The sequence below is a fragment of the Dipteris shenzhenensis genome, chromosome 18 (assembly GCF_047967505.1).
Source record: "Dipteris shenzhenensis isolate YYH24624 ecotype China chromosome 18, Dip_SZ_1.0, whole genome shotgun sequence".
In the NCBI taxonomy this organism is placed as follows: domain Eukaryota; kingdom Viridiplantae; phylum Streptophyta; class Polypodiopsida; order Gleicheniales; family Dipteridaceae; genus Dipteris; species Dipteris shenzhenensis.
This window is the reverse complement of record NC_141613.1, coordinates 18898542-18970630: the sequence shown is the minus strand read 5'-3', so window position 1 is coordinate 18970630 and position 72089 is coordinate 18898542. Positions and strand designations below refer to the sequence as shown.

Here is a 72089-nt window from a genome sequence, read left to right as displayed (position 1 = left end):
GAATGCCTTTTACCTCGAAAATATTGTGATAGGAAGGGAGACAAACCCTTACCAGAGTTTATATCATCTAATGAGATTAAAGAGGGTCTATTTGTTGCTTTGTTTTTCAAAAAAAGGGTGTATCTATACACCAGAATTCAACAAACTCTTTTTTTTCAAAAAAATGGTGTATCTATACACCACTTATATGTTGAATTCAACAAACTCTTTTCATGTAGTATCATATTTTCACTTTATCAGCATAGTGTTAAAATTAAACTAGAGTTAGGAGACTAATATTATTATTATTATAGTTATTGGATGGGAGCAACATGCATAAGTTTGGGAATTATAGCTTCATTGAGTCATATATTTTTTGATTAGAGGTCATCACTTGACTTTTTAGCTTAATAAGGCCATATTTGTATATAAGTGACCCATTTAGTGCTCTAAAAAACCCAATTTTTTAGCTCACTAAGTGAAGTTAAGTGGAGAGGATATGCTTCAAAAAAAAGTCCAAACCAGGAGAGAAAGTCCAAAAATTTTGAATAGTGTGTTAGGTGCAAGATATGGACCAAAATCCACAAAATGTTGGAGTTTTTACTCAGTTGGTTCAAACATGGAGGGCATGGAGTTTACACACAATGTACCAAGACTCATGGAAATAAGAGTGAACTTATTGGATGTGATGTATGGTCCAAACAAAAATAGGAACTAGGATGAGGATATCTTTGAGCATTTGTTGAAGAGCATAATGATGATCACTTATCCCCCAATGCAGTTCTTGCTTGTAATGTTCTTGACAATGGACCATGTATCAAGTTTGAATAAAGCATTGAAAAATACATGTGGGCAATATAAAATGCACATCATTTGCCTTAATTTTAAAAATATAAATATATTTAGACAAGGTCTATGGTCTAATCACTTGTTTGTTAGGGTGAGTAAGACAAAATATTTCAAAGATATTGAGTGCTACACTAAAGTGCAATATAAGACATCAATGTATGTTGCATATGACAATGAAAAGTCAAGTGACGAAGGAAAAAATATTTCAAGTCAAGTAAGAAAAAAGATTTCAAAGAAATTGAGTGCTACACTGAAGCGCAATATAAGCCATCAATCTAGGTGTCATTTGAGAGATATCATAGTACCTCATCCTCTCAAAGACCCATTTCTTCAAACGGTTCATTAATGGTAAGGTATTCATCACCCTCAATGGCAATTGGACCTTGATTCAAGGTATGGCTTGGTTGTTGCCACGTTTGGATCATGGGTGGAGGATGGGTACACATGATTCAAATATGTCAATAGGATGACCTGGCTCTCTACATGCCCTACATCTAGGTTTATAACATGCTCATCAGGTTCTATGTCTAGGTTTATATCTCATCTGCTCCACCACTTATGGATGCAAATGGACCCGCTCCGCCACTCGTGGGGATGTTGACAGACCCTCCAACTATTGTTTGACATCATCCTCAAACTTGCTAGTTGCAAGGATAATAGCAAGGTCTGCATCTCTCTTTATCAAATGAAGAGGGGAAGATGAAGCTTTCCTGAGGGGAATAGAGTACTGATGGAGAGACATAGGGAGATTATCCATGGCCATACCTTGAGGTTTTTACTCTAGCCAAGAGAGATTAAAACATCCAATATGGGACCCATTGGTGAGGGGAGCAACAATTGTGACATATTGCCCATGGATAAATCTATCAAAAAACTAAAGATAGGGATTCTCAATAGGAAGCAAAGATCTCAAGGTAGAATCAAGATGGAATGGCTTGTAATAGATGGGATAAATCTCATTTGCTAAAGCATGGAAATCAGTGAATGAAATCAGGCTTCTCTAGGAGAATCCATGAGTGTGGGAGGATGCTAGGGAAGACAAAGGAGAAGGCTATGGAAAGCAGGGTTAAGGCTAGGAGTGTGAATACTACAATAAGGAAATGACCAACAAGGGGTACTTTATACAGGAGGAATTGCCCTAAATTTTACTTTAATTTTAAAAAATCTATTTTTAAAAATAAACTTGTTCTTTTAAAAGTACACACACACTCTCTCTCTCTATATGTGTGTGTGTGTGTTGTGATGCCAAAATTTTGTATCTTTTATTTGGAATCGGTGTTGCTTTTCTCTAAGTTTGATAAGAATCTAAGTATCAAGTGATAGCCTAGTGGCTCTCTCTTATTTCCATTGTCTAAGATATTGTATGGGATTGAGAGGGTGAGTGGAATGGATCATTGTAAATACCATATGTATGAATGATAAATACCTTAGTATGGGGTGAGAGTTATTTGTGTCTCATGTCCATGTGTTCCGATAATGTAAGAGAGATCACATTTCAAGCATGTGGAAGGCACGTGGAGGAGTGTGGAAGAGTGTGAAGTCAAGAGGAATCCTTCTAGAATTCCTATGTGGAATAAGGAGGATGTGGACATATGGAAAAGAGAGCGGGAGTATTCTTGCAAGTCGGCATCAGTAGAAGGAATAGGTGTTTTTCATGATTGTTTGACCCCCTATCAGTGTTTAGCTCATAACTTCTTGCTCGATGCTCCAATTTTGACGAAATTTATATTAGCACAAATATCTGTTCAACATGAGATGCATCATCCTATGTATTCAATTTTATATCACATTTGTAATCAAAAGGCTATGAGTCTCTCTGTGTGACTGTTTATTTTAACATATTCTTTGCCCCTTCTAGTAAAATGTCCATAACTTTCCCAGTGATAAAGATCTATTGCTAAGTTTGGAAGCAGTAGGAAGCTAAGAGGTGCATCAAGTTTTATTACCCCCAAATTCATGTCACAATATACATATACATATACATATGCATATCTATTATGTATATGTATACATACATACATACATACATACATGCATATATATATATATATATATATAATATGCACACATAACATAAGTTATTAGCAATATGATCATTGATGTGGCCTGTCAAAATATTCAATTTATTATAGTAGATACTTAGATGCATCATGTTACATGCCCAATACACGTCCTATTTATAATGTATATGATAAAATATACTACATAGCAAATTCCAAATCGTAGTCCTTTTTACATATTAGAATTTTGAAGTTCAAAGTATCACGAACTAGTCTCATAGAAACAATGAATCTACTTAGTACTTACTACGATCAAGATTAAAAGTTGAAACTTGAAACTCAAAAGTAAATAGACTATAGAGAGCCATTAATCTAGAGGTGAAAATGACAAAGTACAATCTTAACAATCAATCAAACATCACTTTGTATTATTTGTGATTTTTTTAAATACACCTGACAATGCCTAATTTTAACATGTTTGTATTATTTGTGATTTTTTTAAATACACATGTTAATAAAAACTTTTTTCAAATTCCTTGTCATGAGAGATTTCCTTGTTCTAAATATAAACACACATAATAATCATTTGACTACATAGCCAATTTTGCAACTACATTCTACACACCGCTTCTAGCTCATCAACAATGTCATATTAGAATTCATACTCACAATGTCATATTAGAATTGATACTCACAAAGTAGCTCATCCCCAGAGGAGAGATGCTTTATGGATTGTGTAGTCATGGACACTAAAATATATTTGTGACCTTTGAGCCCAAAGTGGTAACTTAGAGACATATGCATATATAATGTCTGGTTTTTCTTTGCAACACATTGAGCTATTTATGTACCCATCATGTTACCATACAATACATCTCCAAGATACATTTCACATATGCCAAAGGCTCAACCAATGGATCTTCAAGCATGCCATAAGTCATCATCCTTGGGAAAAACATAATGAGAGCTCTCCAAGTATCATAATCATACTTTAGACCATTGTATACCATTAAATTCTATTTGCTCGTGATGTTGGTATGTACAAAAATACCAAAGTCATCCCTAGGTATTGTTGAACTTGTATCAATCCCCAAACTATTTAGCACAACTGGACAACTGGCAAGATGTATCATGTGTATGATCAAATATTCCTTTAGAAGAGGAATATAAATTGAAAACACAAAGCACATGGCATTTCTTTCACAAGAAAACTAACTCTAAGTATATTAATGATTTGACAAAATAAGTAGAAATATATTTTTGATATTAAACCATTTTGTATCGGAAAACAATCCTTGATAGCATCAATAATATAAATTACCTTTGCATGCTCCTCCTTTTTCATGAATTGGATCTAACTATATAGTTAGGTAATTATTTTGTAAATATAAATCAAAATATATATTCAAATGCATTAAATGACCATTTGTGTTTGTATGTCTAATTGACATGTTCAATAAGATTCAATGCATCATGCGTTTTGATGTAGTCATCAAAGTCAAGTGAGTTTGCTAGACTGTTAGCCTCAACATCATCACCATGGATGTTTTACACGATAAAATTGAATCAAATTGTCTTGATTTGTTTATGCAAGCAAAATGTTACCTAACTTTGAACCATGTGATGCCAATGACTTAGCTAAGTTACTTATTTCAATGTTGATTCTTCAAGCCATGATGCTATTTAGGGACATCCTCAAATAGTGAGGACATGTTTTGAGGGACGAAACATACCATCAATATTTCTATGCCATCAAAAGTTTAAAAAAAATCTTTGATGATAGCATAATAGAAGTGCCCCCAAATTTGCATAAAAATAGAGAACCAAACATAGCATACATTGTAATAGATGCAGGGTAAGTCATAAATGTCATGAATTTTAAGACGTATAACAAATTAGGTCTTAAAATTTTAGGCCAACCTTTTAAGACTCTATAAATGGAAAATAACTTCGGTTACATTCTAAAAGGCATGTTGAATCAAGTTCTTGTTGTTTGGAGTAGTCACTATATGTGATTTTCTTTGAATGGCAAAGGGTCGATTAGAACACTTAGTACTACTAGAGAGACCATCAATAATTGCCAAATAGACATCCCTACTAAACATTTAATGTTGGGATGAGGTAAGGATCGATGCCTATCCTAAGGCTCCACTCTTTGAATAAGTAGAATTGTCTAATATGGATTATAGTTCAACCACATATGTTGATTTAGAATCCTCTACAAACAAATTCGGTTTGGATAATGTGTACAAAATATTCCATTATGAAATGGAAGAAATGGTTGTCAATGCCCTTGATGATAAGGGATACTATAGTTTTAGAAGGTGAATTGATATTCATCAATTTGGAAACTTATGAGGGGATGAAAAATATTCAAATAGAAGTACATCTTGACTCTATCCTACAAGAACAACTTATAGAGCTATGCATAGGACTTCACTAATGTGTTTGAATTGACCAATTGTATTTTCAAAGGAGTTTACCTATTGACAATGGTACATACTATTTTCATATAATATTCCTTCAAGGCCTGATGGAAAAGTAGTTTGATAGCCTTGTCAAAGATTAATGGATGAGATCTAGGAGATATGTTATGTCAAAACAATTAAGCTCTTGGATAATGGGTTAATGTTCCTTGTAAAGTTGCCTGAATGATGTTCACCTATCATAGTGATCTCTAAGAAGAGATCAACTATCATAAGAGTATGGATTGATTATAGGGACCTCAACAAAGTAACAATTCCTGATTCTTACCCTCTTCCTTTCATCAATTAGATTTTGGATTAGATATCTAGAAAGGAAGAGGAAAGGAATTATATAGTTTTATGGGATTGTTATGTGGGGTATAACCAAATAGCTATGGAACCTGAAGAAAAATTCAAAACATGATTTGAATCTATGTTTACAATTTTTGGGAGTCACTTGATGCCTTTTGGATTGAATTATGTACTAGAAACCTATCAGATGTTCATGAATGATTCATTATAATTTTTCCTTTTTGATGACCTCAAAATCCTAGAAACTACACCCTTGAATCACATGAATGGGTTAAAGGATTTCATAAATTGTCAGAACCATTCAATTGCCATTAACCCCAAGAAGTATATGTTTGGCATCCCTTGCAAGGCTTTTTAAGGCATCTAGCTATTGAGGGATTACAATTGACCAAGATGAAGGTTTAAAGGATAAGCAATTTACCTATCTATGTATTGTTCCTTAGCTCTTCGGAGGCATGGGCAAACTTACGAAAATGTCACACCTAAAGTGTTAAGTTGACATTGTACCAAATTTTCACTATTAAAGTTCTTGTTGTTCGAATCCAAGGGAAGAGATTCTAATCTTTCATATTGGACTTAATTGATCTAGCACGATGAACAGCGAGTCATAAAAGAAGGTCCCATCCTTCTTCAACTATGATGGTGTGTGACCTTTATACTAAAGACTATCAATCTTAGTGTAGAGGACATGCAACACCCCATAACTCTACATAATTAGAGGATACAACTCTATCAAACAAATGCAAGGCATATGAAAGTTGTGTCAGTGTCTCCAACTAATGCAAACACATTTAAGCTTGACCCAAGTACACTATGAAGTAACTTACGATTGGACTTAAAATATGAAGGCCTACATCCCGATGCACATATAGAGCTATGTGTGTGAAGACATGTTGAATATATACACAAGTGACTATCTTGTTAATTACGGGCAGAAATTTTAATTCCAAGATTCTCCCCTTCTACTAAATGGAGAGATCCCTTGCATCCATCCACCTAACCTTATAACACCCATGATTAGTGGGTTGCATTGTGATCTGTGCATTCTCGATGGTGACTCACGTGTCAAGGGGATATTGAAGGAATGTCGAGAAAGCCTCCACTCCAAGATACTTTGCAATGCAAAGCATGAGCCATCTGCAAGTGTCACTCAAGCGGCTCCTAGATTGTTGCAATAATGTGTTTCCACTATAGAAGGAGGGAAAGGGGAGAGGGGAGAAGAGAGGGAGAAGGGGAGGAGAATGAATGGTGATGGAGTGGTAAACACAAAGGCACTACAAAGGAAACAAGAGAACACCCAAAACCACTCTTGAAAGAGAAGAGGGATCTTGTATTCCAAACTTGTCCATCCAACAATAAAGACCAAAGTCAACCACTTTTCCTTTTATACATGTCAACTTTTTTTGAAAATTCATGCTGCATGAACTATATTCTTAGGGTCTGGGTAATGAAGTGATAGCATCTAATCATGCTACATCCGCACATGCCAAGGTGACAATTGGTGGCTCCATCTAATCATCATGGAAAAAGAATGGCATCATATGGCCTAGGGAAAAATCCATTAAATAGATTCTTGAATTTCTTGCCCCACAATGTGCCCAATAAAAGTGTATTGTCATTAAAACTCTTAAAGATTTAGTATGGTCTAGTCCATCGGAGCTCTAACTCCTTGTGGTGAAATCCCATTCAAGATTGGAAGATTAACACTATATCCTTCTCCTTGAAAATATAGATCTTGGCATGGTGGTCAACATAGTTCATCTAATGGAATTGTACCATGTCAAAGACATAAGAGGCAATGTCCCTATCTTTGCCCAAATTCTGGAGTTGGTCCATCCAGGGATGCTTTCTAGGGGTCAAGCATTTAGATACTAGAATCCTGAGCTTGGAATGAAAAACTCAATGGGGACTATAGCCTCAACCCCATAAACCATATTAAAAGAGGTAATCTTCATGGTGACCTTAAATGTTGTCCTAAAGGCCCACAAGGCGAAATATAGCTTTTAATCTCATTCGGTTTGGTTTCCATTAGCCACGTTCTTAATGACAATCTGCATGATTTTGTTGGATGACTCGGCCATTGGCCTCCCGGGGGGGCCACTATGTAAAAACCCCACATAACACGTGCGATCAAGGAATATTTAAAAAAACTCCTACCTACAAAGTTTTATAAGCTATATACACCCCTTCTGCATATTTTGAGATGACTAAAGTATACCTCATGTAAGAAAATTTCACTTTTTGAATTTAAAAAACCCCTATGTATGTGTATTTTCTATAACTCCATACATATATTAAACCCCTTTCGTTGATCGAACATGCTATTTTACGTATTTCTTAGTGACCTCCCCAAGCTTGGCCCTAACATACTAGACGATGGACTTCTCATGGATAATCATGTGTCGCTTCACTAGCACCTCATTGATATAATGGCAACCTTGATCACAAACCAACTTGTTGGGGCAACTGAACTTGGCAATTATTATTTCATGTTGGAGGAATTAAGCCACAAAACTACCAAAGTTGTGGTGCATTGCTTCAACCCATTTAGTAAATAATCTATTGCCATGAGGATGTGTCGCTTTCTAGACGGATGAACAATGGACTTGAAAGGTCCCAAAAGTTCTATTTCCATTTCTAAAATAGTTTGAGGGGTAGAATTGGATTGGGTAGCATCCAATGTTGGATGGTTGGCAAACCCAACCACTAGTAAACATCACAATACTTGGCATATATACAGGCATCTCTAGCTCTTGTTGTCTACCATAGACCAATCTGGAGAACCTTTTGACTCTTCACATCATCTAACAAAGTGGCCATTGGAGTTGGTATGTCATCTTGTGCATCTACCTCAACCTCAAATAGGTCAGCATTCAAGAAGTCATCCACAAATGAATCAGGCCTCTTGCTAGTCTCCAGCTAAGATCAAAATTTAAAAGTCATATACATGGAACCTGGAGTATAGACAATGAAAACATCAAATGCTTATATCAATAAAATCTAGTGAGCTAATTTACCTACAATATTTGGTCTATTGATGAGGTACAATAGCACTGCATTAAACATGGTAAGGGTCCTCTTGTTTAGATAGATCATCACAATGCCCTCCATTGATCCTAAAACTCCCTTATCACATTGTGATGATTTTAAGACTGGTTGGATATTTTTTATTTGCATTTTGTTTAGTTTACTACAACACAATTATGGCCCCTCCATCAATTTGGATTCCCTCATCACCTTGTGTTGATTGGGTTTCCCTTTTTTTTGTCTCTTCTCTAGTCATGATGGTTTTGAAGCTTGTGACCACTTTGTTTTTATGGTTGTACTTGTAGGTGGATCCATCAATGCCCTTGGTGTGCTAGAGACTCTAGAAGAAAATATTTTTAAGTTACCCTTGAAGAAAATATTGCCTTTGTAGCATTTTATATTGAGGAGAAAGAGCATGAATTCTAGATAGTCACTAAAAATGGTGCTGTAATGTCTAGATGACAAATTGGTGCATGTCAATGACATAATTTAATCTGATATTATGAAGCAAAATTTGAATAGGTCTCTTGACTTTGTCCTAGAGACAATGAAGATGATAGAAAAAAAAGTCCAATCTACAACAACAAATGCCAACTTGAAAATTATTATGATGCCTGCATATGCTACTTGCATGTTATTTTTAACAGTGAGATGATGAATATAAAGAGATATTAGAGGTAAAAAATGAACCACCTAAAGTGGAAGGAAAAGTCAGAGATGAAGGAGAAGAAATCAATCTTGTTAAAGAAAGACATCTTGGTGAGAAATTCAATATTGATGCTCTACAAAGAGACACCCTAGTCCTTATTAATGAGATCACTACCACAAAGGACAGAAAGGACTTTCTGACCTCATTTCTCCCTACTTTCCTATTTGGTGATAGGGAATATGTGTTGATGATAGATATTAAAGCTCATGTTGGCTTACGGGAGGACAACTGACTTGCAATTGTCGCTTAGAACCTTGAGGAAGATGAAGGATTTATAGATGAGAAAAAATATTTTCATATGGATTCAAACATCAGTGATAACAAAATTCTTAAGGTTGCAATCATCTTAAAGGTGACATGCAATGATACATTTGAGTATGAAGTTAACCTTCCCACTGAAGAAGAGTTCCATGCTATCCACAGCATATCTCATATTGGAGTAGCTGTGGAATCTTCAAATGCTAAAGACACTAGTTGTATAGTAGATTTGTGGTGTGATAAGTTGCATATTTTTTATGAAAATCAAAAGATGTGTGAGTGATTACTTGTGATGTTTTTGTTGTTCATATATTATAGCTATTGTACTGAATATTTATCATTGTGTTTTAGCTAGTCGTATACAAAGATGATTTCATCTACTATGCTTACAGTCTGGGAAAGGAGTCCTCATTAGGACATTCATCATGAAATTTCTAAAGCTAATTATATTTCACAATAACTTTTCAAAGGACAATGCAACTTTTCCTCTAGCACCCCAACCCAAGCTTTGGACCAGCACGGGAGATGGAAGATAGCCAATTGCTAAGATGAATGGATTCAGCAAAATGCCAGGCAAATATATATCGAGGTATATGGAAAGGTGCCACACCATAATGAAGTGGGGATGTACTTTGCCAAATTCTTATATGCACATTTCATTAAGGGTATACAGGTGGACCTCTTCTCTTATAAGGACAGCGTACGCGTGGTCGTACGAAAGTGACAATCACCCAGTCACAATTATCCAGGGCATTGGAGAGTGCACATGGACCACTGGAGCAACAAGTGGTGCAGCTCCATGAAGAGAACGTAGCCCAGTTAGAGCAAGTCCAATGTCTAGAAATTGAAAGACCACAAACTGAGCCAGAGATGTAGAATGAGATTATAGCTCTACGTGCCCAATTGAAGAGCCTGGAGGACCTCAACACACGATTGCAGCAAGAGGCCCATGATGCATGTGCAGCACTGATCGGAGATTCGAGCATGGAGGTGCAGTTAGCTGTGTGTCGGTATCCATCTTCTCAACCATATGTCGTGCAACCCCTTCCCTTCGATAGCCCAGAAAATTGTTTGTGCCCAATATGCCAATGTTTGTTATACCTCAAATGGCTAATATTCTCTGCCTTGTGACCACAAATTAAATCTTTATTGTCTAGTAGATTATTGCTGACTAGATCAATTTGTCCACTTTGTAAAGCCCAACTATCAATGGCATTGTACATGGTGTTGGGCTAAGGACAATTTTATCCAACAGGACAACGGTATAGGGCTCTCACCCTAGAAGAGAAAATCAACTGGGAGACATTGAGAAAGGCCTTCATTGTGGGGTTCACCCCAAGCGGCCATAAATGGAGCCCGGTTATTCAATTGTACGTAAAGCAGAACGACAAGGAATCCCTAAGGTATTAATTACATTGCCAGAATCAAGCACCTCAATGCTCGCTCTATGAACCATACGATCAGATGAACAACTGTTGCCTCGCTTCCTCATTGGGTTGGTAGACCCAAAACTGCATGACCACCTAATGGTGATGAATCCTACTTGCAACAAGTTGGCCATCCGCATAAGTGACAACATGATGGTGGACAAGGCAAATTTGGATAAGACCTCGAATCCCTCAGAAATAGCTCCATCAGTTAGGTCTTCAAGTGTAGAAACGATTAAGAAGGATACAAACAAGCCCAAGGGCTTGGATATGAGTGAGCTAGCATCCAATCTACTAGATCAGCTAGGCCAATAGTGGAGGACAGGAACCTCCAAGGAGGCATCGAGAAGCCCCCACTTGTTTCCCCAGAGAGACAACGTCTGGTGTGGGGTATGCAATGGCAACCACCCCTCTAATGAGTTCCTGCACCTAAGGGCAAGGTTGCCACTCTACTGCGCACATTGCCATAGGTGGGGAAACCACAATACCTCCCAATGTTGATTTTCGAGGCCCCTTCCCCAACCCATGTATCAAATGAGACTCCAATTAGCCCTAATGGCTCTGCCTAACTCCCTGAACACACAAAGTGGCTAGTTCAAGCTAGTATAGAGCTCAGCCAGCTCCATTACCACCACCCATATTCGGCCCACGCCTGCCACTACCGCGTATGACCCTAGTCGATCAAGTGTTGGTAGAGGAAGTGCCCAATGGCTAAGAGGAGATGGATCCAGATTATGGTCTTCACGATTACTACCCCTATGAGGAAGGAAGTGGCACACTAAGCCACTACCTCCCCCCAGAGGATCAACAGGTTTTCGTGTTCTAGACCGCTCTTGTGAACTCAAGGGAGACAGACCTAAACTCAGTTTCCCGGAGGCCCTCCCTCCAATGTTAAACCTGCTAGGGTCCCCACAGAGCAAGTGAATGCCCCTACCAAGGTACTTCAAACCCTCTAGTGTCCTGCTTCAGGTGCCCGGGGAAACATTTCTTGAAGGATTGTCCCTATAGGGACCGTACCCCCACCACTTCACCCATGACCAACCCCACACCCTTGTGTGTGGGGTGTGGGATTGAGCATCTATTCTAGGACTATCCCGTGAGAAGACCGACAACCCCAATCATCCTGCCAAAGAGTACTAGCCCTAACCTGCTTAGCATCGAACAAGGCCAAGTGGTCGCAGTGCCCCTAAAGGTCATCTCACAAGGATGAAAACCAAGGCATTAGGCAAGGCAATGAGGAAGCTGGCAAGGAAAGATAAAGGGTCCCTATCGCCAAGCCCCGAGATCCCTCAACGTCCCCTAACCCAGTCTAAGAAGGCCATAAGGGTAGGTAATGGCTCTGACCAAGTGCTTATTTATAGGATGGTTCCGATGAGGAGACAACCACTCTCGCCACCTCCTCTACTTCCAAATCTGCTTCCACCCAGGGTGACCCTGAGGTACCTCAAAGTCCAGAGGTAAACAAGCCAGTGCAGGCCCAAGGCCTAGCACCCTCGCCCTCCTATAAGGAGACCTATCCTGGCCTAGGCTTAGAAAAGCAATACATAAAAGATGCCCAGAACTTGGTACGGGACTACCAAGAGAAGTTTGAGCATTGACTCAAAGCAAGTAGAGGGTCAGATACTATTCATCTAGCCCACCTAATGGGCCACCAAGGGGCGAAATCGCTCAAGGTGCTCGAAAGAGTGGAGGAAGAGGAACATCTCAGCTCCTAGGAGGAAGGAGACCTATACAGCTTCAAGGACCTGTTATCCATGGAAGGAGAATCTTCACAAGAACCCTGTGATAGTGCCGGCTGGCTATCTTCCTATCGACAGAAGTAAAAATGCCAATCGCTTCCCTATACTAAGAGGAAATCCCATCCTGTGGCACGATAATTGGATGAACAATCCACTCTTATCCCCAGGACCTGCCAGCCCTAAGCCCAACCAATCATCGCCAGAAAAGGGGCAGAACCTACCCAAGGTTCCCATTAACAAGCTAGGCCAATACTTCGAGGGTGATGACACGAATGCCGCTATTTCCATAATCTATCAACACCAAAAGGTTGATGCCATCCTGGTCGGGGGAGCAGGAGTGAGTGTCTATACCAAGGAATGCTGGGTGAAATGGGGAAAACCCGTACTCGAGCAAACCCATCTAATAGTAAAGTTAGCCAATGGCGAAACTGCCGAGCCCTTAGGAGTGCTTACTGGTATAAACATTAAGGTATTTGGATTCACATAACCCGTCAGGTTTGTAGTCATGGACTTCACTTGGCAATCGGGATATGAAGCTATCCTAGGCAAGCCCTTCTTACGAATGTCCGAGCTCGTGCATGACTGGCGTATTGATAATATCTACTTGCAGAATGAGGAGCAAATCGTGCGAGTGGACTTGCACACCTACAAGGCCTACTCATTGTTGGGACACCTTTTCGCCGCCGCAAAATCCGACACCACCACTCAAACCACCTCCGTGAAGCTAGTCCAATTGTGTGATGGGAAACAGGATGGAAAGGAGTTGGATGAATTCTAGTATATGTACCTCTTCTCGAGCCAGAATTCTCTCAAAATTGGATGCACATCTTAGCCAATATAGATGTCCCAGAGAGGATAGGGTTTCATATCACCACCCCATAGCTCGAGGGTCTGACCTCGGTGGTTCCCCTAAGAATGTTTCACATGCTCACTCCCTGAGAGGTAAGCAAGGGAACCGTAAGGGTAAAATACAACCTCCATTGGCTATCATATGTGGGTGCCGCGACTGCTCACCATGAGTTCTCCAATTAGGGAGCCAGGGTGAGTAAGATAACCTCCCCCATCGGCCTATAAGCACAATGGAAGAGCCTCCTTCAGGTCCAAAACTCCCTGTATTCAAAAGCCCCCATCTAAGGCCAAAAGGACCACTGCTCTAGCATAAATAAAGGAGGAGACATAAGAAAAAGAGGACCTACAACAAGTACCAGCCCATTACAAGGCCTACACAATTGAGGATCGCAAGATCTTATACCAACAGGCCAAAAGGTCTCAGGAAGGCGAGTGCTCTGAAGGGTATGACGGGCCAGCCTCGGTCAAGGAGGTAAACCTAGCCTCGGAAGGGTAGGACCCCCAACCCGTATTCATCGCCGATGATCTCACCCCCAACCAAGAGAACACTTTAATAGCTCTCCTATGAGAATACAAAGACTACATGCCTGGAAGTACGCCGACATGAAAGGGGTCGCTATCGAGGTAGTGCAGCACACAATCCCCATGCTAGACGACAAGCCGGTATGTCAATGCCCCTACCCTATGAATCCCAAATATGCACTCATAGTGAGGGAGGAAATCCAGAAACTCATAGATGCAGGATTCATCTATGAGATTGAGCATACAAACTGGGTATCACCCATCATGATAGTCCTAAACAAGAATGGAAAAATTAGAGTGTGGATTTGAAAAAAGTTAATGCTACCACTAGGCATGACCACTACCCCTTGCTATTCACGAAACATGTTCTAGAAAGGGTCACATTCAACTTTATTTTTTCTAATTTCTATATCCTTACTGAATTTCTCTTTCATTGTATAGATGGCAAGCTAGTATTTGTTATAAAAATGGATGAAGCTTAGTTGGTAAAAGAGCACAAGCTAGAGAGGGTGAGCATTTGTATTATGAATGACACCTTACATTTTGCTCAAGGGGATAAGGAAGTTGAGCAGGGTTTCTCAGCCCAATTTGAGCAGGACATATGGTGGCTTGCAACCCTTGAGACCCCAAAGGAGTGCCATGAGACATTGAAATGGGTTTTGGAGAGAACCGGCATCCCGTCGATTATTCGAAGACAAGAGGTAGGGCAAACATTAATTGTGGATGGACATGGAACGTTTTAAGTTGAATGGCATCTAGCTGGTGATTTGAAGACCCTATCGCCCATTTTCAACCTTCCCCTACAAGGGTAGGGCTTAGTTAATATTCTCATTTCACAAGAGAGAATCTCAAGAGCCTTCTTTTTCAAGCTTATTCTTACTATTTTGGGCAAAATTGGGAAAAATTAGTGCTTTTTCAAGCTTATTTTTACTACTTTTGGGCGAAATTGGGCAAAATTAGTGCTGTCAATAGTATGCCTTGTTTCATTTTCCCCTTCTCTCTACACTCTACAACCCTTCCCTCCCTTTCTTCTTGGGCTTCCCCTTAATAGTCATCATGTTATGTTTTCTTTCTTCCTGAATAATCCTTCCTCTTCCCTTTCTTTAAGGCAAGCCCTATGAATTGCAATTCATCTTGTTCTACCAACTAGTACTTTTTAAAATTCTTTCAATTGGGCCTCTAAAAAGTCAACAGTGTTTACCGACGTGCATGCAAATGGTGGTCTTTCTAACAAATATATTATTTTAGCTATTAAGTCACCACGATTCATTTTATTTGGTGATTTTTATTTGTTGACACATGCACACAAAGCAATTAAGCTAAGGTATTACATAGGTTTTGGGAAAGGAGAATCAACGTAAGGTCCAATTATTTGAATTTGAGAACCTTTGATCCAAAACTTTCGCATCGCCCTAACAGGGTATACAAAGAGGAGAGCATGCTAAGCGAAGGGAGAGAGGGGGGGAGGTTCAGGGCAAACGAGAAAGAGAGTAAAGGGAGAGGGAGTGAGCGATGGCGACAAGGAGGAAAGAGGGGGGTTGAGCAAGAGGGAAGTAAAAGGTGGAGAGGAGGAAAGGCTGAGCAAGAGGCATAGGGAGGAAAGGAGGGAGGTCTAAGTGAGAGATGTAGTGAGAGGTGAGGAAGCGAAAGGCAATGTAGGGAGAGATGAGGGAGCGAGAGACACAAAGAGGGACGGGAGAACAAGGGGGAGGGGGGGTGATAGTAGGTTGATATTCATTAGCTTTAAATTAGAGTTTTTTTTGGGGGGGGGAGGGGGGGGGGGGGGGGGAGAAGTGATTTATCTTTATCTCAATAAGACATTTACATCTTAAATTTTCATACCCTTGGAGTTCTAGAGATTCAACATAAACTTAAAGACCTTGCTGGCTAAGAAAAGCACTTTAACAGTTCTAGTGAACATATGAACTACAAACTCTAATGGCCAAGAAAAACACCTCAACAATTCTAGTGAACACGTGATGGGACATGAAAAGAGAAGCTCTTCTCAACCTCCACCATCTTGTGAGGAAGAATATGCACCAACTTGCGTGGAACTCCCTACATAGAGATGTCCTATAACTGAGGGAGATTAGCTTAAGTTAAATAAAAGAGAGGGAGCTTTAGTGGATAAAGTTTTTTGGAAAAAATTAGGTGTTGTTCGAAATTGATTCGAGACCCAAAATAAGCATCCACACTTAATTTAATTAGAGATTGGAGTCTAGATCTTATTCTTGAGTTTAAGAGAGTAATGACTTTTCCCCCTTTTCATTCAATTTTTGTTTACACTTTCATCATCCATTACAAATTTTTATTTGTGATACATCCATAGCCTCTCTATGCATGTTCTTTTTTAGTATGAGTAGTTCTCAACTTTATAATGTAAAGCAAATCATGAACAATTGCCATACTTGAACCAAAGATGAAGATTGGAGGGGGAGGGGGAGAGAGAGAGAGAGAGAGAGAGAGAGAGAGAGAGAGAGAGAGAGAGGGGGGGAGGGGGGGAGAGAGAGAGAGAGATAGATGACGACAATAATGATGATGATGATCGCCATTTAAGAGTCAATAAGACTTGTGCTGCAACTTTCCCATCTCTCTAATAAGAAGTATCATGATGTTCAATATAAGTTTCTAAACAATTGTGAGGCCCTATCATGCAAGGATATGCACAACAATGTCTTGTTATCATGAAGGGATAGGCTTTGGTCAAATACCACTACACATTACAGCTACTTGAGAGGTTGAGCAAGAGAGAACAATGATGACCACATCCACATTGATGATGATGATGTCATTCAAAGGCCAAAGAAGACTTATGCAACCATGACATTACTCATGGTGCAATTTTAGGAAGATCCAATACAATGTCTAAAGCATATGTGACACTCTATTATTGGAGGAACATTTGAGCAAATGTCTTTTCATATAAAGGAACAAAATATAAATATGGTATATGTTCACAAATGCATGACTTCATGGTTAGTACATCCCTTATTTTCAATGGTATGTATACTTTTAGATGGAGGCTTCAAGCATGACATATTGGCCTTGATATATGATATATGTGCTTTAATCTTCACTCCTTTCGCATGTGAAGAGTCACTATTTTTGCAAAATTGAAGCCCTTTAATTCCATTTTCACTCATCAAATGTGAGTCACTATTTTGCAAAGTTAAACACTAAAAAGGAGATCATACTCACCACTTCCGGACTATCGTTCACAATAGCTTGATTCCATTCATGACAACCACCATGATTATGTCCAAGGACACAATCATAAATAGATCTAGCTACCAAAGTATTATTCAATGTCAACATTATTCAATGAGTCGACAAAGGATTTGTTCTACCTGCCAATAATTATTCAATGAGTTGACAAAGGATTTGTTTTGAGTTTCGTGTTGATTTTAACCATGAAAGCCACCATGAAGGAAAACTAATTAGTATTTAATGTGTTAAGTAGATTTTTTTCATGTGTTCAAGATCATTCAAAAATAAGAATGTAAGTGGGCATTTATTTATAAACTTATTGATTGCAACAATTATTCTTTCACCTCTTCATTAAATTTTTCAACCATACCAATGACTAGGAATGATTCAATAGCTTGTCTACCAAACCATGGAACTAGGTAGCCTCTCCAAAGCTAAGGGCTGAGTCTACCGAACCATGGAACTTGGGAGCCTCTGTCTCTGACGTTGCAATTCAATCATACATTTGTTACATCGAGCTGATTTGGTCAAGTGTGAACTAATAAAGCTGAACTCACGTTGAGTCCTGATAATACTTGGCCTGTCAACCGACCTTGCAAAGGGTCAATTTTTTTCCCTTCAAAGTTCATACATTTAAGTCGTAATTAAGCTTGCTGTTAAACAATAACGTTCCCAAGGATTCCTGCCCTTTGAATAGTATCTAGCATGACTATTACATACTTCGCCTGAATACCCATCCTGCTGGCTCGATTATTTCCCCTTGTTGCTGTACTTAATTATATGTGCCAGCATCTTCACAAGGCCTGTTTTGACTTAAAATATTAGATTTTAGACAAATTATTCTATTTTCGACGGCTCTTTATGATCCGCTACTTTTTGGTGGCAATGCCACAGTTTTGACTGTATGGCAGAGGAAAGAGAAAACTGGGGCACAAGGAACACTGCCTTCTTCCTTTCTATTACAGTGAGACTCGAAGGTACACTAAAAAATCAGTTACTCACAGAAAAGGGTTCGAGGATGCGAACCATAGAAAACCGTAGCGTAATGTAGCCTTCCTTCATTCTGTCCGTCGCCGAATCCAGGAAAACTACTCAAAGAGAGGGAAACTAGGTTAACAGTCACCGGATACCAACATTGAACAAGGTCACCATGAGGCCGAGGGAAAGAGCACCTAGTTTCAAGGACATAAAAAGTGAGGGCAACTATATAGGTCTCAAATATGCGTAAACACAATCTTTAAGGGGTTCGATAAGCTCGTCCGTTAGTACGTTTGCTCGCTTCTCACCTTTATACTCGATAGCTAATTCTACTGAGGCACCGAGTTTCTACGAAGTGAGGGCAACTATATAGGTCTCCAATATGCGTGAAACACAATCTTTGAGAGGTTCGATAAGATCGAACGCTAGTACGCTTGCTCGCTTCTCACCTTTCTACTCGATAGCTAATTCTACCGAGATACTACAAAAACGCCAGACCTAGAGATATATAACCGCAACGCCATAAAGAAACAAGCATTTAAACAACCGCTCCAACGACACATTGACCGTGCAAACGTACTTGCCATTGAGCACGACGGAAAAGGGAGAACAGCAGTGATCAGTGGGTCTACGTGACGAAAGCCATCATACCGGCAATCAAACCAATAGGGAAATCTTACACATCATATCACTGCAAATTCGCTCTCCTGAGGGATGAATAGGATGATGATGCAATGGAATAATACAAGCTTCATAGGGGCTTCATATAAAGCGATTGAATTTAGGGTTAGGGCAGGGATTGAATTTAGGGTTCGGTTTTGCTCCTTGTCCTATAACTAGAATGCTTGGCCAGCTGCTAAGTATATTGTAAGTAGCTAGGCCAATTGATCTAACAACTTAGAATGTGCCACATGGCTTTGTAGGATTTTAGAGTTTCATAAAACGCTCTAGTGCTGGCCAAGTAAAAAGTAAAAGGCTAGAACATTTTCCATGATTTGAAACTGATCCTTGAAAGGTTTAAAGAATTTCAGAGAAAAGGTGAATAGTATTGTTTTTGACATCGTTATACCAACTTTTCCCAATATTCTACAAGATTATGTACTTTCCATCTCTCCCATGTGCTATGTTGCACACTTGCATTCGACTACGAGAGAGAGAGAGAGAGAGAGAGAAGTTTTGTTTTTTTTCTAATAAGGTGAAAAATTCACGTGCCTTGCCAATGGGGGATTAGGTAAGAAGGTAATTGTGGCTTGGTTAGATCCATAACTATGGTTGAACGAGAGTAACAGTGATTGGTTGAATGGGATATGAGTAGGAGATAATGTGGGGTTGTTATGGCACTCTGTTTTAAGCAAAGTCCAAACAAGAGCTGGATGGACAGAGAAGATCATGAGTACTATTAGGATCAAACAAGGGTGCCTACTTTCACCAACCCTGTTTGGCCCCTATATAGGCGAGCTCGAGACTTTTATGGAGATGCTAGGGGGGGCTGGATGCTCTCCCGCTAATGACGTTGTGTTATTTTTCATCTTTTGCAAAGGGCCTCCAAAGACACTTAGATGCATTACAATCATTCTGTGAGCTACATGATTTGAAGGTCAACCTTAGTAAGACCAAGGCCATGATCTTCAACATGTCCTGAGTAGCTTTGGAAAAAATCTTTAGTGGAGTTTGATGTTGTCCATCTAGGTTCAACAACATTAAAAAAACATAAAGTAAAAATCAAAGAACTTAGAAATAATCAATCAAATGAACCGACTGCAATGAACGAAGAGCAAAAACAACCAATGCAAGACCACCTTCATCTATTACAAATCCAATAAGGGAAAAATCACAATGTAATGAAACATCATTGGAAATCACATGAAATAGAATGAGTACTAATAGAAGAGCTTCTAAACCTACACCACCTCAGATCATCGAAGACAAATCATCACTAAATGACACTCTAATGATACACTATAGAAAACAAGCAACTTCAACCCAAAGCTAGCAAAGAGTGTCCAAACATCAAAGATTGAAATCTAGCACTGAACTATTTTTGAGATCGCTGAGAATCATCAACCACCATCTTCTAGCGAACGACCATGAATAGACCTCCAAAATGAACTACGAATTTTTTAACTATGCATAGCAAAGGCACGCACAAAGGAAGTCCAAAACAAAATAGATGAACAAACCACCTCTATCTCCAAGCTATCCACATAGTAAGAATGATAGCCATCTGTCAATCCAAGATGAGATATCCACACTAATCTATCACCCAAATACCCTTCTTCTAGCACCTGAACAAACTAGCAACCACCATGTGAATGGACTACGCACAAATGCACCTTACATTTCTCAAAGAGAACCAACAAACAAGCATAACCTTAACCGATCACATAAACCATCCTATGAAGAAGGATTGCCTCAATCCAATAGACAACCTACATAGCAACCAAAATCCCCACTTACCCACCACAGAACTTGATTTGCTTAGACTAATCTTAGACAAGAGTGTCTGAGGGGGGGGGGGGTTCCTCTCCCTTTCAGACTAGCAACCGCCACATGAGTGAACTTCCCACAAACGCACCTTGCATTTCTCAAAGTGTACCAATGAGCAAGCATACCCTCAATTTATCACATAAAAGATCGTATGAAGGAGGAGGTCCTCAATCAATTAAACAAGCATGCAACCTATATAACAATCGAAATCCCCACTTACCCACCACAAAACTTGATTTGCTTAGACTAATCTTGGACAAGAGTGTTTGAGGGGGGGGTCCTCTCCCTTTTAGAGGTGCTACCATAGGCCAAAGGCCATTGGTGTGAGAAGCACAGAGGGCATATGGGTGTTGTAAGCTCTAATGCAGTGGATGAGTACACTATGCAAGGGTGTGCCAGTGTTGTAGGCTATAATGCAATGAATGATGGTGTGTATGAGTGCACTATTCAAGGGTGATGGTCACATCTAGAAGAGAAGTACACAGGATGAGCACAAGGAAAAAAAATCATCATGCGCACCAAATTCATGAAAAACTGCATATGCTAGGGAGATAGAAATGACAAGAGAGTGACCAGGTCTCCTGAAGTATACAAGTCATTGAAGTGGACAACAGAAGTCATAAGCCATAAGTCACAAGTCACAAGAGGTGGCCATGTCTGCCAAAGTACACAAGTCCATCCCCCATAGTGGACACAAAGCTACAATGGGTAAGCTCATAGCTCAAGCCTCTATCTCTCCTCACACTCTCCCCTTGGGCGAGCTCGTAGCTCAAGCCTCTATCTCTCTTCATGCTCTCTTTCTGCCTCTCTCATGAATGCCCAACTACTCTTGTCCTCCTCCTTCATCCTCATCCAATATGCCTTGGCGGGTCCCTCTCCTCTCTAAGAATCTCCTTCTTGCCTTCTTATTGGTGGTCCTTTTGTCTCCCTTAGCCGTTGTGCCGCTCGGTCTCTTGATGGCTTCGGTGACTTCTTGAGTCACAAGCCTCTTCTAGTCGGTTCCCCATTTGCACTCCTAATGCATTTGCTTCTTGATGTGCATCTATCATAGTGGCCTGTGTGTAATGAGCTAGACCACCTAATGACATCCGTTGTCATGTGCACTTGTGTTGAGGATGACTCCTCCACCCACGTGGACCTCAACCAAGGAGGGCTAGTAGACCTCTAGTAAGGGGGGCTTACAATAGCAAGTAGTTGATACTTTTGTAACTGTAGGGACATTTATAACTGTCCCTAACAGCATGTAGTAGTGGCCTTATCCACCACATCATTTCTGGGACTATGTCTGTTTTCTGATTGCTATCCAACTGAAGTCGGAATACCATCGGATGTTGTTTATGTACACAAAACATAGAAGACCCCTTTTGTGTAGTTAAAAGTTATTTAATAAAGGAAATGCTTTAACAAAAAATAGACCTCTAAAGACAAGTAAAACCCTTTTAGAAGTATATTAAAAAAAGTAATGGAAAAATTGCCTCCTTCCTGTCGCATTCTCTCTCACAAGTTTGGAATACTTTCAGGGATGTGGTTTTGTCCATTGTGTCGGATTCCATGGCAAATAGGTGTTGTGATAGTGGGTGGGCCTTGTATGTGTGTAGGTCCACTCACACGATTAGCTCCTTATGGCATAAATAGATGTTCGTGCACCAATCATGTACGAGTCCAGACATTTGTAGGAAGGGCCTACCTAGGATGGCTTCATATCTGGGATACTGGGTGAAGTCCATAACCACAAATCAAATGGGGTACGTGAAGCCAAACACCTTAATGTTAATACCCATGAGAACTTCCAGGGGTTCAGCAGTTTTGTCGTCAGCTAGATTCACTACCAGATGGGTTCGCTCGAGGGAAGGTTTTCCCCACGTTTCCCAACATTCTTTGGTGCAGACACTCATCCCTACTCCCCCATTTTGGATGGCGTCAACCTTTTGGTTCTGGTAGGTTATGGGGATAGCAGCATTAGTGTTATCACCTTCAAAGTATTGGCATAATTTACTAATGGGAACCTTAGATAGGTTTCGGCCCTCCTCCTATGGTTGGTTGTCTTCAGGGCTAGTAGGACATTGGGCCAGGGTTTGCCCATTCATCCAGCTTGAGAGGTCTCGCTAGAGGGTAGAATTCCCCCTTGATAAGGATGCAATTGACATCTTGACCTCTAAGGAGAGGAAGGCCACTAACCTGGCAATATCACACGGTTCCCAGGAGGTCTCCCTTCCCACCGATAGTGGCTTCTCAAGGCCGTAAAGGTCTTTCTCCTCTCTTAGGTTCTGTAGCACTGGGTCCTCTTGAAACATCCATTGCACCAAGTTCAGAACGTCTGAGTTATTAGAGCTGGGTGGTTCCTCTTCTTCCACTCTCTCTGGCACCCTAAGTGCCTTTGCTCCCCTATGAGTGGTTAGGTGGTCAGGGTGGATGGTATCCGACCCTCTATTGACCTTGAGTCTATGCTCAAATTTCTCTTGGCATTCCCATACCAGGTTCTGAGCTATTAAGCATTGTTTCTCTAAGACGGGATCTGGATAAGCTCCCTTATGAGAAGGTGGAGATGTGAGGCCTTGGGCTCGCACTGGCTTGTTCACATCCGGATATAGGGGCATAGTAGGATCATTCAAGGAAGGGGCTTGTCCAGATGTAGAGGAGGTGGCGAGGGTGCCTATCTCCTCATCTGAACCGTCTTGAATAAGCACTTGATTCATTCCTTTGCCCACCCTAGTGACCTTCTTAGGATTGGTTTGCGGGGGTTGGGGTGCCTCAAGAAATTGAAATGTGGGAGTCCTATCCTTCCCTACCAGCTTCTTCATTTCTTTGCCTAGGGCCTTTGCTTGCATCCTTGTGATGACCTTCAAGGGCACAGCTGCTACTTGACCTTGTTCAATGCTTAGTACATTGATGCTAGTTCTCTTGATTGAGGTGGTCGGAGTCGCTGGCCTCCTCAAGAGACAATCCTTGAATAAATGCTCCACTATGCATCCAATGCACAAGGGCATGGGACCTGTTGTGGGCGAGACCACAGGGGTGAGATCCCTGTATGGACAGTCCTTTAAAAAGTGCAGCCCTTGGCATTTAAAGCATGATATAGGAGGGTTTGTTGCACCCTTATCAGGCATTCGCTTGCCCTATGTGGAACTTGAAATATATAGCATTGGATCAGGGGCCTTCGTGCCAAGGAATTCATGTCTCTTGCCCTCGAGGACACGGGCACTGTCTGATATACTGGGACATGGTGATCTTCATGTAAAAGGTAATGACTTATGATGCCACTTCCTTCCTTGTAAGGATGATAGTCGAGATGTCCGTGATCAGCAGGCTTAGGCTCTTCCCAATCATTAGGTAGTTCTTCCACCAATACTTGGTTGACTGGAGTTATATGAGGTGGGGGTTGTTGCGAACCTAGTATGGGTGGAAGTAATGGAGCATGTTGTGTCCTATATTGCTCTGGATTGGCTAGAGGGGCTCCTTGTGCATTCATGGGGTTGGGTGGGGCCATTAGGGCTAGCTGGGGCCTTGGCTAGTAGATTGGTTAGGGAAGGATCTTCATAAATCGGCACTGAGGCGTGTCATGGCTCCCCCATCTATAGCAGTGTGCATAATAGAGGGCTTGCCTTGCTCTAAGGTAGGGGCACTCATTTGAGGGGTTGCATTCCCCACACCAAACATTGTTTCATCTTGGGAATAAGTGGGGGTTACTCAGTGTTTCCTTGGAGGTTCTTGCCTTCCCACTACTAGCCCAAGTGATTCAATAGACTAGAGGCAAACTTGCCCATATCTAAACCCTTAGACTCTTTATCCTCCTTCTTGGTAAGCTCCATACTGGAAGACCTTACGGATTGTGATACCTCGGATGGAGTTGTAGTTTTGTCCTTGACGTCCTTATCCCCATCATATTATTACTTATACGGATGGCTACCTTGCTGCATAGTCCGAAAGAAGTGGGGTTCATAACCATTAAATGGTCATGCAGCATCGGGTCCGCCAAACTGATGAGGAAGCGTGGTAGCAGTTGCTTGGTGCTCATCCTCTCATCATGTGGTTCGCATTGGGAATCGAGGTGTTTGATCCTAGCAATGTAGTCTTGAAGGGATTTATTCTCATTCTACTGCACCTCATATAAGTGATTAATTGGGCTCCACTAGGGGCGAACCCTACAATGAAGGCTTTCTGCAATGCCTCCCAGTTGACTTTCTCCTCAAGGCTGAGGTCCTTATACCATTGACGTGCCTTGCCATCCAAGCTGAGCCCAAATGTGTCATCCATTTCTAGATCTCCAAGAGCACCGAATGCTTCACATATTTTTCAAATCGCTCCATGTGGGAGACCGGATCTCCTTCCCTGAGAAATTTAGTTATCAGCTTGAAGATGGCTATGGATCGACTCTTAGAGAGATTGGTGTTTCCTAATTGGGGGTGGAGCGCCCCCCTTCCTAGCGCATCCACCAAGATGCACATCGCCTCATCCGATACCACTGTTTAGGAAGCTTGAGGAGGTGGCTCTGTTTTGGGCCTTATAGGACGTAGAGGCAGTAGCCTCAAGCATTGCCCTAGTAGCGAGGTCCATTGGTTCACTGGTACCAATGTTTGGGCTATAAGGCCTACTCCCCCAAACATCGGGGTTGTAACTGTGGGAGTAAAAACTATGTGAATCCCTGAGGGAGCAGGTTACCACAGGCATCTGCATGAACGCTCTGGGTGGGACTTTGCATGGGCACAGAGCCGATGGCTTATGACCTATCGGCGAATGTTGGGGGCACTAGGAAGGTCATAGGTTCATAAGGGTTTCCCCCTTGGAAGTCTAGTGAGGTTCCAAGGCCAGGGTTTTGTCTTGCAAAGTCCCTCATCCACAGGTCTTCGTCTTTCCTACGCTTTGGATCAGGGTCCCTAGTGAAGACTTTGGGTTCTAAGTCCATGGAAACGACCTCGGTACCTGCCTGTGGCTCAAGGACTGGTTGTCGCTAGCCTCCCCTTTTCGTGGGCATACTAGCGAAAGGGTTCTCCATATGCTGGTGTAGGGGGCTTTGGAGGCCCTCGAGCCAGTGGGTTCTTGCATTTCCTCATTCAATCTCTTGGTCTCGCTTGAACTAGAGGGATCACTATGTCAGGGCCCTAACACCAAACGAGAGCTGGGAATTGAACTCCTTGTTGGAGCTGAACCAAAACTAGGGCGAAAGGCCGGCTGCGTGTAGTTCAAAATGCTGTCCTCGGGCTCAAGCTCCTTGGACAAAATTCTTCCGAACCTCAAGTGCATGTATGAGATCCCTGCGAAGGTACACCCTACTTCAAATTCACTTTTGTATTTTCTGTTAGAGAATTTGTTCCCAAAGCTATCCCTCTGGTCAGAGGGTTAGATATATGCCACTGCGTCGGAGGGTTAGCCTTAAGGCAACGGTCGGCGGGATAGCAGATGACACGTGTTGGTGGGTTGGATTGGGGTTGGCATGCTGTCGGGTCGGTGGGTTAACATTAAAGCAATGGGCAATGGGATAAGTCAAGTCGACGGGATGGAAAGATGGCAACGGTCGTAGGGTTAACCACCAATGGGATAGCTTGCCTCGGAGGGATACCATAATGGCATCGATCGGAGGGATCGTGGTTAAGGCACTGGGTCAATGCCTGTTAGGCCGGCGGGATATCAAAACTTGACACATCATAATTAAGATAGGGGTTAGGTGACTAACATGTGTCAGGTTGGTGGTATAGAGACTAAGGTGACAGGTTGGCAAGATAGTGAGCTAAGGCGACGGGTCATCGTTGAGATAGGAATTGTCTTGGAACATGCAATGCAACTGACTCTCTTCTGATGATTCCTAGTGGTCCTTCAAGTTCTGTTCTAGGTTTGTGTGCATAGGGGGGTTATTAAGGACCTAAACTACCTACCGCAAACAAAAAACATCATAAACAATAACTTTTGGCACACAAACGATTGGTTTCTACAAGTTGGACTGTCAAGCACCCAAAACCACTTCAGAACTCCACTCCAATCTTCATTTTCAAGTGTTTTTAGCTAGATTTGACACTGCAACCAGCTTAGTAATCATTCTAGCTACCTTCTTGTATAAACAAACATAAAAAAACAAGCTCAAATGTATGGAAATGGCTTCATGGATAGAAAGTTGAAAAGTAAGCTTTTTTACTCTAAAATAACACTTGCTTCCAATCCACTCCTAATCTCCACCAACAAGGCCTAAGGACATGCGCAATGGGTTGTTTACGAGAGGAAGCCAAACAAATGCAAAAGCATGCCTGGTATCTCCCCGGCCAATGGTGCCAAAAATGTGCTATCTGATGGAGACACATGTGTCATGGAGATGCTGGAGGTGTGCCGATAAAGCTCTTCACTCCCGTGCTACTCCTTGTGGGAGAATTGCATAATAAGGCCTTCACTTGTGTCAGTCCAGTGCCTACCGGATTGTTTCAATGGGGTTTCCACCAAGAAGAAGGGGGTGAGAAAGACTTGAGGGGAGGGGGAGGGGGAGGGAAGAGGGGAAGGGCATGGAGAAGGAGAAGAAGGTGAACGGGGATCGTGGAAAACACCAAAGGCAAACAAGGAGAGCAAGAAAACCTCAGTCTCAACACATGAGCGAGAAGAGAGCTTATATTCCTCAAAGGTTGCATACTACAGTGAAGACCAAGGTCAACCACTTGGCCTTTTATACATGTCACTTTTTGAAGGGAGGGCCAACCCTATTCCTTGTACCACTCTCTCTCTTTTGTTACAAGTACTTGGGCCCATACGGCACCAAGGCATATGCTGATTCTCTCAACCTTCTCTGTGTCTTCAAATGGCTCTTGTGTTATCCATATACGGGATCCAAAATGGCTCTTGTGTTTTCTTTTCCAATTTGGGCGATCCCGATGACTACTTCAAAACTAAGGCACTTGTGGCTCAAACCCCATAGGGTTTGGATGGGCCAGATCCATTAGCATGTTCAATGGCTATTAATAGAGGGCATATGATGTTATTGTGAAATTGTATTAGTTCTTAGGAAATAGCCTGGTTGCAACATCTAATGTTTTTATACATTTGCAGAACAAGCAAGTGCGGAGTTGCAAACACATTAAGAAATGCAAGCTTTCAAAAGGAAGAAGTTAGCAAAGCATTGCAAGAAGGGCTACCAAGAGCCTGAGAAATACCTCACTATCATCATTCAGGGGATGGATCAAAAGAAGACCAATCTTCTTCACTGCAAACACAAGAAGTTAGAAAAGCATCATAAGAAGGGCTATCAAGAGCCTGAGAGATACCTCACCATTATCATTGAGGGGATGGATCAAAATAAGACCAATAGCCTTCATTGTACATGAGTGACCAAGGATTTAAAAGAGGAGAACTTCATCACATATCACGTGGTTTGTTGCATGATCTACCATGGTAAATTAAGTCCCAAGGTTTATCTTACAACACCAAATGCAAGAAATGATCCTAATCTCATAGTTTCAATTTTAAATAATGCATTGAGGAATCACAAACAACCTCTTCCAAAAGTGTTGTATGTCCAACTTGACAATGCATTAAGAGAGAATAAGAATCAAGTTGTGTTGGCATACCTTTGCATGCTTGTAGAGAAAGACTATTTTGGGAAGTGAAATTAGGATTCCTTTCAGTGGGCCACACTCATGACCATACTGATAATATGTTTAATTGGTTCTCAATAAAGCTAAGAAGGAAAGAAGCATGGGATGGAGATGCAATGATCCGCATTTTACAAGATGCATATGTGCCCAAACCAATAATTGCAAACATGGAAAAAATAAATGATTTCATATGCTTTGTGTTTGCTGACCATGAGCAAACAAATCCATGTATTGAGAAGCTGAAAGAGTTAAGCTCTCCATGTTGTGGGGGAAGTTCACCAACTTGGGTTCCATAGAAGGATTGAGGTTCTTGAAGTGTGAGTTGTATGTTCCACCATTACAACCTTTACAATCAATGAGGGAGGTGCAATGAGCCATGAAGGAGGGAGCATATGTACAAGTTCAGTCAATGAGATGAGAGCCACAATGTAGCATGTTGCAACATATTTAAAAGATATGCTATGGACATGGTGGAATCCATTCTTTGCATCTCAATATTTCATCAATGAGCAACATGAATGAGCCCCAAGATATATGAAATTTTAGTTGGCCACAATGCATCGAAAGAAGTTTTGTAGATGCACCTATGAATGTTTCTACGTATCTGCTTGCACCTCCAAAGAACTACTACTACCTTGAGGAGGAGAGAGAAGTGTACCTTGGAGCAAGAAATTCCAAAAAATCTAGGGAAAGGGTTCAAGAAATGTGGAGTGGTAGCATCGAGGACTTGGTGCTAGGTATGATGGTTGCTATGTTAGCAACAGATGACCCTACTGGATTTCCTTTTGGATTGTTAAAGTTGTGAAAGTAAAAAAGGAAGGATGAAAGACTAAGTCAATAGAGGTGCATTGGTTTTTCACCAAGTCCATGAATGCTTTCATAAGTTGCTAGCACCCAGATATGGTGGTAACAAGGAAGCATGGCCAAAAAGGGAAGAGGGCGACAAAGAATTTACCAAGAATTGATACTCTGTAGTTGGATGAGGTAGATATTTTGGCATATGCATTTCAATTAACACAAGCGTCCCCAATTACCAAAGGGGACACAATACATAATATCCCAAAACATTCCAAGGACATTGATTGGATGCAATGTACAAACCAAGACACGCCATGCAAAAAAGAGGGTGGCGGCTCAACTTGCCCAGATGGACTTAAAGAATGCTCTATTGTGGATAGCTTGGAGGAGGAAGGCTCTACAACTTCTACCCTCACAACGCTTTGGCTCTAGTGCATTCGAAGGTATGGGAAAATTTGGGAATGCATATAACTATTGAAATTTGAATGCATGGAGGAAGTATTTGAGTGCATTTGAAGGTATGGGCAAAATTGGGAATGTATATAACTATTGAAATTTGAATGCATGGAGGAAGTATTTGAGAGTGTCAAGCAAATTCATTAAGTAAGTGCATAAGGTGAATGCATCTACCATGTACAAAAAACAAGACAAACAGTGACATTGAATTTGAGAACTATAACCTCAAAATGAGAACTCTAGGGGAATCTTCCAACGATTTCCTTATTTTCATGTGAATTTTTCTTTTTTTTGAAAAAGATGAACCATTTCGCACAACTTTTGAAAACAGACATGAAAACCATGTTTTTTGCAAATTTTGCTGACAACATTTTTTGGAAGACGGGCATGAAAACCTTTCCTTGAATACCAAAATTGCATAAATTACAATAATTTCTAAAAACCATTACAATATGGGCCTATGCATCCAATGCAAATAAAAGGGCCATGACGTAGCACATTTCAAAATCCTAACAAGCTACAAATTACATTGCTTCACAAACATACATGCCATTGATCCTATAAAGAACAATACTCATTCTCCCATCAAGTTGAATAACTACTCCTGGCATGCCATGACTACTCAGCCTTCTTTGATCACCCTTGCCAATATGCTTATGCATCTCCAATTTTCAAAAGTGGAATCCTCCATTCTTTTATCCTTTCCTAAATTAAAATTAATAGTTGCCAATTTTTCTTAGGTGTAATCCAACTCTTACCCATTGATTTATGAAAATGGTGTTAGTTTGTAGGAAATCTCTTGAAGCATGTCAAAAGCGGTGTAGTTGCTTTAGAGTAGACTTGTTCCATGTCCTTCCCAATCTTAGGTGTGCATCAAAAGAATATGTGGAGCTATGATGGTATTATATGTCATTATCTAGTGCATACACTAGCCATCAGCAATGTGAGTCAAAGCAACATAAATACAAATTGTATGAGTCAACTATTGGATTAAGTTTTGCAGTTCATCATGTGAATTTTCCATTTGGCTACCCTCGTGACCCTAATAAAGCAACACAACATGAATGTAGGTTTAGTATAATTTGGATGCACCAAAATTACAAAAAGTAATTTGAAGCATATGCTAATAATTGGTGCAAAAGTAACTCAAAGCATCTAATCATAAGTGTGCAAAAGTCTACCATACTATTGAATGTATTGATGACTATGTGAAAATTCGAGTCCTGCTAACATTGTAGATTTGGTGTCTACAAGTAACAATGACTTGATTTGGTGATCTATTTGCCCTATTATATACCCAATGGATCTAGCTCATAGTCAATAAGTGTGTTGACGGCCTTTTTCCATCGCTAATTGATTCACCACTACCATATGCTTGCCGCTCGTCTACTTGCTAAGGTGCCCTCTCTTGCAATCGTATGTAGCTAGCCTAAGGCTATGCCACTACCGATGTTCTGAGTTGTAAGGGAAGCCAAGCATCCCTAAGTTAAATGTCACTGTAACATGGATAGAAACATGTGAAAACGTGTGGAATGAACTCAAAGAATATAGAACCAAGAATTTTGGGAAATTTAGGCTTGTATGAAGGAAGGGGGCTTGAGGCCTAGTTATAAATAGCCTAAGCTGCGTGTTGTGTTGTGCATATACCACTCTCACTAGTGCAATGGATAAAAGCAACAGTGAATCTCCTCGCTCTGGCTTTCACTCACACTCTAGCTCTAGCTCCTACATGTATTTCATTATTGTCGTTCCGTTTATAGGAAGTGTGGCTTCTTGTCATCTGGTTGCCGTTTGCTACTATGACTTCTTGATCTTGTTGCATGCTCACGCCTAATGCAACCATTGCTAATTGCCACTACGATCTGCATTTTTTGCCCCGTCACTTGTCGACCATTGCAGCCACAACCAAGTGTCCTTGTGGCTCTTGGGATCAAGGACCTATCTTCAACCAAGTCCTCATAGTACGAACTCCGGATGATACTTGGGTAAGCAGCTAGCAACCAACAATAATGCTTCAAAACATGGGGGTTGAATGACCACCCTAGAATTGTTGCCTCAATGCTATAATTGCCCTTTGTTGAGTTGTTGGGCTCAGTGTTGATGAGTTGCAACAAGTCTTAATGCTTCAAAACATCAGGGTCTAAATGACCACCCCAGAATTGTTCCTCAGTGCTACGATTCCTCTTTTGTTGGGCTCAGTGTTTATACGTTGTGAAAAGTGTTGGATAGATTTGTGCTATCCCTTGGTGGTGCGATTGAGCTACGAATGTCCTAGTGCCATGTTAGGATCACTGGGTTTGGGGATGTGGAGGTAACGTTAGGGTGGACAAAGGTATAATGCATTAATTCCCACCATGACTTATACTTCAACTATTTGGGGGCTGCTTGGCTTTTTGTTTGGACCTCTACAAATTCTACGAGATATAGCCACATCAAGTTCGCCTTGTTGATTGTGATTGCTAGGATCTTCTCTAGAATACATAGAAGGTTGGATAAGTATGAAATTAGGGTTTTTGTGGTTGGGATCTACAACTTTGAGATCCTCTTCATTATCACCCACCTTACTGTTCTCGCTTTGCCTTCTCCTTGTGAGTTCATAGCACCCACCTGCCATCCTAAAAAATGTGATATGAAGGGCTGCTGTCCTAATTGGCCCACATAGAAGATTTGGTGTCTAACCCATGAAGGCCTCCCATTCCATGGCCAACTCTTCCAACACTGCTACATGATTGACCCATTCCATCCACTCCAGCTGCTACAACAATCACAAGTTGGTGACATAAATTATGAGTGTGATTACCACTAGGTGGTGTGAACCACTGCACTCAATGGCCATCCTCCAATTCAATTTCCTCCTCCATGGGCAAGCAGGTGGTCTGGATCTACCCTTAATTCTTGATAGTGCAGTTGTTCTCGGTGAGAGTCTGGGGCAATGTGGTGCATTCCTGGGTTAAGGCTCGGTCGCTATCCAAGAGGATGATGGTGGTTGGGACCACGATAAGTTTGAAATTTGAATTGAGATGCCTCTTTCTGTCCCACCGAGTAGATGCCATTTTGTTTGGAAATTGGAATCGATCGATGTTTGGCTCTTTGTATCCAAGTAGGGGTGGCTAACTTGGATGTTGTGGATCTGGGACTTATGAGCCAGCATTGTCTTTATCAATTGAGCCTTGATGTCGTTGCAAATTGTAGGGGTTGCTCGTCTAGGATTTTAAGTGTTTTGTTTGACCACTCTTCTACCTCCAATTATCTGATCTTTTTGTGAGATTTGCAATGGGACCACAAAAGTGTAGTGCTTCCTCCTTGTCCACCATCTGTGTTGTTACCTCCTAATCCTGTTAGGCTCGTAATGTGTCATGGGTTGCCCAGGGTCCTGTTCCTCTTGGAGCTTGTGAATCTCCTGTGCCAACTTAGTGATCCTATTTTGCAACATGGTATCGTTGAGGACGAGCTAGTTGTTCCTTTCCTGCAGAGCAACCGTCCCTCTTGCAACTCAGCATTGTGATCATTGTGCAGCGAAATTCGGGGTGATACCCAATGTACCACTATGTACCTCAATGTTTTGCCACACTTCTCTCCTTTTTTTGCAAGAAAAAGAAGCATATATTAATAAAAAGAAATTACAAGAATACACAGAGACAACTTTACGACTGAAAACAAATTACAAAACTAAGCTTAATGCTTTGGTAGCTCCAAGGAATTCTTCATTCTTCCTTCCAAAGACAAACACCGAATCCAAAACCTCCCTATAAATACAGAAATGACAATCTACCAATACCAGTGTTTTTTGAAAAACCACACTGTTCCTAATTGTCCAAATGATTTGACCTGTGGATGCCCTAATTAAGTGCCATATTTTGACCTAGGAGTCAATTCATTTGGGCCTTAACTACTTTCCACCTTAGAGAGATAGATATTGATGCTCGAGCTAGCTAGTACTTCAAAATACGCCATATAGCTTTAATTGTGTAGCATCCCCAAGAAACGTGGAAATGTGATTCCATTTGAACTCTGCGAAAGGGGCATAATGGCGAAGTATCATGCCATTTCACTAAGCTATCCTTTGTAGCTAACTTGTAGGTAAGTATTCCCCATAAGGAAAAATTTAATAGGATTGAAAGAGTAAGCTGCCGAACACGTGGTAATCTATGATCCCAAATATTTATAGAGTCCCAAGGGACCTTGCTCCTGCAAGCCAACTGAGCCATCTGCGGTATGTTATTTGTCCTGATCAATAGAAATATCCCTTCGGCTCATCCGAGATAGATACTTCCCTGCTTGGTTCACCCATCCTCATAAGTCTTTAGACCATTGTAGAGTCTGATTGGTTGTAGTCTCGCCATGGTAGACTAAATAAAGGATTCTTTAGATGTTCTAAGATTAAATCGAAGCACCAACTCCTGTGGTGAGAGGAACTTCGATCCCAAATCGAACCCCAAGTGGAAATGCCCTTACGATGTCACCTCAATGAAATCCTTGGTGGTGCAATATTGTTTCAAAAGGGCGGTTTACCCAAATTTTTAATCCCCGCGATTTGTCTCCATTCTCACAAGAAGCGCCCTGCCATGTGCAACCCTTGATAGCATTTCTCCATATGGGAATCAATTTGCTAAGCACCTCTATCTGTTTATTCTTGAGTAGGAATTTAGAAAGAAGTATAAGAGCCCCTTGAGTGAAATCGAGTACTCCAGTGACCAGTCTGCTCAATCCAGAACCGCAAGTGGTTCTGGATTGAATAATCGTGCTGAGTGTGTTCTAGATAAGTGTGGGGAATAATTGTGCTCTCGATGTATGCACCCATATACCTCCAACGCTCTAATTGACTTCCATAAAAACAATGATACATATCAGCTTCTAAACATCCAAGCAACTTTACTTCATTTTCATTTTCATTTTTTGCTTAAACATGCTTAATCATCTTTTCTTAAACATGCTTGTTACATACATTATCATTTTTGTATATTGCATCTGGTCATCTTAATGTTATACACAATAGCACTACTAATTTTAAAACGTACCTCATTTTGCTTTTTAGTCCTATGTCCTTCTGACAATTTAAAGAAAGAAGCCATCTATACCAAGGTTGAGAAGAAAGGTAGGGTATGCATAAGGAAGTTTCCAATTTCTTCCCTAACCCTTCTAAGGATTAATCTTTCATTGTAAGATCTTTAGTGCCACCATCTGATTAACACATACCTTTCATTTTCCATGTCTTTTTCTTCATGCAACAGTTTTTTTCCGTAAAATGGAATAGATAGGGGTTTGCATAGAGGTTAAACTTACAGTGACAAAATTTTGAGGTGTGCATATGGTTATAATGCACAAAGGTTACAATCTACATTATAAGGATGTCTGCACATCTTGAACCCATCTACAAAGAGAGATGTTTTTGCACATTCCCGAGTGAAACTTATGTGGCTACCAATTGCATGGAAGAGACTTTACAACTGCCTCCATATGAACTATATAATCAAAAGGTGCTTGAGAAGGAAATGATCTTGGTTTCCCAAAGTTCATATTTGAGCTCTAACTCTTGAGCTTAGTGGCTAGAGAGTATATAGTGTTTTGTTCAAGGATCACCTATATTGGCTAGCATCCTTTCAAAGGAAAGGGATGGCAATGCAACTCATCAAATTTTGGAAACAACTTCGACAACCTCATGCCCTACACAAACAACAAGTAGCAAGCACTAGGGGTACTCTCCTATTACATTTAATATTTTGCTATCCCCGAATGCTACTTTTGGTCCCATAGGATGCTTGTTCACACCTTTATTGACCGCCTAGGAGGCGAGGGATCATTGTTGGCTGACCTAATGATACAGATATTGCTTTATACAAATGGGATAGTCCTCTTCTCTTCCTCAGTAATGGGCCTACAACGACACCTACAGGCCCTCCAGGTGTTTTGTAGAGAGAGAGATCTGATAGTCAATCTTGGGAAGACCAAGGTTATGATTTTCAACACCGCACACCTTCACTTATCGAAGGGAGCCATTGAAGACTGTATAGTCATACACTTACCTAGGGTTAGTCTTTGCCAATCTTCATGATGACTTAGGCAGCTAAGGCTCGACTTATGGGAGGGCAGGGGGCTCTAGCTCAACTAGAGAGATTATGCTTATGGGCACATTTTCAAGACCTCCGATGAAGGGATAAGTTTTCGACACACTAGTGAGACGACGGTCATGTATGCAGGTGATCTATTATCAACGACTGAGTGGTGGTGTTTCGAGAGGTTGCAGGTGATGATGGGCTCCAAGATGATCCAAAGCAACCCTATGTCCCCCACCAGATCATACAGGTAGAATTCGGCATGACACCGCTCCAAGTTGATGCCATCTTCCAAATAGTCACCTATCTCCACAAGGTCTGGGCTCTACCTAGAGGGAGACTACCGAGATTGGCTCTAGAGTCTTCTATACGCCTAGCTAAGAGGGGAATTAGCATGGCTTGGTACACACGCATATCCAAGGGCATCCAGATGGATCGTCTCCCCCCCTTTCACCTGATTCCACGAGATGAGATCAGTCATATCATTACAGTTGGACCCACTTTAGCTCCACACATCGCGGACTTGGGGGGAGGACCAAGTGTTCCTCGCCAAGATTTGATTCTACCGCTACTACTTAGAGTATCGGAGGATGGAGTGATTATCAAACCCCAGTATTTGGAGGACAGACGAGTCTCACATGCCTTGAAGATCACCATTGGACAGATGCAGGTCTCGTCGCATCAATTGAGGACTGAGACAAGGAGAGCTACGGGTACACTTAGAGAGCAACGGATCTGTAGACTATGTACCCTGCAGGAGGTGGAGACAGAGGAACACATCCTATGTACGTGCCCTCCATACTATCAGATCCGAGGATGATACCATTGCAAGAGGAACACGGGTTTGGGCCTCTCTCTGGGTTGATCCATTTCCAAGACTAGTTCTGCATTAGTCTCTATTTGATGGAGATGCGATCACATAGAGAGACCCTGATGCGCTGCATTAGAGAGCAGGATGACACCTGCCACCAAGCTAGATATAGCCCAGAGATGGGTTACAAATTTTTACACTTTTGAGTCTACCCCTGGACATAGCGGAGTTGAGGAGGAGGAGATAGATGATATGAGGGCTGAGTGGGCTAGCAAGATGAGACGACGACGTGGAAAGGTGCAATCGAAGATGCAAAGATGGACCAAGGCACTCACGATGGAGGTCCAACCCATTGCAACTATACTCGAGGGAGATCGTTTGAATAGAGGGATCACCATCGATATGACCGTCCAAATACAAAGATCACGGAGACCATGCCTCCCACTGTCGAGAGACACGACCCAATAGACACAAATACAAGATATCTTCGCGACTCATAGGAGAGCCACCCTTGCATCAGGCTATATTTGTCGATCATGAGTCTAAGTACTAGATTCTTGTTATTTGTTTTAGCTTAGCGCGTAGTACTCTGCAAAGGGCCTTAGCGAGCTATTTGATTCAGCCCATAGTTGCTTGTATGGGTTACTTCTTGTGATTGTATTGTCTTATATGCTTGCAAGGCCTCAAAGGACGTAAACACATCTCTCTCTCTCTCTCTCCCCCCCCCCCAATGCATATATTCCTTCTTAATTTTCAAAATGCGAACGTGCACATTTTAAAACCCCTCATTTACCACGGGCCTATTCTCATTTCATGAGATTTTAGCTTGGTTTGGAGTTGTATTGTCGTTTTCGACCATATCATTGAACCCCATATGATCATATGATCAACTTCAATGGGAATCTAAATTATTCATGCCCTAATTTACTCTAGTTTTGTCAACCTAAAGTAATGATTAGAGTAATGTACATTTGTTGAGGTGATCAAGAATTCGGTAAAGGTGGTCAACATGAATAGTTCATTTTGACAAATTTTGACTTCAGAAAAATCTACTGAGCTTACTTGAAAGGTTAAATTTTAGTGGTACAAACATTAATTATTGGATCAAGGATCTAGCATGGACAAAAAGCCACCTCAAATTAATTAATTTAAGTATAGAAAGCAAAACTTTTATAGACAACTAGTTAAAGCTTATACGGTTTTGTTCAAGAAGGTCTCCATTCATGTGTAGTTTCTTTAAATCATACCCTCTTTCATTGTAGATACCTTTGTAAGACTATAATATATCCAATTGTACAAATTTAGATTTTTTTAAATTAAAAAAATAGATTTGTTCATTTGGTCTAGGTTCTTGACATGGTAGGACACATGAAGGCACAGACTATAAGACAGAAACTTAATGTGGTTGGGCTTTTTATTCTTTCATCTGTATCATGTGCTGTGCAAGATGACTAACAAAGATAAAATCATTGCAAGATAAGAGCATAGCTAATGTGAGAAGCATTGAGCTCTCAACAGCTGCATAGCACCCAATAAATCAAGTATGCGGAAGCATGAAACATATCTCCAGAAAAGGCCCTTTCATAGGCAGGAATGCTCGAGATATTGCATAGAAGCGATGCGATTTTCCACAACAATATTCCATACAAAACTAGCATGAGAGCCATATATAATTTCCGAGACTTCTGGACTGGTAATAAACAGTATCCCAAATTTAGTATAAAATGATCGTGTAATAAACAGTATCCCAAATTTAGTATAAAATGATCGTAAGTGCCAATGATAGTCCAGAACAAAATTGTGGTTCGTGACCTTCATGTAAGCCATTCCCAGGCCCCCATACACACTCTATACTGATAGTTGTGAAAAGAAAATGTCATTGTCCGTAAATGACTTTAGATACAATGGTGAATTGCTCTACTTTACTTTTTGCCCCCTGAAACATTGAACTTGAAAAGGATGATATCGCCATCTTGAACAATGTAGGTCTTTCCTTCTTGTTTGTATTTTCCAGCAGCCTGAGAAAGCATTAGCTATTTTTCAAAAATCCTGAGATAATGTTGGCCAGGCTTGTTCAAAACTTTGAGAATTAAGTATTAAAGTTTTACCTTTACAGCAGCCTCACTCCCCAATTCTTTCAGATCTGCGAACTTCATGACCTGGAGAAGACACGTCATTTAACATTTCAAAATCATTTTCAAAAGCCAGTGAGACTTCATGCTCACTCTCAACTACTTCCATCATTTCCGGTTTACAGTTTTGACATTGCAGTCAACAAACCCGTGTTATCAGTTTCCAGTATCCCTTTTCTCTTGGCTTCTAAGTAACCTACACAATTGTTCATATTTCCCACATCTTAAATTCTTCAATTAGGCACGATTTTTTTAATCTTTGAAATCACCCGTGCAGGTACGTAGAAAAGCATGCAAGAATGATAATGGCAATAACACTAAACCCCATGCACAGCACACAAAGTAACAGGAGAATGCACGGAATAGATCCTAATGGCCAAAAAACATATTTTACTACCTGACTTTCCAGTTTAAAAACCCATACATCAAGGATCTTCAATTGCTTATGAAAGGCATGACGTTTGTTCTTATAACACCCATGGAGGTACACAGAAAAGCATGCAAGAATTATAAGGGCAATAACATAAAACACCATCTAAAACCCCATCAAAGCACACGAAGTCATAGGAAAGTGCATAGACTAGCTCCTAGAGGCCCAAAAACATTTTCGACTACCTGACTTCCCAGTGAAACAAACCCATACATCAAGGATCCCATGTCCTAAAAATGACCAATTGCAGAGATAAGGTACCTCAGCACAGATAAAACCTCTTTCAAAATCTGTATGAATGGCTCCAGCAGCCTGAGGAGCCTTTGTTTGCCTTCTAATCTGCCAACATTTCACCTGCAAAAGTACACGGTGTGTCTATCACTATCCCATCAGAACAACGCAATTACAAAAATGTAATCATTATAATGCTCGAAAACAGAAACATGTTGCTGCTATAAGCCTCTCAGTTAATGCATTACTGTCATCATGTTGCCAGTAGAAAGACACTAGGATCATCACTGCAATAATTACGGTGGATACCAAACAGGACTTTTAATTACACTAGGATCATTAACACAATGATTACAGTGGATACCAAACAGGACTTTTAACGATCATCGGGTGCCTTGCAGCACATAGCATTATTGTCTGCACTTGCTGTAGATGTAAGAAATCATGGAATTATAACCCATTTGTACGCAGATTTGTCTTCCGGCAATTTCATCATTCAAAAAAAAGTACATTCAATGGATGATGGGAAAAGAGAGATGGAGAATAGCAGGTCCAACTGCATCAGACAGATTGTCAGGGATGTACGGGTTGTACATGTTGACCAGATTGAACCTCAACATGTACTAAGCATATACCTAGATGAATCCAGGAACATTCCCAAACTCATCCTCTAAAAACACAACATAGTGCAGTTTCAATCTCATGATAATCACTCATAAGGTTGAAAACCATAAACTCCATCACGCATCGCAGGGACTAGCTACTATGACATCCCCACTGACGTCATCAGTGCCCAACAGTTGGTGTAGAACATAGTATAAAAATATGCTCACACATGCAAATCCACACACCCACACATACTAGAGCATCCATTTATAAAGTCTTCGTACTGAGTTTCTGTCGGCACTTCGGAGATGAAGGGCATGACGAAGGCTAGCACTAAAGAAGAAGGCTAGCGTTCAACATGTACTAAGCAAGTCGAATTGCTGAAGATGATTATGCTGGCTGTGCTGGTTGTGTTTTGTCACACGGGGAAGGACAAACTGCTCATCCCAGCAGATCAATCAACCTCAAAGTGCGCTAAGCAGGTCAAATCCCTGAAAATGGTTATGCCGGTTGTGCCTGTCGCATGGGGCAGGATGGTACTCATCCCAGCAGGAGAGGGAAGGAAAGGGGCACAGGGAGGAAGGCAGCTAGGCAGGAGGAAGAAAACGGGGGAGGGGAGGTGGGGGGGGGGGGGGGGGGGGGGGGGGGTGTTAAGGGGGACAGGACGGGACTACTAGCAATCTCTGGGAAAAGACAAACCAAAATGAGAAGTCATGGTTGCACAGGAAACCTGTGAAAGAATGGGCGAAGGCACTGAACTGAGGGTGGGAGACAGAAACGGGTGACAAGAGGGATCAGCAGCACGAAAGGAGAGCACGAGAGGTGGCTAGCAGCAGCAGGTAGCACCTACCATAAGACATACGACTCAGGACAACGCCTTCTAGTCATGTCAAGGACACCAGAATTCATGGTTTACACAAGCAGCAAAACCAGGCATGAAAGATCCTACCTAGAGAAGTTTGTGTATCTACACCTTTGAAAGAGGGAATCAGGAAGCAGGAGCGTAAACTGCCGAATTTCGAGGGCCACTTTAAGGCATGAGGCATGCTTCAACTAAACAGAAAATCAAACCCGTATAGCCATTGCACATAGGCATTAAGAAACATATTTTAAGAAATCAGAATCTGACCTCATCTGGACCAGCAGTGAAGAAATAGATGAGATTGATCGCAGAGAATCCTGTCCTGATTATCTTGGTAAGTCCGCTGCAATCAAAATATTACAAATCTCAAAATGCCATGATATGCAATATCCCAGTAATTCTCTCAAAGCCCTGTCAGTAAAAGAGAAAATCAACAACTCAACTTGGCATCTTAAAAGGAGCCAATCTGTAATAATTTACTGTGGACATTAACCTACCAAACCAATACTGTATCTAGCTATTTTCATGATCTCTATTTTTGAAGTGATTTCTTCTCTCATCCTGATTCAGGATTCTTGACATCCTAAGTGTGTTGGAAAAGCAGTTAACCACACTTCAATTGAAAGGCATTTCTTATTGCCATTATGATGTTCTGAAACCATGACACCATGAGGAGAATTAAGCCAGGCTGCCAAATCTCAGAAATAAAAGAAGAGATCAGAAATCAGCAAACTACTCAGGAACTTCTGCAAGACAGAATGTACCATGCAGCTACAGTCCTACAAAATGTATTATCTTACTCATTGTAGAAAGTAGATGAATTTACATATAAGCAGACTTCTGGGATCAAATTGATGATGATGTGGTGTCTTAATTTTCAGTTTCCTGGATATCTCTAAAATATATAAATAAACCCATTGGCAATATAATACAATCAGCCCTTAGGCAATTCGAGGCAATGAAAGCTTTATGCTCACTCCACTGCTGTCAAACCATCTAATAAAGTCTAAATGACGGCACCTCAATTGGACCCAACTTCTCAAAATTCTAAAGTATGCGTCTTGCAGAAGCTTCCAGATTATCTCACAATTGTCTCCATAGTGCTTATTAATCTATCAATTGATAAAAGGGAAACCCCTTTTTGTGCTCTCAAATCATGACCCTGATGGGACTTCTCCTCTATCAATGGGTATGTGTATTATGGAGGCTTGGCATATTTGCAAATCTCAACAATTGATCCTTTTTTTTAAATAGCTTATCTAGTGAGGTGGACAACTTCAGAATAATGTGTATGTACGGATATGTCTCATACCTTCTATAGAGACAGATCCTTATATATGCAATCTCGACTAGTCCGATTTTTTTAAATAGTTTGTCTAGTGAGGTGGTGGCCTTCAGAATAACTGTAAGTCGGGATCTGTCTCCTATCTTCTCTGTAATATGCTTCTTTTTAATTCAGGATTTGCCTTACTATTTTCATTGAATAATCCAAGTACAATCTGCTCTAGCATTATTAACCCATGGTCCTGTAGTAACATCTTCAAGGAGCTTCTATTTTATATGTCAAACCCTAGCTGAGGAGATGAGGAATTCAAGGGAGAAGCTTCTAGGTGGCCTCTCATAGAAGCCAAAGCCCCACCTATGTGGCTGGGAAAAATGCCTGATGGCGAGGTTGGGCACTCTTCCATACAAAGAAGAGAAATAGATTGAGTACCTCTCAGCTAGAGAGGTGGTATTTTGTCATTGCAACCTCCATCCGCTTGATAGGAATGCCAAGAATCCAGAGCCTTCTCAGGTGAATGTGGACAAGATCGACATTGAGAAGGTGGAAGTTCATTCCAAAGATCCCACAAGGAGAGCGTGATATGTACTCCTTACTTTATGAGGAGTTGACAGCATCGACCCGCACCACTCGCTCTTCCACCCACTCTTAGAGGCAGAGATAGAGGGACGTATCCATCGCTTCCACGTCAGCAGGGCCAGAGGAGCAGGATCCTCTCTTATCTTCATCTGAGGGAGTCAGAGGAGACAGCTGACAACATGGATGCTGATGTTGAGCATGCATGTGCCAATGATACTTGTCAGATTTTTTGGATCCAATATGGATCATGTTTTGTATTGGCTACAGCATAGACTATAGTACTTATTTTTAGGAGTTTGTCATGTCACACGTGACATGGATCATGTTTTGTATTCACTTTTATGAGGCTTCAGCATAGGCCCCAAACTACTTGTCATTTATGATCTATCATCTATGGTAATTGATGTAGTGTGTGCGGCTTTGCCGAGCTTTGAATTCTTTGAAGTTATAAGTTATTGTGAAATTTAAAGATGTATGTAATATCTTTGTAATGCATTATGTTTTTGTTAATGATATATGTATGACATGCATTAATTTTATATATATATATATATATATATATGGACACACACACACACACTTTATTAACTTTAAAAACCTAAACTCCCTTTCCACTGTTTATCTAGTGGCCGAAACTCCGAAACACTGTTTCCTGCCCGTTTCCGTTTCCTTGTTTCTGAAACTCCTGGGAACTATGTTGCTTGCCCTAGTCTACAAAATGAAATGCTTCTCTACTTTGCTTCATGAAGAAAAAGATTACTGCACAACACCGTTCGAAGGGCGAGAATGTGCTTACCTCAGCAAGAAGTTTTCTGGGAAGGCCATAGGACCAAAGAAATAAGACTGTGGAGTTTTCAACTGTCAATAATGTGGAAAGCCTGGACATAAGGAGTTTTGCTTCAAGAAGAATGATGTGGAAAAGAAGAGCCATGTAAACTGTGTGTCGGATGGATACGTGAGAGTTTGTGTCGCAGAAGAACCCGCCACCCTTGATGAGAACTATGCCTTCTAAGCAGATTATCTGCACAGTAATTTAGGCTTTTGGTTTTTTTTTTTTGGCTTTAATTTTTTAGTGGTAAGCCTTTGATTTTGGTTTGACGACAACCAATTATGAGTTAAAGCTTCTTTGTGAAAATCCCCTCTGTGATTGTAAGGGAGATTTCTTTGGTATGAGTGCTCTTACTCCTTTTGGGCCTTCATTCTGACTCTGTTTCTGTAAAACTCTTTTACTATTGAGTATTCACTGTTTTGTCAAGAATCAGCCATGTAGAGAGTGCATCATTTTATGTCTACCTATCTAGACACCCCTATCTTCGGTTTGAGAGAGGGTGTTGGAAAGGCAAACCTTTGATAGAGGAGTCTTTGGTCAAGTTGTAGGAGTTTATTGTACATGTGGCTGGTTGGTATGCAGTAACAAGGAGATAATCACATATGATCTGGTACCTCTCAACTTTTTAGGTATTCGACATTGATGGCAGAATTCTCTTGGCTGACCCATTGGCCACGGTGATCTCTACCAGACCGACTTCTATATTTATGTGTTTAGCTATGGCTCATTGTCGGTGTGTGTGTTTTTCGTTATCTTTGATATGATGTAATCTCCAACAAGGCCTGTAGGTATGAGGAGACACAAATGTTGCATATTCTAGCTTTCCATTGATATATAATATAGTTCTCTTTCCAAGTCTATTTTTCATCATCTGAGCATGATTTCATTGCATGCATAGATTACAAATTTGCTCCAGCACATGATATCAGAGCTAGCGGCAAATCCAACGGACTTTATGTGGCCTGTGTGACTGTTGCAGTATGTTGAGATCCATGGCAACCTCTACATGCCTGACGACTTGGGACTTTGTGGGGGCAGCTGATCACTAGCGGCCGTTTGTATGTTCGTTTATGGCGTGCGTTGACTTTGATTGATCAAGTGGCATTGTTATTTGCGAGGGGTAAAGGCCCTTGTGCGCTGAAGACATATGGCTTAATGGGGACTTAGTCCCATATACAATGTGAGGCCTGGTGGCCCTGGATATAATGGCTTGTTGAAGACCCTCTAGAGTATCCCTCCCGGGACTTTTTGGGAGGCTCTAGAGGTACAGCACACCTACGAGACAGGTGGCAGCCGGCAGCCTTTGGCTGCTCTGACAACCACAATGATGCACATTCATGTTTCGTCTCAAGTGAGATTCAGAGCTTGATGTGTTTTGTTTCCATTTGAAATAGCAAGTCTCCCCATCCACACCAGACAAGTCAATAGGTTTCTATATCTCGAACCAGAAATGCCTAATAACAATTACAAGTGACATGCAAGCAATGACGCCGGATCCTTTCAAAAGTTAATTACTTTGACCTCCCAAGAACAAAGGAGTGCTCCTATGTAAGACCCACTTGATCAATGCTTGCACAACTAGCCATCAAAATGATAAAGGACCCCCCCCCCCGCCCACCCTCCCAAAAATAGATAACAATATTTGATAGGCATTGTATTTATAAGTGAGTGGAATTGTTTAGTGCTTTTGGAACCTTTTCATTCTTCATATAAGACATTTGTACTTAGATTCTGATTCCATAAAGGCAATTCGATGCTCAATGCAAACTTTCCAAGCACAACATGTTGCAAAACCTGTGCTTCTTCCCATAGCAAGGAAATCTATTGAACTTGTTGGCTTATCTCAATGTAGCAATTCTATTGGATATTGAGGTCAATCTTGCTTACAGAACTATTTTTATGTTGCCTTGCTTACAAAACTGTTTGCATCGAGTTTATTAACAACTGCCCTCTTAAGAAATCGCCAACTTCAGAATGCTATCCAACAGTCCCCTCACCTCTGCAATTCGTTTTCCTTACAATAGACAGCAGCTTCATCTGGAGGCATGTCAGCAAGTTTCTGCTCTAGTGCTGCACTGAAGGGAATAATGGGTTCACCACCATGTTCCTGCACCCTAAAATATTGCAAGAAGTTGAGCAATAGTTTCAAGAAATTAGGTTTAGCGTAAAGGTAAGCAAGCAGAATATATTTCAAGGCTCCACAAATTTTTCAGATGCATACATCCAATCTTAGAGCTAATTCTTAAATTGATAAAAACATATTCGATTCCAAAATACATCAAGAACTCGCGATTCACATAGTGGGAAGCCAAAACACTACGAAGCAATCTCTGAGACTTTACTAAGCAATCTCAAGTTGAGAGAAACTTTACCAAGTGTGAATCTTTGGCAACCACTTGTTTTTCTTTCTCTGATAATCTTTTTCCGTCACATTGACCTGTACCAATTCCAAATGAGCACTAGACAAGTAATATTTGCCCAAATATTTCTGTGTAAAATGAATTAAAAGCAGATGTGTCCATAACAAGCTCTCCACTTGGAAAGATATGGTTAATAGCTTTCGAGACAAACCATTGAGGCATCAGTATTCTTTACAGAGAGCAAATTAATTTTGACAATCATAATAAAATACCATGTAGAGCATGAAATTTAAGAGCACAGTTTGGGATGATATGATAATAAATTCTAGTTCCAAGATGGCTAGCAAGACAAAGGGAAACTTCAATTTGAAGAATGAGAAAAGAACAAAGCAACAAAAACAGACCTAGAAGGGTGTGAGCAAATGATCATCATCTTTAAAAAAGCATGTATGGCTTTATGATTGAGAGTATAATTTGGGAAAATGCAATTCTAAATGTTTTTCCAAAATGACTAGGAAGACAATAGGGAAAACCCTACACCAGGATGAAAATAACAAAGCAAGAAAATACAGAACCATAATGGTGGGAGCACTTATTGCAAAAACCAGCGAGCCCATAAAAAACATGGTTATAAAGCAGAAAACCAGCGAGCCCATAAAAAAGCATGGCAAGAGACCCCATCTCGCACCCCGAGTGGAGGAGAGTAGATTGCAAGAAAAGCTAGTAGGGAAAATTCCAAACAATGGATACCGGGGAGTGCCAATAGACTACAGCACACAGTTGCCCAAAGACAAAACAAACAAAAGACAAGCAGGGATGCCCTTTGTCTTCCATCTTATATTCCCTTGGCAACCTGCAGAGTTCACTATGACAGCACTTCAGATTGATACCATCTTGCAGACGGTGATGTATTTTCATGAGGTTTGGGCTTTGCCTAGCTAGAGACTATTGAGTTTAACATTAGAGTCATCCAGACGACTAGCTGAGAGTGGGGTTAGCACAGCTTGGCACGCATGCATATCCAAGTGGTTTGACAAGTAGGGTATCCCCCCCCCCCCCTCTTTCAATACAGCTTGGATGCCACGTTCTCCAAATCTCGCGAGATGAGATCAACCGTATCATCTGGATGAATCTACTCCAGCTCTATACATCACAGACTTGGGATGGGAACCAGGAGTTCTCTACCAAGATCCATAATCATTTCCTGAAAGCGTCAGAGGATGGAGTGATTACCACAATATTTGCAAGACAGACAGGTCTCACACGCACTGAGGATTGCCATCGAATAGATGCAGGTCTCGTTCCATCAGCTGAGGATTGAGGTAGGAAGAGCCACAGGCACAACTAGAGAGCATTGGATTTGCAGGCCATGCACATTGGCACAAGTGGAGAAAGAAAGAAAGAAAGAAAAATATATTTACGTCTGCGGGAGGCCTCGTGGGCCTATGGGACAAAGTGCAGAGTACACCAAAAGGGAAAAACTCATACAAGCCACAAAGGGCTGGACCAAAGGGCACGCTAAGGCCCTTGCTGAGTACTATGCTGAAATAAAGAGCTCAATAGCTCAAGCAAAATCATATCATATCGTATCACGTGCTATTTGAAATAGGATGAGAGCTGGAGTTGGAACTTAGAATCCGAAACCCAACACTGTGGTGGCTCGTCTATGAGCGGTGAAAATGTCTCGTATCTGTGTCTATCTCGCTGTATCATGCTGTTGTGGCGGAGGGGGACGTGGTCTCCTCGATCTCTGAACCCGCTGAGCGATGTTCAGAGCGACTCCTCGTCTCGGGCAGTCTACTCTGAGGAAAGCTGTGATAGGTCGGACTTAAATCGAGTGTGCTCTGGTTGCTCTCTATGTTGCAACTGGCATCTGCAATCCTCTCTCGGCAATTCATAATGTATGCATATCAGCTAGCTCCTCGACTGGAGGAGGTCGAGACAGAGGAGCACTTCTTATGTGCCTACCTAGCCTACTAGGAGGTTCGGGAAAGATACCCACTGCCTCTTTCAGGAGAGGCACGGCTTTGGTCCACTCTCATGGTTGATCCAATTTCATGACCAGGTCTGTGTTGGGCTCTATCTGATTGAGATGCGACGACACTATTGAGACAAATCAGACAACAAGAGGGGACCATGCCACAAGAGGCTAAGGCACACCGAGCACACCGATATGTCACGGACTCTTATGCATTTGGGTCTACTCAAGGTGTAACATGCAACGGTAATCTGATCGTGTAATTCACAGCAAGACCTTTAAACCTTTAGCGAGGAATTAGCATTGTTTACCATAGAGAGAGAGAGTAGAGTCGACAACCGATTGGGTCCCTCTACCCACTGAGGGCCCCCTCCCCCAACCAGGGGAGAATTTGCTTTATACTTGGAGAACTAAGAAATACAAATAACACTCTCCGAGAGAGCACGGAAATGCACTTTTGAAGAGCTCACTGTGCACACGTATAGCAGACCCAAAGACATGAGAGGCAACGCCAATCAATACCGAGACCCTGATGCTGTCCACACTGACGATGTAGGACGCTTTTGCAAGGCAAGGGAGAGGCTTGTGCTGTCCACCAGAATGCAGGGTTACTACGTGAGTGAGAGAGTGAAAGCTAGGAGTGATAGATCCTATAAGAGAGCTGAGAGATGACTGAAATAAAGAGCTGAGTATGAACTGTGTAAAACTGTAAAAGATAACTGAAAAGAGCTGCTGAAACAGACCCCAAACCTTACTTTGTTCGCTGTCCCGACTCCCCGTCTGATGCACTGCGTGAACACCTTCCCAGAGGGCTGAACTGATGCAAAAGGCTGAGGCTGGTCAGAGGGCCACTGGGGGTGAGTGTCAAGCTGTTCAGAGGGGGCTGAGGAGGAGCTGTAGGAGGCTGAAGTGCTGGGAGAACTGAATGAGGAAAGAGGGCCTGGAGGCCCCCTATTTATAGGGCTTTTGGGGCTGTCTGGCTGGTCCCTTGGCCCCATAAAGGCAGCCCTAGGCCCCATAAATGGCAGCGAAGGGAGGGGTGCAAGGTAGCCTATAAAGGCAGCCCTTCCCCTACCATTCTCTTCACTTGTTCCAACCTTAAGGGGGCCCAGAAGGGCTCCTATCCTAGGTTGACCTAAACCTATCCCTAAACCTAAGACAGAACAATACCCTACGGTTCTCCAATGGGTACTAGTGAACAAGGACTGATCTTCTGACTTGACCTAAGGCTGAGAGACCGACTTACGTAGCTTGTGCCTGACTGTCCCTGGACAAGGGCTCATAGAGGGGTCACAGCATACGACAAAAACTCCTATAAGGGAGCTATTACGCACTTGTCGATGTAGCCAGTGTGTTACTTTGCACCCAAGTGCAGGGGTGCATGTGACATTCCCTCCTTAACTTGGCGGTAGGTTCATTGCTTCCAAGTAGTCCGCCAATATCTGGAGAAACTCCTGGAAAAAATCTTGATCACGGAACTTGGTGTAAAACTCCCAGATCTTATGTCCTGACCCATGCTTGACTTTATGAAGAAGGATTTGTTCTAGCTGCAAAACTTCAGCTTCATCAAGAACTTTAGATTGTTGCTCGTCAAAAATCTTTGAAAGTGGAGGTCCAAATATGGCTTCAACCAAGCTACATGAAACACATTATCCATAGTCCAACTGTCTCGAAGGCATAACTTCATTGAGACATCGTTGATCTTCTAAATAATAGGGCATGGTCCGAAGCTCCTTAAGGACAACTTAGGGCATCGCTTGCCTACCTACTTCAATCTTTGCTTGATAATGCGTAAATACACCCATTGACCCTCTTTATACTGAACATCTCGTCTGGATTTATTAGTCTGGCGCGTATACGATGTTGAAGCTTTGGCGATGAGGCTTTTCATGGACTCCGTAATCTTTGCCATTGATTCGATGGTTTTGTTGGCTTCAAGAGATGGAGACACCATCTAAGTGAGGAGTGAGGTAAACCCCCGTCTAAACGCCAATTCATAAGGTGTGCGACCAATACTCCAAGAATAGATATCGTTCAGAATGGCCTCCACAAGCAGAAGAAACTGCTTCCACTTTCCCTTAGCATCATGATAATATGATTTCAAAATATTAAATGCCATACCATTATACTTTTTCATCTCGTCATTCGATTGCGGATGGAATGCACTGGACATCTTAGAACCAAAATTATCAAACAAGGCTCGCCAAAAGTTAGACGTAAACTTGGAGTCCATGTCGGATCTGATGGTCTTTGGCAACCCTCCAATGGGATACCAATACTTGACAAACAAACGAGCTACATCTTCAACGCTGGCCATTTGTTTGCAGGGAATAAGCATATAATATTTACTAAAGCGATAAACAATAGTAAGACATTATATTACGCGTACTGGCGGATGCTGGAAGTGGCCCCACAAAATCCATATCTATGTCCTGAAAAGGACCGTCGGGAGTGACCTGCTCAATGGTCTGGATGGAATCTTTCTGACTGAGAGCGTCTACAACGAGGTTGTTTTTTTCGAGAACGTACTCAATCATTCCCCCAAACCACTGGAATATCTGGCTCCACCGTTGTTGCCAATCGCTCCATTGCGCACTAGGCATTGTCTGAAGCCACTTAAGGGCTTGGTGATCTGTCTTCACCGTGAAGTCCGTCCATATAGGAAAGGCTTCCAATGTTTTAATGTCTGGATGACACCAAGGAGCTCTCTATCATACACTAAATCGTTCGTTTCGGCATCATTAAGCTTTTTGCTGTAATATGCCACGGGCCTATCCTCTTACTGATGGCGACATTGCTAGCGTCTATGATTTCTAGAAATGGATCATCCCAAGAGACGATCTTCACAACTGGTGCTGTCGTGGCCAACCGTTGCAAGTCATGAAAGGCCTGCAAAGCTTTGCCTGTGACTTGAACTTTTTGTCTGCGTGTCTTTACCCCCTTGAGTAAATTTGTAAGAGGGGCTGCGTATGTTGAGAAACTCTCCATGTGCGAGCTATATGCTTGACACAAACCCACAAAGGATCGGATCTCTTGGGCCGTCGTGGGGACAGCCCAACTTGTGATAGCTTGGATCTTCTCAAGGTCCAATCGAATCCCTTGAGCACTAATAATGTAGCCCAAATACTGAATTTCCAGCAATCCGAATTCACTTTTCTTTGCGTTGAGATATAGCTAGTTATCACGTAATAACTGTATGGCACATCACACATCCTTAATATGAATAAATTGCAAAATTGATGAATGGTCGCACTTACCCCATCATACTTAACAAAATTTGGAGTGGACCGAGTCAGTGGTGTTACCTTTGTCGATGAAGAAGGTGTGGCGGTGACGGCTGCTGCGCTTAAACTTGCCTGCATAGCGGCTAACATATGTTTGTGTTGGAGAAGCATCGCTTCTCGGTCTAGCTTTTGTTGACTCTTTGCCTGAGCAAACTCTGCGCGTTGCAGTGCCTCCTCATTTTTGCATTCCTCACGCATCAACAAGAGCAGTTTTTCGAAATCTGTGGTTCCTATTTCTTCTAGTGGCTTTTTTCTTTTTCCTCCAGACATTGTTTTGTCTGGTCCAGATGTCTTCTGCTTTCTTCTAGCTGGGCTCCCTCCCCCAACCAGGGGAGAATTTGCTTTATACTTGGAGAACTGAGAAATACAAAGAACACTCTTCGAGAGAGCACGAAAACGCACTTTTGAAGAGCTCATTGTGCACACGTATAGCAGACCCAAAGACGTGAGAGGCAACGCCGACCAATACCGAGACCCTGATGCTGTCCACACTGACGATGTAGGACGCTTTTGCAAGGCAACGGAGAGGCTTGTGCTGTCCACCGGAATGCAGGGTTACTGCGTGAGTGAGAGAGTGAAAGCTAGCAGTGATAGATCCTATAAGAGAGCTGAGAGATGACTGAAATAAAGAGCTGAGTATGAGCTGTGTAAAACTGTAAAAGATGACTGAAAAGAGCTGCTGAAACAGACCCCAAACCTTACTTTGTTCACTGTCCCGACTCCCCATCTGATGCGCTGCGTGAACACCTTCCCAAAGGGCTGAACTGATGCAAAAGGCTGAGGCTGGTCAGAGGGCCACTGGGGGTGAGTGTCAAGCTGTTCAGAGGGGGCTGAGGAGGAACTGTAGGAGGCTGAAGTGCTGGGAGAACTGAATGAGGAAAGAGGGCCTGGAGGCCCCCTATTTATAGGGCTTTTGGGCTGGTTGGCTGGTCCCTTGGCCCCATAAAGGCAGCCCTCATAAATGCCAGTTCTAGGCCCCATAAAAGCAGCCCTAGGCCCCATAAATGGCAGCCTAGGGAGGGGTGCAAGGTAGCCTATAAAGACAGCCCTTCCCCTGCCATTCTCTTCACTTGTTCCAACCTTGAGGGGGCCCAGAAGGGCTCCTATTCTAGGTTGGACCTAAACCTATCCCTAAACCTAAGACGGAAAACTACCCTACGGTTCTCCAGCGGGTACTAGTGAACAAGGACTGATCTTCTGACTTGACCTAAGGCCGAGAGACCGACTTACATAGCTTGTGCCTGACTGTCCCTGAACAAGGGCTCATAGAGGGGTCACAGCATACGACAAAAACTCCTATTAGGGAACTATTACGCACTTGTCGATGTAGCCAGTGTGTCACTTTGCTCCCAAGTGCAGAGGTGCATGTGACACCAGGACATAGCGGGGTGGAGGAAGAGGAGCTAGCTGACATGAGGGCATGGACATGTCATGGACTTCTATGCATTTGAGTCAACTCCAAGACAATGGGGTGGAGGAGGATCAGCAAGGAGAGACAATGCGATGTTGCCGATTCAAGACCGCATACAGCACGATGAGTGACTAGAGCACACACGATCGAGGCCCGATCCACCTCACGTCTCCTTAGAGGAGACCGTCAGAGGAGGCATCACTCTTGACATAGCCCATCGGATACAGAGGTCGAGGAGACCACGTCCTCCGCCACAACAAGAGACAACTCGACAGATAGAGATTCGGGACATCCTTGCAGCCCACGGCAGAGCCACCACAGCACTCGGTTTCAGATTTTGAGTTTTCAGTTCTCAGTTTTGAGTTTTTGAGCTTTTGAGTTTTGAGTTTGATTTAGCTTAGCATAGCACTCAGCAAAGGCCCTAGCGCACCCTTTGCTTCAGCCCACAAAGGCCTGTATGAGTTTCTTCTCTTGATGTACTTTTGTCCCATAGGCCCGTGAGGTCTTTTGAGGACGTTAATATATCTTTCTTTCTTTCTCTGCTGTGCGTGTGCATGTGCAAAAGGTGGATAAAATATGCAGGCTTTGCAACAAAAGACAGAAAGAGCAGGAACATGCTCTCCTACATTGTGAACAGCTTATACACCTAGGAGGAACTTATTAACAGGGTCCAGATTGCAGGAAGAATATAAAGAGCTGTACACATATAAAAGCACCAAAACTGTGCCAAGAAAAAGAGAGGTTATGTACGCTTGGATTGTATCTTGAATAAACAAACTCAGCATTCATTGCAAATACAGAGTCATGCATAATACTAGCCAGCTTTAAGGATTCTCAATGATGACAAAACTAACCAGGTACACCACTGGTTTGGATGACAACAATTGGAAGGTATTCAAAAACTCTACTTCCGCTGTTTTCCAATCCCCAAGTCTCACATCTTTTCCTTCTGACAAGCATTCCTGAACCTGTTTCAATTAGTTAAAAACTGATTAGAGTCCCCGCTAAGTATCTGACTGTATAGACCGACTAGTCATTGAACTTCCATGCTTTCATTCTTTACATTCCAGACAACGGGAAACGACAGAGCAAGAAAACGGCCTGCGAAACAGACACAAAAATTTATTCACCAAAAGACCTTCTTGCAGCATTCAAGTTCAAGTTTGAGTTGTTTATCATTGCTGCGTTTGAGAGCCTTCTCTAAGTCTTCAACCTTTCTTTCCATAAACTCGATGTCCTGAAAAAGACAAATCAATTAGAAACAGCATGTAAAAAGAGGATAACTTTAACAGCAGACATATTGACCCTGGTTCACTTAAGCATGGAAACATCAAGCTCTAGCATTCTACAAGGAGCCTTAAGGCTTCGAATGTCATTAATGACACTCAACAACTACAAGATGCAGACAGAGATGCCAAAAATGCTTTCCTTCATGAGTACGAAAGTACAGCGCGTGTACGTTGTATGGAACAGCTGTACGTCCTTTGTGCGAGCTGTGTACGGGCATCTGTACAGTACGGATGGAGGAGCAGGTAGGCTGAGAGGAGCTGGTGCAAATCCAGGAGCAGGAGACGAGTCAAACGTGGCTCTGATACCACTGTAGGATCGATTAACGAGAGAGAGAGTGCAAGGTACAAAGAGTCGAAGATAGCAGCCGTCAAGTCAACTAGTGTAGTGTAAAGAAAAATACATAGTACTTGTACCTAGACCCTAGGACTAAGTGTCCTAGGTGTCACATAGGACTAAGTGTCCTATGTGGCATAAAAGGCACAAAATAAACTAAGTGCCTATACCTGTGCCTACAAGGCACATACCAAGGCCCATAGGGCATCACTAGAACTGGGAGAAGATGGCCTACAGATACAAACTTGGTTATGGAAATGGATCAGTCGTGATAAAGGGCCGAAGCCATTCCCCTCCAAGTAGAGACAGTGGTAGCACCCCCGGATCTCATAGTAGGTTGGGCAAACACAAAAAAATGCTCCTCTGTTTCAACCGCCCCCAGCGTACATAGCGTGCAGACCTACTGCGTTCCGTACTGCGCCGTACTGTGCTCCATTGCGCTGCACTTTCCGTACAGCTGTACGATGTGTTCCGTACCTATATCCCGTACAACTGTACTGTGTTCCGTACATCGTACTTGCTACGTACATGTTCCGTACATCATATACATACTCCGTACAGCAGACGTACCTGTTCTGTACAGCTTCCGTACAGTTGTACATGCTGCTCCGTACTGTGTTCCGTACAGTCACGTATCTGCTCTGTCCGTACAGCTCGTACCTTACAGGACACTCTCAAAATTTGGGGCTTTTGAAGGCTTTTGCTGTCCTTACCTTCCTTTTACTGTTTGAAGTCTTATAAAGTTAATTCAACAGTTTGGAAAGCCTACCTCTTGAGGTCTATACGTTGGGACAGTTGCACTTTTGCAGTCACCTTGTGGACAGCAAGTCCTAATTTTGCAGTTGCAAGCCTTGAGGCTACCTTTTGGGATTTGGTCTGCAATTTCTTTTTGATTGCAGTACATTGAGTTACTTTTGCAGGACATTGAGTCAGATTTTCAGACATTGAGTCTTTTCTGCAGGACATTGAGTCAGATTTTTATACATTGGCTCACATTTGCAAAAAATTTCAAAAAAATTTGGGGCTTTTCTGCATTTGCCCTCTTTTTGGCCTATTTGCCCTCGTTAAATTTGGGGCTTTTGCCAGATTTGCTGTTTTTTGCAGTGAACATTGCCCGACACAGTCACATTTGGGTCAAATTTGCATTTGCCCTTTGATTTGGGCTAGAAATTTGCAGAATATTTATTTGCAGATATTTGCTGTCATTTTTTGACAGCCAACTCTTTGCAGTGATAGCCTTGAGGCTTTTGGATTTTCAGGTCTTTTCCAACGTATCCCATTTGCAATGGCGGGGAACAATCATGATCTATTTGGCATTCTTCGTGAAGATGACAACTATCCGATGTGGTCGTATCTCATGAAACATATTCTTGTTGCAAGGCATTTCTGGAATATTGTTTCTGAGGTTGATCTGAGGCCAGTCAATGCTACAGTGGTTGCATCTACTGCTGGTCCCTCTGCAGAGGGTACTCCTCCTGATGCCTTATCTTCTAACACCTCTACTGCTGCTCCCCCAACTCGAGAACAATCAAGATGGGATGCAGGAGATGCAAATGCACATTCCTGTATTGCTTTATCATGCAAGAGAATCATTATTCCACACATCCGGTCTTGCAGGACAGCAAAGGATGCTTGGGACAAATTGGCATCTCTTTATCAGATTTGCAATGAGGCACGTGTTGCATTTTTAAGAAGACAATTGTAGGAAGACAGTATGAATGAAGGTGACTCTATGGATGCATACCTTACAAAGGTCAAGGACCTCATGGAACAACTTGCAAATATTGATGAGGTGGTGCCAAATTCTCAGCTTGTCAGTACCACATTGAATGGACTGCCAGATTCATATCAAGGGTTTGCTACAACCCTTCGATTAGTGGCCATGGATAATCCAAACCACTATTCTTTTGATCAGATGGTTACTTTGCTTTTGCAGGAAGAGCAAAGTCGTGCTAATAGACAAGCCATTATTCCTGATCATGCATTTGCTTCACAGCAGACAGGAAGAGGCAAGGCTTCCAAGCCTATGAGCAAGCCTAAGTGTGCACATAGCAGTGGCAATTCCTCCAATGCATCTAAAAATACAGCACATAAGTCAAAGAAGAAAAGATGCAACTATTGTCGCAAGCCTGGACATGACATTTCAGAATGCAGGAAGCGCATTGCTTCGGAGAAAAAGAAAGCAGGATTGACAGTTAATGCCTCACATGCAATTGAATCCCACGATCCAGCAGATGCTTCACATGCACATGCTCTCCAGGATGATTGGGCATGGGCTGTCCATTGCTCATTTGATATCTCCAAAGTTGATGCACTCTTTACTGCTAATGATGCTCAGTCTTGGTATTTTGATAGTACGTCACATCTTGCAGACAGTTGTTTCATTCCTTAGCTGATGCACCTCGAGGGGGGACTGTCACATGTGCTAATAATGCTTCCTATGCTGTAAAAGGAATTGGAGATGTGCAGCTCACATCTATTTCAAACCATCCTGTCACTTTGACAAATGTTCTTTTTGTGCCTGGAATTGAAGTCAACTTGATTTCAATTTCAGCAATTGCCACTTTAGGATTCAGAGTGATTTTTGATTGATACAGATGCCTAGTATGTGATCTTCGTGATGACAATGCCATAGTTCTCACTGGCACTTTGCAAAAGGGACTTTATCACCTTGATCATCACTCAGCTGCACTTTCTATTAAAGCATTTGCTATTTCAGATTCACAGCTTGCTGAAACTCATCTTTGGCATGAGAGAATGGGTCATCTCAATTATAGAGCTCTTGCAAAGCTACATTCACAGCAGATGGCTAATGATGTACCTCAAACTCAAACAGTTTCCAAACATGTGTGTGAGGATTGTCTTTTGGGTAAGATGCATCGGTTTCCTTTTCAAAAGAATTGTCCAAAACTCTCACAAAGGAAATTGCAGCTAGTGCACAGTGATGTCTGTGGCCCAATGAGGACAAATGCCATTGGGAGGTACAAATATTTCATGACTCTCATTGATGACTTCACAAGATATTGCTGGGTATATGCTTTAAAAGCCAAATCTGAAGTGTTCTTATGCTTTCAGAGGTGGCTGAATATGGTTGAGAATGAATCAGGACGCAAGCTTGTCACCCTCAACACAGATAGGGGGGGAGAGTATATGTCAAAGGAGTTTGATGCATTTTTGTCTTCACGGGGCATTGTTCACTCATGCACTACTCCTTACACTCCTCAACATAATCCTGTTCCTGAAAGAAAAAACAGGTCTACTATGCAGATGGCCAGATGCATGCTTAAGGCCAAGTCTTTGCCCAATAAGTTTTGGCTTGATGCAGTGATGTGTGCCAACTATGTGCTGAATAGATCACCTACAAGGGCATTGAATACTGTTACACCTTATGAAGCATGGAAAGGCAAGGTCTCTTGCATATGTTCATGTACCATCTCAGCTGAGACATAAGCTTGATGACAAGGCAATCAAATGCATATTCATTGGTTACATCCAGGAGAGCATAAGGTATAGGTTATACCAACCAAATACTAGGAAGATTATTGTCAGTAGAGATGTCATTTTTGCTGAACATTCGGCTTCTCTTGTGGACTGCAAAGCTAAGCCAGAAGTGGACATGTTTGATGCCTTTGAATCTTGGTTACCTCTACCGTCCTCAGAAGAGGACTTTGACTAGCAACATGAGCCTCCTGCAGGCCCTCCAACAAGCAATGATCAGCCAGTATCCCATGCTGATTTGCAGGTTTCTCTTCCAGCACAAAATGATCCCACTATTCATGATGCAGTGATTGAAGAAAGAGCTGTCAATAGACAGCAAAAGCAAGTTCCCAGATGGCTTCTTGATACATTGAGGGACAGCAAACAAGATCAGCCTTTTGCTGCCCGGACAAGATCAGGGAATAGACAGATGCATGGTCACTTTCTTGAGTTTGCACTCCTTGCTACAGCTTGCAATGAAGAGCCTTTGTGCCATAAAGATGCTTTTGACAACAAAGAGTGGATGGATGCAATGAAAGCTGAGTTACAATCCATTGCCAAAAATGACACATGGGAATTAGTAGATCTCCCCCCCGGCAAGCATGCCATTGGTACCCAGTGGATCTACAAATTAAAAAGGAAATCTGATGGCAGTATAGATCGACACAAAGCCCGTCTTGTTGCAAAAGGATATGCCCAACAACAAGGCATTGACTTTGAGGAGACATTTGCTCCCACATCCAGGATTACTACCATTAGATGTGTCATTGCCATTGCAGCCCATTACCATTGGCAAGTGCATCAACTTGACATCAAGACTGTTTTTCTTCATGGGGATTTGCAGGAAGAAGTCTATGTCACACAACCTCCTGGCTTTGAGGTTGTAACAAGGTATGCCAACTTAGAAAAGCCCTTTATGGTTTGAAGCACGCACCTAGGGCATGGTATGCCAAAATTCATGCACACTTACTATCCCTTGGTTTTCAGAATAGCCCCACAGAACCCACTCTTTATGTCCGTGGAAGTGGATCTGATTTTTTAGTGCTGATTTTATATGTGGATGATATGCTCATCACGGGCCCAGATACTCAGCATATTGCAGCTTTCAAGACTGATTTGCAGCAGATTTTTGAAATGTCAGACATGGGACAGCTCCACTATTATTTGGGCATTCAGTTTGCTCATGTTGAGGGAGGTATCATGATATCTCAGTCCAAGTATATTGGACAGCTCCTTGATCGTTTTCAGTTCGAGGATTGCAAGCCAATCTCTACTCCAGTGGACCCTGGCTTCAAACGGAGGATTCCGCTCCCGCTCCAGTCTTTTTTCTTTTCATTGTCACACTCGGATGTATTTGATTATGTATGATCAGACTTAGGACTCAACACGGGTGATGATGCTCGTTTAGTAGCTCCACCCTTACTGTGATTTGTATCAGGTTTTCTTTCAGTCTCATAGACCCATCGGTCTTCCGAAGACTCTAATAAAATTTCTTTCTTTCTTTCTTTCTTTCTCTTGTGTGGTCTTCCATCATGCCACCTTCATGTGTTTTCATCTTTAACATGGGTAATTTTAGACTTCCCTATAGAAGAAAAGGCATAAGGTGGTAAAAGGAAAAACAGTAGTTTTACAACTACAACAAAATACCTTCAATCGCAATTCTTCTGTGATGACATCAAGATCTCTAATCGGATCAATCGTATCTTCAACGTGTATTATCTCCGGATCATCAAATGCTCCTGCACATAGTATCATAACACACATTGACGTAACTACGAAGAGACTTCAATTTACCCACTCCTCAATCCCTCTCACAACAGACAAAGGCAGCCTATGGCTTCCTCAATCTTAGCTTTGCTCAATAATTGTATGAAATGTATGACTCATTGCATAGATAATTGCTCTCCCAAAAAACTACACTAGAAGCATTGTGAAGTGCAAAGATCAACAAACTAAACCATTAAAATCAGTCACCTAAACAATGACACAAAAACTTTTATAAGTGAGAGAAAACTGACCCAAAATGAATAATTTGTTTGTTCTATTTTTTGTTTTTATTTTCAAAGCTAAGGCACAAGCACACTATTTAGAAGATTGCGATATTTTTAAAGTTAGAATGGGGGAATAGAGATAGTTCAGCTGATCTCAAAGCATACTAGCCAGATTGTAAGCGTCTTGAAAATGAGGTGGGAATGTGGCATTTTCTATGGAGCAATTCACCCGCCGCCTGCAGCTCCTCCTGCTTGCCATCCCGCACGCAGCTCCTCCATCCGCAGCCCGTCTGGCTGCGCCTCCGCATGCAGCAGCACCTGCAGCTCCCCTCCGCCCTGCTCGCACCTCCCCTTCCGCCCTGCTCGCACCTCCCCTTCCGCCCTGCTCGCACCTCCTCGGCTCCTGCTCGCCATCCCGCCTGCAGCTCCTCCATCCGCAGCCCGTCTGGCTGCGCGCCTCCCGCCTGGAGCCCCCCCGTTTGGCTGCGCCTCCATCTGCCCTGCTGGCTGTGCCTCAGCCGCCCCTGTTTGGCTGCTCCTCCCTCTGCTCCGCTCCTGCCCACTGCAGCTCCTCCCTCCGCCCCTGCTCATCCGCCTTTACTGCCCGCTGCCCACTGCAGCTCCTCCCTCTGCTGCTGCAGCTCCTCCGCCCGTGGCAGCTCCCTCTCCGCCCTGCCCCACCCTGCAAGCCTCTCCGCTCTGCCCCTACGCCTCTCGCTAGGCCGCTAGCCTGTCCGCCCTCTCGCTACCCCTCCGCCCTGCCCGCTAGCCTCTCCGCTCCCTCCCACATAGTCAATTTTTCGAGTCAAGGAGCCCACACCCCAAAAGTGGCAGCTTGAGAGGACATCTTCGCCCATATCCCAAGAGTTGTTACCCAACCCATGATGGGAGACCCCAATCACAGATGATGAGACGCTTCAACTATTGAATGCTCTCTTGGTGCACAAATGCCTAGGATAAGATAGCCTCGCTCATGCCTTCTTTCACAAATATTGGGACAAGATCAACACTACACTCCATTTGGCCTTTCGGAGATCTTTGATTCAAGAATCAAAGCACATACCATGTGTCTTTCCTGTGGATGGATACGTCTAATCCTCACAAGGGGGTGACAAGGGAAACATTTTTCATTACCAAAACAATCACCGTCCTCAGCACAGCATACAAGATCTTGGCCACAGTCTTGACTGTGTGGTTGTGTCCTCTTCTCCTACACACAAGCTTTGTCCACAAACAAAGTATCCTAGAGCCTAGACAATATTTTCACTATTTAGGAGACCTCTAATTGCAAAGAGTATCAACCACTAGCAGTCCTTCTCTTGGGCTTCAAGAATGCTTATGATGGGTGGATAGGGCCATCCTAGAAGGCACTATGTGTTGGATGCAATTTTCAGCACGATGGATCGAATGGGGTCTTTGTTCTATATGCACGTAGCTACAACCAATTTCTCATTAAAAGTCACGCACAAGAGGTCTTCTCTCTTACTAGATGCATGCATCACAACTATCCTCTAGCCCCATTGCTATTCATTTTCATAGCAAAGGTCTTGGGATACTTTCTCCACTCATAGGAGGCAAGATGGGCGGTATGCACCTTCCAATTCAATAGGAAGAGAGCTTCTTGTTTAGTGTCTGTAGATGACATAGCCCTTTTGTGGAGCCGAGAATGGACAACCAGGGCAAAGTTAGATGCATGTTGGGTGTCTACTACTTGGCTTCTAGGGCAAGGATAATCGAAACAAGTCCATTAGATTCATCAAAAGTATAGAGCGTTCTATCCCAACCCTAAACTTCCACTAAATCTCTTTTGGATGTCGAATTGGGATTGATATCTCGGCAAAGTAGTACGTGGCCCTAGCCTTGGAGAGTGTATGCCAGAAACTTTGTATTGGTGTGCTGCCAGACTTTCCCTTGGCAAGAAGAGTGTTGGTTGACAACCAAGTTTTACTCGCCACAACTAGTATTTTTTTGTGGAGGATGCATGGGGCAGCTGAGGCAGCTGGTGCACAACTTTCTTTGGCCAGAATTGGATGGCAAACAAGACACCAAGGCAAAAGTGGCTTGGCAGATATTGATCCTGCCTCATTTGGAGGGACGCTTAGTGATCATTGACCCAAAGATGCAAAGCCAAGCCGTCTTGTGCAAGCTTTTAGTATGTGGCCTCACCATTAAACTCAAAACCTTGGAGGCTCCTTTTCGAGCAAGGTCTGGCACTCTGAAAACATTATTTTTTGTTTCTAAACTATAATAGTTATTCTATTAGAGAGAGAGAAAGAGAGAGAGAGATGTAAAGAAAGAGTCAGGTGCTGTTGATTCCCACGATAAGAGCAAGAAGAGAGGGTTGAATAGAAAGTACTTTTAATTTAGCCAAACATAAGACAAAGGTGTGCTACACAAACGTCAAGGCATGCATGTCCGTTACGAAATACATCTAGGCCATAATGGTCATCGATCAGACAAAACAAATTTCAAACATCTACCACAGAAAACAGAAAGCAACAATGCTTTAAATATACATAGCCTACAGACTTTGATGGGTACAGCCAAAAAAGATCTTACTCAGTACATGAAAGATCCCATCGACAGCACGTATGTGTGATAAAAAACTATTGCCTAGACCCTGGCCCTGATGTGCACCCCGCACCAAACCAGCTATGTCATGTATCTCTAAATAGGCAGAAACCTGCAAAATAAACTCAATAAACATTGCAATTTCATAAGCGGGCATGTTGTGCACAGTATGGCAGTGTAAACATAACTATTGTTCGTTTTCCTTTCCAAGGTAAGAAAATATTCATTCTTCTGAAAACTTTAGACAAAGAATTTGATAAGTCAGCAGACATCTAAAAGCGTAAAATCTAAACTTAAAAAAAATACCAAACTAAAAGGCAAAAGCTCACTGTTTGCTCTATGTGTGCGCACGCCCAACAATGTGCATGCCTATCACATGCACATGCACGTGCAAAAGGGCGTGTGTGCACACACGTGTAAAAACACACAAGATTAATATATATCAAAGTAGAGAGAGGGAGAGAGAGAGAGAGAGAGAGAGAGAGAGAGAAAGAAAGAAAGAAATATATATATATATATATATATAAACATCCATGGGAGACCTCGCGGGCCTATGGGACAAAGTGCACAAAAAAGCAAACTCATACAAGCCTTAGTGGGCTGAAGCAAAGGGTACGCTAGGACCATTGCTGAGTATTAATCTATGCTAACAGAATCATAATCATAATCATATCATATCAATCAATCTATCTAGGTGCTGGGACGAAACCGAAGCCTGGTACAGTGATGGCTCTCTGGTGCGCTGCGAAAATATCTCGTATTTGCGTCTAATGAGCTGTCTCGTGCTGCGGTGGGGGGCGCGGTCTCCTCGCTCTCTGGACTCTCTGGGCTATGTCTAGAGTGACCCCTCGTCTCTGTCGGTCTCCCCTGAGGAAAGCTGTAATGAGTCGGACCTCAATAGAGTGTACGCTGGGGGCTCTCTGTCGCACATGTGGCCTCTGCGCCCCTCTCGGCGGTACTGTGCTTAAGACGGAGGGTTTATGCAATAGTCATGTAATGGGGTCTAGTACTATGAGAAAAATCGCCTTCATTACATGTTTAAGACTGAGGGTCTTTGGATTTGGATTTGAAGGCTCTTATAAGTGCTTTCCCATCTCTGTAAACAGCCCATTTACCTTCCTTGCGAGCTTCCTTCACTTTAGCTAACTCTGTGACTTTCATCTTGAGCTGAGTCGGGGTGAGCTCCTCTGAGATCCATATCTTGGTACCTCTTAGTTTGTTGGCTTGACACCAACCGTATCTGTGTGTGTGTGTGTGTGTGTGTGTGTGAGAGAGAGAGTTTATTGGTCCTCTAGAGATATCTCAGCTTTTATGTCTCAAGCGATAAAGCTGTTATGGAAGACAAAAACTGCTGTGAAAGCATTGAGACTGCTGAAGATGGAAATGGTGTGCTCCCCTAAGATGCATGGAGGACTTAATGTTCTAAATATCAGATATCATGTACTTGCAAGGAAGGCGACTATGCTCAATACCTTTTTCCGTCAAAAACAGCCATGGACTTGTATGATAGCATCCATGTGTGTCAACATGAGGACAAATGCTTATGGCCATTGGACTACTGATCATTGGGAGGTTGTCATTGGGAGATTTGTAGGGAAGATTCCTAGATGCCCTTTCTCTACTGCTCTGATACTGGACTGGAAACAAGTGCTTTCTAAAGTCAAATGGACTCCTAATAATCATTCGGGGACAAACTCAATGCGGAAAGAAAGTATTCATTGGAGTGCCATCTTTGACACTCCTCTTGCTTTACAGGAACCGGTTAGGGCATATAATCTCATGAAATTGGGAATCAGATACATCAATGACGTGGTAGATGATCATGGCCATATTTTATCTTTTCCTCAGGCCTCTGCCACTTATGCATTGGGAATGCACCACAGGTTGATATGGAAGAGAATTGCTGATCTCTTGCATCCTTTCCTTCCTATTCCCCCTGTGGCTGACACAGACAGGCTTATGGATTGGAAATTGTACCCCACTGCTACATGCTCTCGTCCCATTCCTCTGTCTGTTTTGACCTCCATCAAAGTCTACAAGCTTCTTCAGCCTGCCCCTTGGATTCATCAATATGCTAATACTCTGTGGCATATCAGGCGGCCTCTTTCATGGTGGCGGAAGAATCTCCGACTAATATGGAGGTGTAAAATGCCTTTGAAACAAAGACTCTTTCTTTGGAGATGCTTGACTGGCACATTGTCAGTGGGAATCACACTTGCTAAACGTCACATTGCTTCACCCACTTGCCTACGGTGTCACGCTCCTTCAGAGACTATCCTTCATCTACTTTGGCAATGTCAGTCTACTCGGAACCTCCTGGGGAAAATTTCAGATCTTCGCCTCCGTTTCCCGAGTCACATATTTGGGAAACTTTTTTGGTTATTTGGCAGATTTAGGACGTCTTTATCTCAATACTCACTCTTTTTCTCATGGGTGAGATATTGGGCTCTTTGGACAATTTTGGAAGAACATAATTTGGCATATTTGGGCCGTCAGTTTCAAAAGTCATATGAATCCTTTAGAGCCTCATTGCGGCAATCTTTATATGATGCCTGCCATGAGGGTGATATACATGCATCTTGCATTGAGCTTTTCTTTTTATGCTTCTGATCTGTGGAATACTCTCCATCTTGGAGACTTTCCCTCTTGTAAAGTTTTGACATTATAAATACACAGCACTGGATTTTACTATAAAAAAAAAGTGTGTGAGAGAGAGAGAGAGAGAACGAAAAATAAACTTTATATGTGACTGAAAAGACCCTGAAGGGTTTCAGACAACAAGGAGCTGTGAAATATCCAAAAGAAAGACCAGATGCTTGTCATAGGCACTACAGAAGAATAAAAATGCAAGCTGTAATGTATAAACCAAGTGGAAATCGACCTGGGTTAGAGACACTAGAATCCAATGATTGTCATTCCGAAGCTAACCATGGTTATCTTGTCTTAGTCTACTCAGTTCAGCCTGTTGATATGTATACAGAAATACACTAACCGGGGAGCTAGTTGCAGCCACAGTTGCTTTTTCTTGCACACTCACACGTATGCATGCACTCCCGTACATCTCTTTTCACTTTACGCTTCCACACTCAGTTAGATAATCTGAGCAGACTAGTGAGGACAGAAGTTGACTCACGTGTATATTACCTTAGTATCAGAGCTCCAATGGTACAGTTCAGGCAGGTTCCAGCATGGTGTCTAACATATTTTAACAAGTCAACCATGAACCCGAAGAGAGCTTCAACTCCAATCAGGATCAAAAGGCCAAAACTCCAGGAGGGCCCATAGCAGGGATGCAAGAAACCATCAAACCATCTGGATGTTGGCCATGGTTCAAGCCATGATGCAGCAGCAAGCCCCAACAGTCAAAAACACTCCACACCAGTCATACAGCTCCAGCATGTCCGCACCACTGAGGTGCATCAAGACCACAACTGTGATGACACGGTATCTTTTTTAATGATAAAATTAAAGCTCTGATGTGAGCCAGGATATCTGATCCAACTCAGTTGTAACTACAGTGAGGTCCTCCCATGTGGGAAACATGGACCATAAGTGAAGGTTCTTGCACTTGATAATCACGATTCAAGTTGGGCAGGTTCAGTTTAACTAAATTATGTTATCAGTGGCCACTGAACCTCCACCCAAATGTCTCTCTAAGCACGTGGATCCAGGAGTTCTACTGGCAGTGCACAACACTCAAAAGATTCAAGCTTGGGGGTTTGAGCTTGTATCTAGAATTGATGAAATCATGTACTCAGGTGGAAGAGAAAAGGATGTTACAGGATCAACCTTTTGAGGTGAGCCTCCCTGACAAAACATTGGACACATCAGAAACATACACACTTAAGACACTCTTAAGACACTTGCATTTAAAACTAAATAAAACCCCTATTTTTTTTTGTACTTTTGCTGTGACGTTATTTCAGCCACCACCATCTCCTATTTGCAGTGCTGACAGATGGCATTCATGTGTAGGCCCATTCATGGGCTTGCAATAGTTTTACATCCACTATTTAAGTCCGTTGATTTGTTCAATAAGCTGGAGTTACATGCAGATAGAGATGCTATAATTCTAGGGAGCCCACAGAGAAAGAGCAGTTGAAGCTAGACATAAAGCAATACCAAATTATTGTGTAAGCATGTCATTCTTCAGACCCACGTCTAGAAGGAAAGGGATTTGTATACAGTTGTGGGAGATACAGCTACTCCACTCCTTGCATACTCAGGATTTTGTCTCAGTGAGACATGTCTCTTTGCCATTTGGTAAACCATCTTACTCCTTGATTCCTTTCAACTTACAACTTTCAAAAAATATAATGAATCATGATTTGCACTTACTAGTACTTTCCCTACCTATCTCTAACTTTCTTGTAACTTATTATGATTCAAAAATAGGAGCACACCAAGTGGAAAACTCTAAGGGACGGTGACTGTATGGACAGCCACCCCTTAGTTGCAGCTTCTCCAGCAGCAGGTTGCCTCCTCTATAGGCTGTATGGCCCTCCTCCAGCCAACCCTGCTCTTGCCCTTGGACTTCTGAAGCCCTCTGTCTCATTCCTAACCTGAAATCAGTCCCTACATCACTCTTCTTCTGATGTACCTGCTGTTCTGCTGCCATCCTTGACTGAACTATTCAATTTTGAGGCTGTTCTAGGAGAAAACGTTTTGGAAAAGAGCCTATTTAATGCATATTTCATGTTCTGGAAGGTGAAATTCTATCTTCTCACTTCAAAGTCATGTTTCCCTACTGTATCATGAATCTCTACCTATTCTAAGTGGTTTTAAACTCTCTTTTCCATTTCTCTAGCAAGCTGAAAGGAATTCTCTGCTTATTGTTTCCATTTGACACGTGAAATTTTCTCTTTTCTCTTTTCCGACATCCAATAGTATGTCTTAAGCTTCGAGCCAAAGGGCTTCATCCTTGCAATTTCTGGTGAGCATAGATTTCCATCCAAAATGGGGCTCTCCTTTCTTTTAAATAGATACTTATGCTCCAATTGGATAGAAAACCCTGTTGCTGTGCTGGTTTTAGTTCTTCAATGACATAGACACAGTGAATTTCCTAGTGGAAAGTAGTAACATGCCTTACTGGCATCTCTGTAGAAAACAATGAAGTGTCTTTATTGGGATCTCTACGTGGAACTAGCGGTGCATTCACATCACTAGGACATGAAATTATGGCTTCCACAATGCAAACAATCTCCAATTCAACATCCTAAAGATCCCTCGACCATGGAAGACAACACTGCATATGATCTTGCTAAAAAACTTGAGCTCATGAACAAGGGTCAAGCATCCAAGGAAACCCTCAACAAAAAGTACCACAACTCACCTTTTTAAGAGAGAGTAGAGCAACAAGAAGAGATAATCCAACAAACAAGGAGACTGGAATGCAAACAATCTTTATTCAAACGATAAATCTTAGACAATCAACAGCTAACACACGATCGGTGGGATATTTGGTCGACGTGATAGGGCTATGGCATCGACTCGGCGGAGCAATGGCTATAGGTGGATATCAGGAAGCAAGGTGAACCGTTGTCCATAGCAGAGATCATTTCCTTTGAACTTTTAAAATTTGCCAAGAGTGCTGGTTATTCTCTAACAATAGTGAGGTTCATCTTTGCTGCAATTTTGTTCTGTTTCAGGATAGATATGCGTAATTGTCCACTTCTTTGGTGTAGAGAATGGAAGGCTTTCCTATTCCTTTGTACTGTACACAGCTAGTGCTAGGTGTGCCTCTGACAAAGAACCCAAGTATAAGCTGGGTTCATAAAAGATTCCGAGATTTCTCACGTCAACCCGTGCTGATGGTATGTAACGTTGAAACAAACAGGGAAGAAGAAAGGAAAACAGAGATAGAAAGAAAGAAAGAATGTCTATTAATGTCCTCACGAGACCAACAGGTCTATGCCACAGCAAAAAACTAGCTAATACATTCACTTAGGGAGGGTGGCCAGCTCCCAAGGGGGGGAGGGAGAGACAGACAGACAGACAGAATATGATTGTATATCCACGTGAGACCCTCCAGGATCTATGGGGCTGGTGACCGCTATTAACTAACAGTGGCCTTTTACATCCAGTGAAAGAAAAATCCTACAAACTTGCTATGCAGTGAGTATTGTTGAGCTAGCTTATGCGCTAGTCCGAGTACTTTGTTGCGGTGCTCCAAGAAGTAGCTTCCTAGTTTTTTGGCTGGCTGCTCCAACAGATCTTTCATGTGGCCTTTGCTGTCCCCATAGGTTTCTCTGATATATGCGTAAGCTCGACGTCTTAGGAGTACATGCTCCTCATCTTATACCTCTCCTGTGGGACAGATTTTGCAAAGTCTTTTCTCTCTCAAGACCATGGGTCTTGCCCACCTGCCTCTACTTCTACATCATGAGCATTGGTTCTAATTTTGCAGATTAGATGCCTTTTAAACATTGATATGTCTTCTCCAAGGCTTTTTGCATTCCATGGCTGTCCATCGGATTAACTTCATGTTTGTAGAACTACATTTTTGCCCTAGAATTCCAACTTCGTTTACTCTTTGTGCCATCACACTAGGACTCCGATATCCAAAACATACCAGCTTACCTTAAGGTAAAATCATGCTATTTCTCAAATTCCCAGTGCCTCACCTATGTATCTACTTATGTGTGTCTAGATCTTGCAGAAAGGAAGGGATATGTGTGTCTGTGCACGCACGCATGTGTGAGGTGTATCTACCTTTCTACATCTGTCTTTGTGTGTGTGCGCGCATGTGCACGTGCATGCAATGTTGGAAGCCAGCTATGTGAACTGGATCCCAGGTTTTGATCATCCAAATCCTACAGTACCCTCCATCCCATACTCCCTCTAAAGGATTTCAATGCTCTCTCCCACTCCCTGCAGAGAAGGTCGGGACACCTCACAGCCTCCTTTTATCGACTCCACCTTAAAAAAAGCGTGTTATAAATATACCAAGACGGTAAAGGACATGTATACTGTGCCATCAGAATGAGGTAAAGTTGAAGTTAACACTTGATCTTCAACTTCCCAGTACCACTTTTTAAGGGATGCTCATTACTCCCCGGCAACTTCCAATACCGAGCTTGGGCATCCTAGTTCTAACGCTGACGTGCTACAGCCACGTGCTCCCCACTCACTAACCAAAAGATGGACTTACCTACCAAGCGCTACAAACCTCATAAATATGTGCCTGGCTTGGATGGGAATCGTATGAATGGCCCCTTTCAATGCCACACGCAATCATATACTTTAAAAAAGGCGCCTGCAAGGGTGCTTCCGTACTTTGGACCAAGTCTGATATCCACATGCCTTGGTTGTCACCACCAGAAGTGATTTATAACAAATCTAAGTAATCTGTGTACTATAACGAGGCGTTCTGACTAATACAGACACTCCGCAGGCTGATTTATTGTCTTTTCTCAACCGGAGGGCACGGGCATGGCAAAGGCACAAGAAACTCATCCTCCCTACACATCTTACGCACGTATTGATTCATCCAAAACCCCTCAAAATTTTATTTCGTTTCGTTCAAGCGCAGGCCAGCCACAACTTCCGTGGGGAGAAAATAGGCAATATAATTCATACGTATAACCAACATAACCTGAATTGAACGAACAGAATCCAAGCCAACAATAAACCCCAAGTATGATTCTTCACCACCCTCCATCACGGCTATAAATCGCAGCGACAAAACCCATTGTCACGAAATGAAAAGCCACAAAAAATCTATAGAAACTATTTTAAATAGAAGTGAACATACCTCACTTTTGGGTTTGTAAAGGTTGCAAAGCCACTCAAAACGCTCATCCGGTACGTGCACCCTCGCCTCATTGGGCTCGATTGTGCAGAAAGGGAAATTCTCAGCTGGAATAGACAGCTTTGTGAGCGTGTTGAAGAGAGTGGACTTACCGACGTTGGGCAATCCAACCTGCAAAACGGGAGATAAACAAAAAGAAGTCAAAATAAACGATTCGTCTAAATGGAAGATCGACGTACTAAACAGCCCATGATTGAAGATACAAGGAAGCGACTATATACAATGCCGATTTTGAGGTGGGAAGAGAAGCGGCCCAGGATGGGTCGCTCGGGGGGGGCATCCTTGTTCTTTGCGGCCTTGGGAGGCATGCTGAGAGCCCTCGAGCTTGGATCCTGTAGGCAGCCAAGGACAAAGCACACAACCCTGCAGGTGAACAAAACTGAGCACTTCGCGAGTTTTGAGCTTCGATGGCCTTCCTTTCAAGTGTCTCATTTTACCACTATGTGGGCATTCCTTGAGGGTTTTGGACACCCTTGGTCCTCTCTTCACACCACCCGCCCGCCCGCCCGCCCATGGAGAAGGAGACGGTCACCGCGTGTGGCGGTTCACACCACCTAGACTCAAGGGATTGGAATGAGCCAATCATTTGCCGATTGGAGAAGTTGGCCACAGAGTGGACGGCCATCATAGGCCCAAATACAAATCTTTTGTGTCAGTGTCCAAGCCCGTCCCTTTGTTGGCCCAATTAGCACACCTTGCACCCGTACAAGGAGGAAGACAATTGAGCGGAGCATGAGGTCATTCACACCACCCGGTGGCACCTAGTCATTATGATATAAATAAAGGTTGCCACATTTCTACATGAAAAGGTGATTGGTGTAGTGGCTGAATTAATAGATGGCTGAGGTTCAGCCCCCAACTAGCACATTTGGCACCCTTTTTTTTTGCCTGCCCACGTAGTTGGATGACCTGGTCAGAATATCTTTTCCTCCACGTCCGGGCCCATTTCACCAATTGGTCCAAGTAGGACTAAGAACCTATCCTCCACTTTTTCTCCTGTCCGGGCGGGTGGTGTGAACCCACTCTTAGGATGGCAGCCCTTCACACCACCTTTTGCAGGATGACCGGCGACGGGTGGTGTGAACCCAGCCTCAATAATGGGAACCCATTCCTCAAATTACTACTAGGAGGACACACTTTTTTAGTATACCTTTGACTGTAACCATCTTCTTAGGCAGTTTCTCAATCATCTACCAGAGCTTCTTATTCACCATCAAGTTCATGAGAAAAGTCTGTCCGTTCATGCTCCCCTTCACACAGGCTGCGTAGAGAAACAATATTGTCGGGTTGAATCTACTGCTCATTAGTTCATTCTATTGAACACTCTCACGAACAAGATTATGAGACCACTCGAGTCTTGTTCCCTACTTGGGTGTGATTGTGCTACCAGCTCTTTTTCTTACGAATGGTGTACACTCGATTGTGAAACCCCTGGTTTACAAGCGTGAATTTCCATTTGCGAGAATCTTTGTTGTCACTTCTTCTCTCATTTCCAGGTCCGAGGGTGTTGATCACCAACAGTCGTGTCATTGCTCATTGTAGCATAAGTGGTTAGAAATGTAGCATAGGTCCTCGGGTTGTATTTTGGTGAGAGGTGTAGGCTAAGGCATTAAAGCAACTCTGGTGTGTGCTTAGGTGAAAAAGAAGCAATAAGGATCGGTGGGGGTTTTCACCTCCATAGGGTTCAAGGGTTAGGCAAGGTTGTAGAATTTAGAGTGAGTAGAGTTGAGAAAGCTAACTAGGGGTTCCAAGGTTGAGAATGGGTTCAAGGTTGAGGAGTGGAGAGCTAGCCTTCTTCATGGTTTCACAAGGTAAAGGAGAAGGAAAGAGGGAGGAGGAAGGAGGAGGAGAATGGAGGAAGAGGAGAAGAAAGACATGAGAGAAGAAAGAGAGGAGAGAAGGAGGAGGAGAAGGGATGAAGAAGAGAGCAGAGAGGAGGAGGATGAGAAGTAGGAGGAGATGGGAGGATGGAGCATAAGCATAAGGATTGAAAGGGGAGCATGCTAAAACACAATAGTGTAAGGGGGCATAGAGACTAAGAGATCAAGCACATGAACACAAAAGTAAAGTGAGCACTAAACCCCAAAGAGTGGGAGCTTCTTTGCATTAACAAATACTTATACAAGCTCTAGTATTTCC

General features: G+C 42.3%; 1 protein-coding gene and 1 non-coding gene across 2 annotated transcripts; both read right to left on the bottom strand.

Annotated features, from left to right (window-relative positions):
- Window positions 1–18934: 18934 nt before the first annotated feature.
- On the bottom strand, window positions 18935–19015 carry LOC147890904 (small nucleolar RNA Z102/R77). Its single transcript, XR_015542667.1, has one exon. It is a non-coding gene; the product is annotated as a small nucleolar RNA Z102/R77 (small nucleolar RNA).
- A 19048-nt stretch (window positions 19016–38063) lies between these two features.
- LOC147890903 (GTP binding protein) lies at window positions 38064–70370 on the bottom strand. Its single transcript, XM_087389414.1, has 12 exons — window positions 70172–70370; window positions 69894–70061; window positions 62129–62252; window positions 59226–59317; window positions 53617–53715; window positions 53333–53446; window positions 45818–45882; window positions 45443–45559; window positions 41023–41098; window positions 39318–39410; window positions 38603–38653; window positions 38064–38512 (listed from the first exon to the last, which is right to left on the bottom strand). Exons 1-12 carry the CDS (start codon window positions 70256–70258, stop codon window positions 38417–38419), a joined length of 1182 nt encoding a protein of 393 aa, XP_087245540.1. The 5' UTR covers window positions 70259–70370; the 3' UTR covers window positions 38064–38416.
- Between the last annotated feature and the right edge of the window lie 1719 nt (window positions 70371–72089).

Coding starts and splice junctions, on each gene's coding strand:
- LOC147890903 (XM_087389414.1), bottom strand. CDS start 70,258: ATGCCTCCCAAGGCCGCAAAGAACAAGGATGCCCCCCCCGAGCGACCC. Junction 53,447..53,616: donor AACTTGAATGCTGCAAGAAG/GTCTTTTGGTGA, acceptor TAATTGAAACAG/GTTCAGGAATGCTTGTCAGA. Junction 38,513..38,602: donor GGAGTGAGGCTGCTGTAAAG/GTAAAACTTTAA, acceptor ATGCTTTCTCAG/GCTGCTGGAAAATACAAACA.